Genomic DNA, 60,948 nt, shown 5'->3' on the forward strand with positions numbered 1-60,948 from the left:
TAACTTTGTCTCAAGGGGTAACGTTCATCTTGTGGCCTCGCTATGTCTGTATGCTCTGTATTGACTCCTATCTGACTCTGCCTTGTCTTGATGTGGGGGTCTGAAGGGGAGGAGGGGGGGCGGGCTGGAAATTGTGCCCACTGTCATTAATTCTTATTTTCTTAATTAATTTCTCAATTATTTTCTATTTTACTGTATCCACATGCCCACATTATGTTGTTTCCCTTTTTTGTCGTGTCTGAGCAGTTCTGTATGTTTTGTGTTCAAAAAATGTGTAATAAAAATATATTAAAAAAAAAAAAAAAAAAGGGAGAGAACTTCTAAGATAAACATCTGGAGGACTCTCTGAGAATGTCTGAGAGTCCAGAAGGCAGGTATCATAAATGTCATTATGTTTTGAACACATACCAAAATGATCTACTCTAACGAATATACGGCACAACAACGCAGATATCTCCATAGCGTCCAGGTGACGGATAGTGGAGCAGGCAGAGGCCGGGACGTAAACGGTTTTGTGTCCGTCACATTATCACGTTATCAACCAGCCCCCCCCCCCGCTTGCGGTTAATCTTGCATTGGATCTCCTGCTGTTTTCTCACATGGGCTCACTTGTTAGTTGTTATGGGTCCGGCAGGAGAAACTCAGCTGCAACATATGTTTTTAAATGATCTGTGTGAGAAGCACGGGGGAAAAAAACTTTCGAGGGAGGAACACCATGAAAATTCTCTCTTGAAATGATGTGAACAAAAGTCTGTGTGTCGAGCAGTTTTGAGCGAGCCTTAAACAAAGGCTGAGCAGCCATATCTTGCCCTGCATTATTCTCCTCTAAGCTGCTTACATCCCAGTTGTGCTCTGATACCGAGATGAAATCTTGGAGAGACGTGTCTCTGGACCCGGGAAGCGGCGGCCACTGATTGGAGAATAGAGCTCTTGGATGGAGGATGCACTCTGGGGGTATCGCACGCACGCACCCCAAAAGACGGCTGGACACAATGAGAAATCACAGCTCTTTCACTTTCCGCCCATCTGCCCGCCATGGAGTGTGCTCGCTGCGTGCCACTTGGCTTAATTCTGTCCCATCCGCCACCACAAAAGCCCCCCGATCCAATCACAGGGATCAGATCTGGGCCAAGACCACGAGACGGGGAGCCAAGGAACAGACCTGAATCAACAGCCCATTCTCCCAAGATCTCTCTCTCTCTCACACACACACACACACACACAAACACACAAACACACACACGCACACAGGGGGGTCCAGAAGTGTGAGAATACTTTCACATTGAAGCAAAGGGGGAAGATGATCTTGGACCCTGGTGGTGAAAATGAAGGGAACAAGAGAAGAAAGAGAGACGAGTATGAAGAAGAAACAGTGTGTAAGTTTGACTCGGCCCAAGAGATGACAAGAGTCAAACAAAAATGAGAGTGTAAAAGTTACCACCATTTCAACAAAAGCAGCCAGGAGATCAGGGTAGAAAGATGAGGGCAGAGAAATGCTTTACTCAAATACCACACTCTCTCTCTCTCTCTCTCTCTCTCTCTCTCTCTCTCTCTCTCTCTCTCTCTCTCTCTCTCTCTCTCTCTCTCTCTCTCTCTCTCTCTCTCTCTCTCGCTCGCTCACAGTTAATTGTGTGAGAGCAGGTCATCAGTAGCAGTGCATTAGAATAATGGAAATAGATGGCAGAGACCTACGGATGGCAACACAAGCCATCTTCTCTATTTGCATGGCTGTGTGCTCCGGGACAATTATGTCATTATCACAGACCTCCGTTCCACGCGTGTGTGTGTGTGTGTGTTCTCTGTGTGTTTTAAATGATATGGTTTTAACTTAAAACCCTCTGAATCCTCTGATGCTTGTGCAAAGCTTAAAGGAACATTCACACACTTTCCGCTGTCTCGCTGTGCGTTAGATGAGAAAGTTCTTATCTCTCTTTGGTCTCTCTGCTGCTAATAGGAAACTGGACTGTTTAAAAAAAAGAGAAATTCTTCTCTCAACTCACCATAACCCCGGAAGTCTACAGCTTTTTACCAAAACATCGTGAACTCAACTCAAATGCGAGGGAATTCCCATCGTTGCCTCTTCCTCCCGACACCTTCTGACCCTTCCAGGCTATATAGGGATCCAGACGTATAGCCATGTTGAAAAAAATGCCAGACAGACAAAAAAAAATAGTCAAAACTCATCAGTGGCAGCATCTTCCCTCCTTCCTCCCGTTCCCCCTCCGCCCTGCAATGCCTGAAATGAGTGAGGGCTTTAGAAAATGGCAGGACCTCATCAGCGACCCCAGACTCAAGGAAAACACCGCGAGAAGCCGGGCGGGGGGGTGACCTTTAACTGCTACAAGTGTCCGCTGCTTCCTCCGTGCATGGCCGACACTTCCTGTGCTCATCAAGGCGGGGGACAGGAGGCCACCTGCTCACCATGCATTGTTACCTCCGTCATGGCGGATGCGCTGTATGTGTGTGTACGCGCGTGTGTGTGTGTATGTGTGTGTGTGTGTATGTGCGTGTGTGTGTGTGTGTGTGTGTGCACTCTGCTCATACTTTAAAAAGTAACAACCTATTGAAATCACCACCAGCGCGGCGGCACTGTTCCATTCACTTTCCAAAACGCTGGAAACATGCAAAGTACATGTTTTGACGGTGGCAGCTGGATCACAGCGCCATCTGAATTAAAAAAGATCACTATTGACGTGATCAATCTGAGTAGTTATGAACACGGACAACAAGAGGCCATTAAATCCATCAGCGGAGTCTTCAGGCTGTTTCGGGAGCGTCAGAGATGTTGGACAACATGCATTTATCTCACTAGCAGCAGGCATTGTGGAGAAAAGGTGCGAGGTCTTTTTTTCTCTGTGAAACCTCTTAGCGTACCATAATCAGGAGTGATAATGTGTCTCATTCTATGCTAATGTGTGTGTTTTACAGCAATCAGGCGACAGGTGATGATAGCGCGCACCGAGAGATGTTCTGCCGTGTGCGGTCTGTGTGCGAGCGCGCAAGTGTGGACGCAAGGCACCATTAGTGACTTCCCAGGTCCTCTTCAGGAATACAATGGGCGGCGAAATTGCTTTAATGGAAAAAGGCTAATGTGAGACGCACACACACGAACGCATACGCACACACCAACACACCGCCTTAGCAAATCACTCAAGCCGGTGAGAGGTAGAAAAAAAGGGAGGATATTATCACTTACACTTGAAAAAAAAATAGAGATGGAGGAGAGAGAATAGACAGCGAGGAGAGAGTTGGCGCTGCTCTTCTTCCACTTACTTCCGCCCACTAGAGTCGGTACTTTTCCAAAACACAGGCACAGATTCTCAAGTTAAGATATATGATGATTTATTTTTTCTCTAGCCCGTCTGCTTTCCTTAAACATGCAGGAATGATTTGCGGGGAGAGAAACATGTGAAACGAGAAGAAATTGCCATGTGGAGTCGATATGAACGCAAAGCCGAGTCAATGCATCTGCAACAATTTTCAATCAATCTGTCAACGCATGTTCAATTTCACCTTATTTTGTGACACATGTATGAAAATGGTTTTGTCTAGGGAAAAGGGTAATTTAGAGATTTACCATCTATGGGTCCGGATATTTTTCTGAGTTTTACTTTCACATGAACGCAGCAGTTTTGTTTCCCTTCTGTTGCCTCAAAAAGACGATTGTGTGTAAATTAATCATCAATATCTCCCAGTACAATAAACACACAGTTTAATGCATGTGTACCTCCTCGAACCAGTTCCTTATATGACCACTGCTTCCTGTTAGCAGCTGGCTGTCGTGCATCATGGTCTAAACACAGTGAATAAACAATCGACTCCTGTTCATTAGCATAAGTTCAACAACCAACTCACGTTCTCTTTTCTTTGAGAGACAGGTCCACGCACACACACACACACACACACACACACACACACACACACACGCACACACACACGTTGCTCGGTAAGACAAGGCACGTCCCTCCTTTGCTTCTAAATGGTCTCATCTGTGCCCTGCTCAAGACTGGCAAGGCCTGCAGCATCTGTTTGACTGCAGGCCATGCCATAAGGTGCCAGGACTCCAAGGATCCTACGCACTCCCTCAAGAACACTGCTCCACGCCCCACTCACCCCAGCCCTCACCCCCCTGTCAGCCCCCCCCCACCCCACCCTCAGATGGTGCACTCCTGCCGCCTGTTACCGTAGACGCTGTGATATCATGAGGTCCAGTGAACTCCATCACCTCCGATCATCAGTGAGTCAAACTGGCTCTCCTCCTCTTCTATCCTCCTCTTCTTCCTCTCCTCTTCTCTTCCCTCCTCATCTTCTTCCTCTCCTCTTCTCTTCCCTCCTCCTCTTCTTCCTCTTCTCCTCTTCTCTCCTCTCCTCATCTTCTTCCTCTCCTCTTCTCTTCTCTTCCCTCCTCCTCTTCTCTCCTCTCCTCATCTTCTTCCTCTCCTTTTCTCTTCCCTCCTACTCTTCTCTTCCCTCCTCCTCTTCTTCCTCTTCTCCTCTTCTCTTCCCTCCTCCTCTTCTTCCTCTTCTCCTCTTCTCATCCCTCCTCCTCTTCTTCCTCTTCTCCTCTTCTCTCCTCTTCTCCTCTTCTCTCCTTTCCTCATCTTCTTCCTCTCCTCTTCCCTCCTCCTCTTCTCTTCCCTCCTCCTCTTCTTCCTCTTCTCCTCTTCTCTTCCCTCCTCCTCTTCTTCCTCTTCTCCTCTTCTCTCCTCTCCTCATCTTCTTCCTCTCCTCTTCTCTTCTCTTCCCTCCTCCTCTTCTCTTCTCTTCCTCTCCTCCTCTCCTCTCCTCTCCTCACCCACCGCTTCACATTTTAGTCTTACAGCTCCTTCCCGTCACCCGTCACATCGCACTTAACCTTCTACCCTCCCTTCCTTCCTTCCCTTTAGTTCCTGATCTCATCTGCCCCCACTGTTCTCCTCTCCACCTCCCCGACAGTCCTCCATCCTTATCTCATTTCCTTCCCCCCTCCCCCCTCACCCCCTCTGTCAAGATGTGTGACATGTCATCTACCTCCCTAATCTCCCCCTTATTTCTCTCACCCCACCCCTGCTTCCCTCTGAACCTCCTCCTTTGCCTTTCCCCCCCAAGGGTGAGAGAGATGTCGTATGGCTGGGACTTTAACTCAGGCTGTGTGTGTGTGTGTGTGTGTGTGTGTGTGTGTGTGTGTGTATGTGTGTGTGTGTGTGTGTGTGTGTGTGTGGTAACAGAACATGTCTCGTCGCCAGGAAGACTTGCGCCTCGGAGGAACAGACAGATTAGTGGCTTCTCGCTCCCAGCAGCGTTCGAGGAGTATTCCCAGGAATGTCTCCTCCTCAACAGGCATCACATTCCCCTCCAGGTCGCCCGCGGCAACCCCTCATCCCCGAACACAAGGAGGAGAGAAAGTGATCTGATGGAGCTCTCTCTCTCTCTCTCTCTCTATCTCTCTCTGTTATATTTCCTTATCTCCCTTTTCTTTGTGCGACGTCTGTGTCCCTGAGCTGCAGCCACAAGATGCTTTTACATGTGTGCGTTAAAACATAACAGGAGCACTTGCTGAGAAAGAGCGGATGAAGAGAAAGAGGGAGAAAGAGAGGGAGGGAGGGAGTATAAGGGCCCCACTCAGAGGGAAGGGGAGGGTGGTCTTATGACAGAGGGGGTCTGTGGCTAACAAGCGGTGCAGAGCCACAGAAGGTGTGTGTAGCCGAGCGTGAGGAAGCCGATCAGACAGCACAGGCCCACTGAGATGACCGCCGAGCTAATGCTATGTTAGTGAGCTGCTAACGGCGTGCCTGGGCCCTGGCTCGCCGCCCGTCCACACGCATCACAGAGGCCCACAGCGCAACGAGAAGAGACACCTCAGGTCTGGGGGGGAGGTATTACTAGTGACACATCTTTTGGGCACCGGTTGGGACTCCTTTACCATCTGAGCCTCTCGAATCGTGACTCACACGCAGCCGTGCGGGTTATTTAAAGAGACCCCCCACTCCCCAAATCTAATGTGGCGGGGAAGGTGAGGTAGAACAACGCTCAGAGCGCGGAGAATAACCTCCACTTAAAGTCGAGGACCAGGGAGGAAGCTTTATGCAGCAAGACACCTTGGATAATGGGACTGGAAGGGAGATGAGGCAACTCTCAGGGTTTACAGGCATTTAGGCGTTTCTCCATCTGGGTTGAATTCCACTGATAGACGCACGAATCCGAGGGAACATGTTGGTCTATACACTGATAACAAAAAACACATATGCTCAGAAATGTATTCTCCTTTTTAAGATGAAGTTACTAGCTCTGAAAATAAAAACACCAGACCACTGTGTATGGAAGCTCACCATGGTCCTTTGAACAGTTTGTATTATTAATGATATTATTAATAAATACTGGAGTGATCCCAAACTTCTGTCCTAGAGCAGTGTTCTGGATAAATAAGACCTTTATCGCCCTGCTCATAGAAAACCTTCTGCTCCATAAATATACTTGTAGACCCTTGATATTGATATTAATTTGATAAAATGTAATTTAAGTTTTTTTTTACCTTAGTTTAGAATGTGTGGGATTTTATCAATTAACACTGGAGTGCCACCTTTTTTTCTACATGTCTCATGGGACATGAATACTTCAAGATTGAGACAATTTTGACACTTTCATTGAAGCTATATAGGAAACATTCCAACTATTTAAGGGTCAAAGGTCACACATGTTGAATTAAGCATCATGTTTGTGTGTGTGGCCTCACATGACTTCACGTTATGTTGTCTCACGTATAGAAAGCTGAGCATCACAGCATGAAGCCAGGATGAGGGCGCACTACACACTCGTGGATCATGTTGGTTGTTGTGTTAACAGATAAAATGGCTCTGACTCTACATGAACTATGTCTCTTATCGTTAAATCCTCTCTTTCATTTCTCTCAGTCCAGTGGATCAGCTGAAGTATCTGTTCAGCCCAAGGCGTCGGTGCAGTGACCCTGCGTTAACAAGTAGTACTACATCCGTTAATTAAAGTTAGATCAATAGATTTAATTAGATGTACACGTTCACCATTACTGTCATATGCTGCATTTTCATTTTTTTTAGAAACAGGAAGGATAAGAACACTTGAATCTTTACTGAATATTTTGAGCCGTTCTCTGCCGCACATATTAGTAGATACTCATGTTGTTGGAAACTGAATCCTGATTATGTACAAACAAACACGAGTGGGATTTGTTTGTGCTCTGTTTATTGATGTTGTTTGGTCACGATCTCTTGAGGACGACACTGGACACCAGCTGCTGCTGCTTGTTACAATATAAAATCGCAGTAAAGCCAGAAAGGGCCAGAAAAACTATTTAGATCAAATTAACTATTTAAATTTGTTATTTTTAAAGTGAGGTAATTACAATTTGCTGCAACACGAGTGTTTTATTGTTGCATTGATTCCATGAGACTGAAGTCCAAGCAGGTGTGTATGAGAATGTAAATGTCCGAGTCAGTTGTTGTGGACATTTCCCAGAACTTTGTCCACAAGCCTCCAAGTAAAATGTCAGAGTCCGGACCCAATTTTCAAGATATTTTCTTGCGTTCCTGTCTGAAAACAGCCTAAAGGATGTCTACATGCAGTATGTCTATCAGTGAAAATTGATTAATTACCTATTTCCTCTTAATCCTAATCTAAAATAGAAGACGCTCAAAGGACAGTAATTCTAAATATAAAGAAATTGTGATGAGAACAGGAATAAATCATTATTTAATTTGTTTTACACCTTGACCCATTTTTCAGTGCAGCCCACCTGTACACGTGCTGCTTTAAAGCTTGTTGTGCAGTAGTTAAGATGTGTGTGTGTGTTTGTGTGCAAGGGGGGGGGGGAGGGTAATGAAGAGGCATTGTGTCTCCTCGTAATGACATCATGGCTCTGACAGAAGCTGCAGAAGATGCCCGAGGTCTCGGAGCAGAAACTCTTCAGCTTGGCGCAAGTGTGCGTTTGTGTGTGTGTGTGTCCGTCCCTGGGCTACAGGAGTTCTCCTGGGCTTTGTGAGCGAAAGTCAAACCGTCAAAGACAAAAACAAAACCTGACCACCAGCGATATTAGGCAGAGGGCAGGCCATTTGGCTGCTGCCCGCTCGCTGGAGCCTCAGTGTGAAAGCGCTGGGTGCGAGGGCTGAGGGGAGGCACGTTTGAGGAGAGGGAGAGAGACAGAGAGAGGGAGAGGTGGGAAAATACTACAGAGAGAGAGAGAGAAAGAGAGGGAGGTCCAGGAAGTTGCAGAAAGGGTTCAGGGGTCAATTCGGCCTCTAGGCCTGGGTGACGCTTTCAGGGCTCTTTACAGGAGGCCTGTGTTGCATCATGGGAGTCCTTGGCTTGTCCTCTTAATCTTGCCTCTGACCAGACGGATCCTTCCCTGTGGCTTTGTACACACACACACACACACACACACACACACACACACACACACACACACACACACACACACACACATACAAAACACATGCACCTTGGTTCTTTGTGTGTGAAGAGTGCAGCAGACACTGGTGGATTAGAGCTAAAATCTTTTAATAAAGTAAAAGTACGAGTAAAACAATTTTAATTCAAAATCCTAAGAACAAAAGTACTATCAACCACATATCAACGGTACAACTAGTCTGTGTGATGTTAATATATTATTAACACAGAAGAACATCTTTAGATTTTAAATCATGTAGCGGATGGAAAGTTAATACTATGGATACTTAAGGCAGTACACTCACATGTAGTACACTGTGTACACAGTATACTCACTGGGGGTAGTACATGTTTCCAACAGTGTAGTGTTGTCTCAAAGCAAACATGGCGGTTCTGTAGTCACCGAAGTGACGATTGCAACGTGTGACCAGAATTGTCCTTTGCAAAATTTAGCAGAGTAAAATACGAAGCAGTAGAAAATGGAAAAACCTGAGTTGAGTATTAATACTTCAAAACTGCACTTGCGTCTAGTACTTGATTAAACATTCCGACAGCTTTTGGAGCTTGAGATATTTCAAGGGGAGGACATTGTGTTGTTTCAAATCATCATTTACAAGAAATATAATGTAGGTGTGTATAACAGGCTGTATAATTCCACATAAGCGAATTTTAAACCAATATTTTAAGAAATCCTTCATGTAGCTTAATACTACTTGCTCGAGGGATTCGGTCATTGTGAACCCAGTGAAGGCACATCTCACATCTGCGCTGAGTAAGATTGACAGGCTTCTTCTCTGAACCTGTCGCCCTGCGTGTGTGTGTAATGAGAGACGGCTCTTGCAACGAGCACTAATCAGCCCAGACTCTTGACCCTGGGGCAGTGAGGCCGACGCAAGAGAAGAACGCTAACAACTGCAGTGACCTGTGCTTGGATGTGTGTGTGTCTGGATGAGCGTGTGTCATCTCAGGTGATAGAGATGGAGCGGGACTGAGTTCACATTCAGTTCACACAATCTACAATGTGAATTTTCTTCAAAATGGGAAAGAATTATTATTGCATTAGATTTGTAAAGAGATTATAAGGCAGAAAAAATTTAAAGAAAACAGTTTTAATCTTTTTTAACCCTACCTCTGATTAGTTTAGTCGTTGGTTGGATTGGTTTGGTTAGAGATGATGAAGTGATGGTTAGGTAGAGTTAGGGTAAAAAGCTATGGTTAGCTAGTCAGAAGAAGGGGAGGAGCAGGTCTTTGCCCACCTTATGTGGTGAATAAAAAAACGTGTTCAGGCCTGTTTAGTTGAAGCACTTCTAGCAGACTCCACTGGACCAACTAATGAACCTGTTCACTTCACTAAAAAAAAAAAATATATAAAAAAGAATATATATATATATATATATTTATATACTTCAATCAGAAAGGAATTAGTATTCTTTAAATTAAAAGTTATTTGTGTGAAACCAATACAAGTATTTGTTGTTGTTTTAGAGTGAAAAACTTTATTTTTTCAGTGTAATGGGAACTAATGGCCTGTTGGGCTCAGGTTGGTTGACTTCAAAGCTCTTTCCCCTGTTTCCAGTTTTTATGCTAAGCTAAGCTAATATATTACTACTGAATAAGCATAAGCAGGGCAGAAAAACCAGAACTGCACCCAAAAAATGGTTAGAGAGTTCTGTATCAATGAGTGCTGAGTATTTGAACCATGCTGTATGTGTGTGTGTGTTTGTGTATGTGTGTGTTGGCTTGTATTATGGTCATTGTGACACTCAGCAGGAGTGACAGCAGCTTTCTAGGAGTATCATCAGTCCGGCTGATACTATAGAGGGGGGGCTGTAGCCTCAGAGCAAACACACACAGGACACCATATCTACAAAGAAAGCATCACTGTTCTTCATGTGCTCCTCCAGGTATGTTTATTGTTTTCCAGAATGCACTGACAGACCAGTACAGACACACACACACAGACAAGAGGGAGCATTCAATAGGAAACCAGGAACAAAAACATCAATCTCATCTCAATGCGAAGTTTTTGTCTGATAAAAAGGTTAATTAGTGGGAAATGGATCTTGTTATTTCTGGTATCTGTTAGGAAACATTTGTACACTGTGGCGGAAACAGGAGTGATTATCTGAGTGTGGTTAAGAGAAATGCATTTGTCTCATATTCAGTTATTACAGGTTTATAAAATCAATACGTGGCAGGTTAGAGGAAGTGCTGCTGTAAAACACAAAACACATAGTCAAATAAACAAGGATGTGATTGATCCGGCCGTGTGTGATTGACAAGATAATCAAGGCTTTGACAAAATGTGTTCATCTTTCACTCAGCACATCCTTTAAAAGGTATATTTACAGAACACACATTATTTGTTGTCCGATGGATTTGTTTTTCTTCATAGTATTAAATACATTACTTAAATCATAGTCTTACGTGCACAAAAACGTTTTCACTTCATAAAATAGTGTGTAAAACCAGTGTCAAATATGGTTCAAGTCTGCTCTCTCATTATTATTCTTCATTTCCAGAATGAACAACTCACCGTCGACTATAAATAAAGATGGACGACATGATTGCTCCAAAAAAGTGAGGCCAAAGCATCTCGATCACTACCTAGTCGGTTAACCCCACCTCCTCCACTATCATGGCTCTATCTCCCAATCGTTACTGTGCAGACTCCAAATGTGAAAGATGGCAGCGCTGCTATCCAGGATATTTCAGTTTAATTCCTGGATAGTGGAGCCAGGTCGTCCATCTTTACATACAGCCTGGTCTACAAAACATTTAAACCTTTTCTTGCAAAACTCTATTAAATAACTCAAACTCTTCTGACTTATATTCAATCAGAATCTAAATCCGCCTCCTGCCTCAGTAGATTTTGTTCATTCGCCTTTGCATAGTGTCCGTATCTCTTACTGTTCTGGGGCTGGTTTTCAGTAAAAAAGGGGGTTGGTCACAAAAAACTAAACATGTAAGAAATTCGATATCCGTTTTCTAGATCAGAGCAACAGCACAACCCCGTCCTCGAAGCAGAAGCTCAGCCCAGCACAATTAAATCTCAGTGGGCTTCATGAGGAATGACTTAAGTGTTATAGGTGGCGACAAATGGAGTTTATTGCACATGGGTCTTTAAGAAAAGTGAATTGCGTCAGTTTGAAATGAAATTAACAAACCGTGTTAAATAAATGCAGTGAAAACACGAGGACAAAATGTCACCTCTCGCTTTTCAGTTGTTATTTTGGCAACATTGCAGTGGATCATCACTCGCACACTTTCTTTGAAAATTATTGCACCACACATGTTGTTTAAGTGTTAAACCCTAAGAAATTAGCAGTGTACAGGGAAGATAATACTGATGCTTCGCCAATTCTATTAAAAAAGATTAAAAAAAGAATCAGACAAGTAAATGGGGAATAAACAAAATGGGACGTGTGCAGAGATGCATAATTCACTGTATATCTACTTGTGTTTCCAGTCTCAAAAGGAGTTCATTTGTTTCCCAGCATGCAGCTCGGCTTTTTCCGCAGTCACACACAGCCTAGCGTCTACTTGGACCAGTTTAGTCTGGCAAAGAAAGGGTGGGATTTAATATCGTCCACGCCTCCCGCTCCTGCCCCCAGTCTCTCCATCGGGTTGTACTGGAGCAGCTGCGCAGGAGGAAAGAGACCGAAACACACAGACACAAAAATATGAATTAAACAGGTTATAATGTTTTCGCAAAAGTATTTCTCAGCTCCCTGCTCTGTATGAAAAACTTTGGATACTGTATTGTCAAGATATCCAGTACTTCTACTGAATTTATACCTAAGAAAATGTTATTGCTGTTTAAAGATTTCTTTTTAAAAACCTGATAAAAAGCACACATTCTCTCTGCAGGTTGATCAATCAGGGTTTATATTTTAACTATCGATGGGGAGTATTATTCTAACTGAGTGAGCAGTATCCATTTTTTGTATTTTCATACAGGGAAAGTCACACAGCACCGCAGAGCCTCACCTGCTCGAGCAGAGATCTGGCCTCCTTTGAAACCGACTCGGGGATGCTGAGAGCCGTGTGGCGGCTGATCCCTGCTGGATGGCACCGCAGCAGAGACTGTGTGCAGAGGGGGGGCGGAGGCGGGTGGAGAGAAGAGAGGTAGATAACCATCAATTTAAAACAAAGAAAACCTGACACACTGGGAGCTGAGGGGACAGACACGATGACACCTGCGGAGCCTATAGGTCAACGTGAGAACACTCTGACTGGACAAATAGGAGGAGACCAAAGAGCCAGAGCAACTGAAACAACACTGATCACACTAACTACAACAACGGGCATGATTTCACTGCTGTTGCTCTTTCTTAGAACTGCTGTGTATCAGACAGCGTCATAGGAAGAACTACATGGGAAAATGTGGTTCGTTTGTTCTTCGTTAGTACACAGAAAAATTACTGTAAAAGCTTTTTCTCTAATAACCACATCAAACTGTCAATTCAGTTAAGAAACTGTTGCACTCACAGGAAAAATAATAAAGTCAAACTGTCAGAAGAGAGAAGAGGGAGCAGGAGACCTGTTAGTTTTTTTCTAAACACAGAACACTATTGTTATCTATTGCTATTGTTATAAGAATTGACAAAGCATATACACCTGCACATTGAAAATCCTAGATATGAATGTGTGCGTCAACTGTTTGTGTTGGTGGACCCTGTGTGTTCTCTCCATCGGTTAGGTCGGCCTGCTCTCCCTCTCTTCCTCTTTCTCTCTCCCCCTCTCCCGATATGTGCTGCAGGAGTTCTGGCTGGATTCCTAGCTGCAGTCAAGACTGCTCCAGGCAAGATCTTATCCTGCAAGGATCAAGAGACACTATGTGTGCCTGCGTGTGTGTTTCCTTGCCAGGACCGTACACGGACATAATCATCAAAGGAGACATCTGTGTGACGGAGGTTTGGCTTTTTTTCCAGGTAAGTGTGGGTGTGTGTTGTTCAACAGAATAACACCAACCTAACACCCCGACTCTTGTTTGGGCAATTGATGGGAACCACTGATGGCTGAAATGAAAATATGCCCGCTGGCAATCAGTTAGAATTTATTCAAATTTAATAGACAATAAAAAATTGAAGGGATACACCGCACCTGCACTGGGTCTGCAACTGTGTGTGTGTGGGGGGAGGGGGTGTGTTTGGGTGTGGGTGTGGGTGTGTGTGTCCTTCAAGGTAACAGCAAGTTATAATTAGCATGTGAATGTGTTTGTGTACATGTCTAACAGCTGAGACTGTGTCTGTTGTCTCTCAAAACAAGATTCTCCGTGTCCTCCAGAGCCCGTCTTGGAAGACGCTCCCTCAGACAGCCGTGCTGCGGCGCCTGGAGAGCTGCCCCTGTCTTCACCTTTCACGACCAATGCGAGGTCGGCACGCTCCGAGCCCAGCGCGGCTACAGGAGCCAGCACAGAGGCCCGGGGAGAGCTGACCCCCTGGCCCAGCAGATGGAGCTCAGGCTGGGGGAGAAAGTCACACGGACACCCCTGGCACTCCCCGAGAACCAGAGTAAGAGAAGGCAGCCAAGACGCACCTCGCACACACAAACACAAATGCACCAAAACAACAAACTCCACCTACTCAAACACAAACAGACACGCGCACAGAATCGCACATCAACTTGGCAAGACCATAAAGAGTGTGAGAGAGTTGAAAGCCAAGACACCTACAGACATCCCCCAACACCTTAGTAACAAAGATAACGTTTTTTGTAATACTTTCTGACTCACCATGCCCGTCAGGAGCTCAAACAGGATGGCGCCCAAACTCCACCAATCACACGCTGGCGTTTCCTCGCTGATACCTCCCACCTCTGAACCAAGAACAGAAAAAAAGAGGAAGAGAGAGAATTAATCAATAAATAAAAAACAGGGAAACAGCTCATGTGATGGGGAGGAAGATGGGGAAAAAAATAATGCACTTGTGATGTAAAATGAGAAAATAATCAAACATGTACAACTAAATCCACTTGATTTTCTTTTGAACCTTCAACACTAAACACTTTCAGAATGACATCTTGGATTACAAAATATTTCATTGAACATATACAATCGATTCGAAATGAGCACAAAGACACGGACACAGTCCCTCTTTCACACACTCACACGAGTGTGTGTCTCATAAAAGGGTTATTTGCATAATAAAAAAGCAGTTAAATTGAGGAAACCGTCTGTGCTGCAACTTCACACCATCTGCATGACCTGACCTCAAACACACATGCATATAACACGCACACACACACGCACTGCATCACACACACACACAAATAAATGTAATGCAGGAATACGAAAAATTTATACAACAGCAATTTTTTACAGTTCTTTTTATTTTAATTTTCTTCAGCTGAAAATTAATCTATACCAGACCGATGATAATCTAACCAGACGAGGGCTGCAACTATCACTTATTTCCTTCTTTGATTCATCTGTTGATTATTTTCTCCATTTAACAATTATTGTTTGGTCTGTATATTATCAAGGAATAGTGGCACGTTAGTAAATCACAATTTTGTACAACCCACGGCCGTTTCATTTGTTTTGTTCATTGAATTCATTTCAATTCCATTTTAATTGTACAGCGCCAAATCATAATAAACATAACCTGACAGCCCTTTACATAGAAGGTCGAGACCTTAAAAATGATAGACAAATATAACTGTTCCCACAAAGAGGAGATCTTTGGCGACTGTGGAGAGAAAAAGTCGCTCATCAGCCTCAGCCGGTTGGGTCGAGCGGAGGAAATGGGGAAGAGAGGAAAGGTGGGTGGAAAAGGGGGGAGAGAAGGGAGAGAGATATCGGGGGAGGAGGGGGAGAGAGACCAGGAACAGTTGTGCAACCATTGTATTTCGGCTCTGACAGACTAGTTGTTATAATGAAACCAATAAGAGTGACATCCATAGATGTAAACTGCAAAAGTCCAAAGAGACTCAGTTCAAAGTAACAACATAAGTAAAGCAACAAATCGTCATGTTTAAGATTTGAATGTGATTTGACAGCAGCCAATAGAAGACTTTTCTCAACCACCAAGTCTGACACGGGGAGACATTTGAAAATTTGAGAAATAATTATAATTGGAGGCAAAATTAGCAAATGTGTGTGAGTGAGTGCAGAATGAGTCATGAGACTGTTGAAACCGTTTTACAGGAGCAGAACAGACGGACTTCGACATGATATTGTTTTTTGACATCTATTTGGCAAACGAAATTAGATACACGAACAATTATCACAGGGACACAGGATTAAAACTGCAATTTCCATTTCATGAGGCTTTTTAAATGCTTGGTATCTTTGTGTGAAAAATTACTTGAATGAGTCAATTATCTTAATTAGCTGTGAATTAATTTCCCGTCAGTTCACAAAAACTGACGTTCACGAGAACATTCTGTGAGATTTGGGTGGAACGCCAGCTCGATGGAAGTGACTGGGATGTTGGGATTCACAATGTGTATTTAAGACACCCAGCATGATGATACCAGTTTGCTGACGTGACAAGTGTATGTGTCAGCGAGTGTATCGGAGTATGTGTGAGCTCCACTGGGGACCAGATGGCCTCTTGTGCCACTCAGCTCCCCTCTGCTCTGCTCTCTCCTGAGGGGGGACGCCTGGTCACCCAGAGGGCCAGGACCCAGGGTCACGGCTGTGTGTGTGCCCAGAGACCAGGCTCCTCAGCTGCGGAGACAAAGAGCCCCTCATCTCCTGGAGGCTGCCGGGAAACTCCCGAGGCCTGTGCGGCTCTCTTGCAGCCAAGGTTAGAGAGGGTTATGATACGACTTGCACGTTTGGTCCACACACATAAACACACACATGCACACAACCAACTGAGCAACCAGTCTTCAGGGCTCCCCAGGACTACTGTTTTGACAGCCAAGGAGAGAAGATCGTCATTGAACGGACTAGTGATACCTGCGTGGTTATGAGCTGGAGGGGAAATACTGGACACACACACACAAATCACGTCTCAGAGCAAGGTCGATGTCATCACAATGGATTAATGTCGAAGGAGCTGCAGGGAGAGTACAGTGGAGCTGGCTACACTTACCGCTCTGTCAGAGCGAGGCAGGGGGAAAGGGAGACAGAGAGAAAGAGGATGGGAAGGGAGAATTAACTGCATCCACAGGCCATGGGTCATTCAAAGTAACTGTAACAATGCTCTGTGTGAAGTGTACCTTTCCAAATTTGACAATGCTGAAACTTGACACTTTCTTTCCTGGCCCGCACATTAAAACACTTTGAAGTGAATCACAAGATTCAGAAGAAAGCAGAAGGATTCGGAGGAGTTCAGACGCATCGGTGAAACAATACTGTGAGTTCACCTTGTGGCCTCTTCTTCCCGTTCCCCTCAACAATGAAGTTCCCTCCTGCTTTGTATCTTAATCACACTCCATCTCCTCCCTCCTGGGGGCCATAAGGAACTTTCTCTCTTCTCCTCTCAGGCCGACTTCCCTAAAAGCCTAACCGACAGTCATTGTTGAAAGAGGAAGTGGAGTGTGCGCAGGTAGGAAGTAAGTGTGATGTTCCAAGACTGTGAGTGCATGTCTTGTGAGCGGTTGAAACACCGATATAACCATTTGAGTAACATATTCAAATCGAATACAGTTAAACAATGTGTGATTTCCACTGTCAGACAATTCAAATAATAAAGGAGAAGTACTTTCACGGTACAATTTCTTCCCTGAAAATCTTTTCAAAACAATGAGATGACGGCTCGGTGTTAAAAAGGGGAACTGAACTTTATCTTCCAGTAGATCATGTTGTTGTTGAACAGGTAGGAGGACATTTTTTTTTAAAACAAACAGTAAGAATATTTGTGGCCCCACTAACAGACTTGTTACCTCCGATGGGGAAGAATACTGAATTTCCCTTTTCTTAGACACTGAAGACAATCGGTTTTGTTCTTGCTTCCCTGTTTACAGAACAATTAACAATTACCATTTCTGCTGAAACGTGGGCCGCTTCACACCGTCACTCAACAGCTTGTTTTTTTTCTTATTAGAGAACAGAAAAGTAGCCATCTGATGTTTATCAGTGATGACGAAATGGCGACACAGTAAATAAGCAGAATGGTGCAGAATAAACAGATTAACGCCCTGCTGCTGTGTTTTCCGAGTCCACTCCTGTGTTTTTTTGGGTGTGAATGTGTGCGTTTTAAAAACATGTTTCCCTCCTCCTTACACAGACACACACACACACACACACACACGGTCACAGCAGGCCCCCTGCTAGCTTTCTGGCAAACAGTCATAAATCTGTCATCAGGAATGAAGCCATCACTAGAGCTGACCCTGTCTGGATAAACAGCAATATATAACAAGGGCAGATGAGCGACACACTCGCTAACCTCCAGGTTAGTGTGTAGAAGTTCACAAGCACAAACATCTACACATTAATGTGTGTACCTGATGTAGAGCTTTCTGGGATGGGATTAATATAAGCAAGTAAAATAAGTGACCGTATGAGGGACAAGAATGAGAGAGAGCGTGTCCAGTGTTTGAGTTGGACAGTCTGTAGATTTTGAAGTGGTCCGTTCATTTAATAACAGCATAAAACGCCCCCTGCTGGCTGTGGGTATGAAATACATCCATCGATCCTCATGACAGCAACAGCCGTCTACCTAAAAGCTCGGATCTAGTTAACTAACTAGTCTCTTTAACCCCTGACATGTTTATTCTATTGCCATAAAAATATTCTTACATCAATCTATTTATATTAAGGCTTGTGTGACCTGAACGCAGCATCACTCAAATGCAATGCAGACAATCGTTTATAACACACTTCAGTTTCTTTTCCCTTTTGCTTTCTCCAATCTATCTTTTCATTCCTCAGACACCTTGTCCATCAAACTGGACTGAAACTAACTGTGCAAGCTAAATGGTCAATTAACCAATGTGAAATAATTTTCTTTAAAATAGTTAGGACGATTACATTTTATTTCATATTTTACATCAAATGTATTCGATAAACTTTTGAATACAATTGTGAACTAGAATGACACTGAGTAGAGTTAGAAGGACTGCGAAGGATGAACAATATAATAAATGAAGGAAGTGGAGTGAAACCTAAGTGTTTTATTCATCATTAAACTGTTGAAAAAAAAACTGGATCACCTTTAAATCTGTACCAGCACTAAATGTTTTTTTGTTTTTTTCAGGCTCCATCCTTCCACCAGATTTGGCGGAGATCAGGCGAGTAGTTTTAACATTATCCTTCTAAACAAGACAAGGTGGAAAATGTAATCTTCTTGGCGGGGATAAAAGTTATCTAGAGATGATGTGATGAATACTACTTCATTGCAACAATGCTTTACTCTAAAAACTCAAGTGGGTTTGTGTATTTTAATTCACAACAGGTTTTTTTGACAGCATGGAAATTCCAGGTTAACGACAAACATACAAACCACACAACTTGGGTCAAAAACTCTCACTGGCTACAATTATCAGGATTAAATTAAGAAAAAAATAACAGTGGCTCCGCTCTTAGTTGTTGAAGCTACATTATACCTACAGCTCTCACTCCTGTTAGGTCATCCACAGCTGACCAGTGGAACATATGCCTGCGTGTGCTTCTATTTCCATTAGTAGGCTTTTAAACAAGCCGTTGCTAAGGGACTAGAAATACACACTTTGGATATTAGATTGTTGCTTTCAGATTTATTACAACAGTGTCACACTGTACATTCTGGACACAAGGAGGATTTAAATCTGAAGTGACCTTCCTGGCTTGAGAGAGAGAGGATGAATAGCTTAATATAAGTGCGTGGGAGAGTGAATGAGTGTGAGGGTCATTGTGTACGTCTCTGAGTGCGTCCAGTGTTTTCAGCGAACAGTTATCCATCCTGCATATTTAAGAAAGGTGTAATTAAGCACACTGCGTATAATCTACCCAACAGCCCAAGTGAGAAGCCATATGCTTAAAAGCAGCGGCATATCGGAAAGTTATCCACCCGTAGATGTCAAACGCACGTGCACACATGCACCCGTACACACACAAACACACACCACACACACACACACACAGAAATGCTAAGCAGGGACATGGTGCTGTAGTCTAGCAGCAGTTTGTTTTAAGCAGCTTTTAAACAACATGCCAGAGCTGCCACGAGTTTGCTGGGAGCAACACTCAGGGTTGGCACACTGCTGGCTCACTGCTGCACAACAGCCCACTCTACAGGACAACACATGTACTACAAGACGAATCATCTTCCTCAAAACCAGTAAAAGAAAATTAGTAAAAGAAAACTCTATTTTCCATTGATTATGCAATCTGACTGTTAATACAAATCCAAATCAATACCTCAAACCTAATGTACTGTTAATATAAGGTGTCTTCAACCTCATAACAAATTGAACAGAATGCAAGAGCACCTGTGCATATAGATTTCCTCTTCTATTAGCCCCCCCAAACTAAATCACAGCAATAATTTGTCTCTCTCTTCATGTCTGGCTATGAATGAGGGTTTTGTGACCATGGGAGAGTGGCCTACTTATGGACGAGCATGCCTGCATAGAATGAACCTCACATAAACCTCGGCACTCCTGGGTAAAACAAACAAACGTGTATTATGATGTTGATGTGCAGCTCACCTGGTGCACAGTACATATTGGCAATGGCTTCTTTGTCACAGGACTCCTCCACATCACTCCAGCTACAAAAGTAGGTGATCTGAACGTGACCTGCACAGAGGAGATAGAAAGTTTGTGTGAAACATTCATCCAACGTTCTGCTTCTTGTCAACCTCACACAGTCAAGTGTCACTCGGACTTTCTACTCTTTCTGACTGTTTATTCACCTTTGCAGTGTTCCTTCCTCCGCTCCTTTCTGCCTCTCTAAATCTCTCTGCGAGCTTTTCAAGCACACGGCCACAGCGATTACTTCTGTTTAGCGGCTACCCGTTAACGCTATCATTAGAACTAATGGTGTCATTAGGTAGCCGTGGCCATTAGCCTGGGCTAGCCAGACTGATGCACCACACTATGCCGTTGATGGGCCCTTTAGAACAATAATTACCACCAGGGAGACGAAAACAGCCACTCAGCTAATTAGACGCTTGTTGATAACGAGGTGGAGAGACATGATTGTAGGACGACAAAGGAGGAAGTTGAGGGGGAATCTGTGACCTGCTGGTAAAACAACACATCTCTTTCTGCAAGAGCCACAGTCCCTCAGTCCGATACTACAGGCTTTAAGAAAGGAACACGCAGAGACCCTGGCTTCAAATCTCCAAGAGGCATTTGGTTTTTGCTTGAGGAAATAAAAATCTGCCTTCCATATAATACAGCAGCTTCAGAGGGATTTGAAGCTAGTGGGATTTACACACATTACACAGAGCATGTTAATGTCGAACCTTGGTGGTCGAGCAGGATGTTGTTGGGGTTCAGGTCTCGACAGATGATACCTTCTTGGTGCAGTGAATCCAGAGCTGTCACCATCTCTACAGCCCAGCGTTGAACAAACTCCTCCGGTATACGAGCTTGGGATGCAGCCAGCGACAGCTCGTCCAGCCTCGCAAACAGCCGCGATACTTCTTTATCAAACTCGATGACACTTTTATTGCTAACAACTCCTGATAATTCACCATCAGGATGTAATAAACCCTCGACCACAGCACAGGCCTCTGTCCCGTATGCGTCTGGGATAGAGGCTGCACTGTGGTCTGTGTTTATTCTCGTACTGGCCTCTGGTTTTTCACTACTCGAGTCAGCTCCTGGAATTTCTACGTCGAGAGGAAGGTCATTATTTTGGCATTCATCATAAACCATTTTGTCAGAGGCCTCTATGCCAAATGCCAGGCTGTAGTCGTCCCACAATGAGTTGAGGGGAGAGGAGGATGCAACACTGGTGTCGCAGGCTGCAGAGGCTGTACACAGAGATGACAGCTCCTGCTCCAGTGTCTGCTCCTCCTCCTCCGGCTGGCTGTGAAGCTGTAAAACATCTGGCTGGATGCACTTCTGAGGAGAGGCTGTGGCCTCGAGGCCCAGACACACTCCAGAGGTCTCCAGTTCCTCCTGTGACGAGTCTACTGTCCCACTCATTGCAGGAAGGTTGACCAGGAGATCGGGTGGGTGACCCTCGTCCGCCACTACCGCCTCTTTAAATGAGATGACTGGCACCGACTCATTGGAGCCTTTATCACTGCAATCTAACGACCAAAGCTCCGAGCTGTGGCCCTTGACCTCCTGAGCCAGCTCTGGAAGATCATCGGGGATGTCCGAGCCCAGGTCGGACGTAGACAAAAGCGGGACCTGCTTATTAGGGGGGCGCTGCTCTCCAAAGTCGAGACATGTCACCTCGCTTGCACTGTCTTTGCTGTCAATACGGAAAAACTCCATTGGCGTGTGCTTGGACTGATCCAGTGACAGGGGCACAGCAGGAGAGGGCAACGGACTAAAAACTTCCCCGTGGTCCTGTCCCTCGCTGTGGTCTTTCTCATTGTCGTGGGTGTGGCCACTTTTGTCGGATGACTCGGTGAAGAAGCCAAGTTCCTGAGAGCTGAGAGGTGACGAGAGGCTGTCGTTGCTCATCAGCGATCGGCTCCGTGAGGAAGTGGTGGTCGTCACACCGGGAACTTCCAGTGACAGCATTTCCTGTTCACTTTTCGCTTCTTCCTCCTCAAGTGCATCTGGTTCTACTTTGTCTTGTTCGTACTCATTGCAAAGAGTCAAATAACTGTTGGTGCACTCTTCCTCAGAGTTGGCTCCAGAGTCTGACTGGGCCCCCGTTTGTTTGATGAGCCTGGTGGGAAGAACTCTTTTAAGAGCTGCGATGACGTTTCCTCCCTCTTTCTTCAGCTCGGAGACAGAAACAGAACCAGCGACGGGCCCTGAACCTGAACTGGCTGAGTCTGTATCCGGCTGTGGTACAGCAGGTTGTGGGGTGTGCACAGCTGTTGTGTGGCTCTTCTGAATGAAAGCAATGTCAAGGCTCTCCTCCGGGCTTGAAGTACATAGGTACTTTTCAATGTGCGACCACAGTTTACCACCTGAAGATGAAAGAAACAGGGACGTTAGAGACAGAAAAGCAGGCTACAGATATAGCGGATATTTTGAGGAGGAATGAGAAAATAGACATAAAGCATTTCTCGATCATTTTGTCCTTTTCCACTGAATGAACTTTTCCATGATTGTTTTCAGAATCTCAGCAACTTCAGCTTGTTCTCCAGAAGCTGACATCTTCATTTAAATCTTCTACATGTATGGCAACACTTTTTTATTCTGAGATATTTGTATTTTTCTGTTTCAGTTTTGTGTCCGTCACATGTTAGAAACATCAACAACTATAATGCTGTCTAATATTTATTTTTATTAAGATGAGATGAAAGCCCAAACGGTAAACAAAAACAATTGTGACTGAAACCACTTTGGTTTAATGGGATTTGGGCTGGTGTATGTTTTACGTTCCCAGTGTTTTCAACTTGTGTCTGACACACACACACACACACACACACACACACACACACACACACACACACACACACACACACACACACACACACACACACACACACACACACACACACACACACACACACACACACACACACACACACACACACACACACACACGTAGTGTGAGCTATTGGAAGCCAGCATCTGTTGTGTGTGATGAGAATGGATAGTGAGTTCACAGTGATGATAATGATAGCGGGGCAGCTCGATGGCTTAGAAAGTAAAACCATCCATATGTTGTTTTGTCCAATGTCACTCAGGTCACTGCCTCCCTCCCTCTGCCTGTCTATCCTCATTCAACCTGTCAGCGGCTAACAACATACTATAGAAGCATAAGGAGCGACCCTGGATTCTCTGAATAACAGAGCCGGGACGCAACAATGGGGGAACTGCCTTTTGTGGGATTTGATCGGCTTTATTAGATCATGTTTTACAGCCCCATATGATATTCAATACAGGGCACTAATATTAGTGCAGGGTGGTTATGGAGTACACCAGATTGAAAAGGTTACAGGGCATTAAAAAATATGGCCGCATCACACCGCATGCACTCACCCGCGAGCACGCAACCTACACACATCCTAGAGTGAGTGGGATGTAAGGAGGCCCAGGTGTTGGCATAGCTAATGAAGCATGGGGCCACCTGGTATTCAGAATAATGACCTGTGACACACACCCATCTCTATCAAACATCTGTCTGGAACAAGGGCAGAGAGAGGGGTGGGAGACGAGAGAGTGAGAGAGGGATCAGGTGAAGGAGGGGACAGGAGACAGAAGATGAAAGGGGGAAGATGAAACGGAGGAGTGTGAGGTGTGTGGAAGTCGTACCTTCGGCGTACTGCAGCAGAAGGAAAACGGTGTTTTCAGAGACGACAAACTTCCTCAGCTGTACCATGTGGGGCACAGAGTGAGGCATGATGGTCCTCTTAGTCCGCCCGCAATCACTGCTCTTCCTCAGACCCTGCAACACGAAATAGTGGAGGAGGGAAGGAGGTGAGCAATTCAAAATCAAAGTAGGCACAAAAAAACGAACAAGACAGGAGGGGGGAGAGGGTGGTGAGTGTTTAGAGCGTTTCTTTCAGAGTGTGGCAAAGGAGAAAGCTCCCATTAACAAAGTGCCAGCTATGCCCCAAAGTCACTGGATTCATCAAGCCACATACAGCGCGTGACTTTAAAAGAGCCACATAAATCCATCAGCGCTACACGTAAAGTTCACATTGGCTGCAAGTGTGTGTAGGTATGTGTGTGTGTGTGTGTGTGTGCGTGCATGCGTGTGAAGTCATCTGTGCCTGTGCTGTGCGTTGGCATCTGGCACACGTCTCACACCTGAGAGCAGAGGAGCTGACAGGGACAGGCCCATTAGAATCAATTACAGCGGTCACACACAGGGGCTTCTGGCACACTTCAGTTACACTTACAGTTGGGAAGACCAGGAGGAGGGACACACAAACACACACATACGCATACACACTACACTTACCTTCAGGATGAAAGTCTCTTCTGTTCTCTTGTCCATGACCAGAAGAACCTGTGATGGAAGAGTGCCATTAAATGACATGTTTGAACAGACGTGCACAGTCTAAGATTGTGTATTGGTTGTGTCCTCCAGCAGTGTTTTCAATGACTGGGTCAGGGCACACATGAGGGTCACTCAAAGATAAATGTAGGTCCCTGAATTATACCAGAAAATCTGTGTGCGATAACAATAAAGAGGGAACAATGTTATGAATCAATGTAAAGGCGATAGAATAGACACATATTTTCATCAAAAGTTGTTTTGGCATAATCGTTAGGGACAGGAATCGGCAGGTACCTCCCGATACGATACTATCACGATACTTAGGGCGCGATACGATATGTATTGCGATTTCTGTGGGTATTGCGTTTCTGTAAGTATTGCGATTCGATATTACGATTTCCTGGGATTTCTTTTGGTTATTTTTTTTTTTTTAAATACTGGACCATGGAAAAATGTTGAATCATTCCTTCAAATACAACACAGTCAAATTCACTTAGAGCTTTACCAGTTTTATTTCAAATATTAACATTAACTTAATGACTGCCGGGCAGCCAATAAAGAAAATAAATAAAAATGTGCCCTATTATTGTATAGCCCCTGTCAACGGCACACAAACTGACAGATTAAGAAATGTATGCCACTTAGGCTACTTTTAAACAATAAATAAAAGGTAAATTAAATCGAATGAATAAAAGTTTACTTAAAATATAAACTTTGAAATAAACAGTAGGCTATTGTTGTTTGCATGTAGCCGATGCAAAGCTATTGCTTGGGTATGTTTAGATTCTTGTGCAAAAACAAGAGCTGGTCAACATGCTCTGGGGTGATGTTGCTCCCCCAATATACCCCCCCCCCCCGTATAAACCAATAAATATGTTTTAAAAAAAAAAAAAAAAAAAATCGTCATTCACAAGAATCGCGATTGGTAACAGAATCGATTTTTTCCCCCATCCCTAATAATCGTACCAACTAAAAATAAGACATAACCTCTAGGTGGAGGTGATAAAAAAATATTATTGAAAATAATCTTTAGATGCAGGTTTTAAATGACACCAAAAAAAACATATGAGCAAGTCACCAGCCAAACTACTGTTCATGGTTCACATCAGTTGAACACATATTTACCCTGTTCTTAATGTTTTAAAATGTTAGACCACATGTGTTCTTTGACCAATATTTCACCACAGGTCCGTGTAATGCATCAATGCCGACATTGTAATATCTGGCAGTGCTGTTGCTACATTCTCTGAACGTCTCTCCCATCTGCACACACATTAAAACGGAAACAGAGGCTCCCAGCATTTCATCTCACTTTCCTTTCGTTTCTCTCCCTCTGTCTCTCCTTTCTTCCTAATGTCTTTATTTCATCCTGCCTCCCTCCCTCCTCTTCGCCCTGACATCTCCATTGCTCTCCTGCTCCCTCGTCGTCTCCAGGGAGAGCTTGAGCATATGTGCGTGACCTGCTGTGTGTTTGTGCACGGCGCCGTGCGTGCGTATGTTTTGGTGGGTGCGTTCCCTCCATGTGACCCTGGCTGGGACCAAACAGGTGCGGGCTAAATGGATATGAATGGAGCTGTGAGTAAACAGAGTGCCGGTGCTAGCCAGGGCGCTAATATAATTAAGACACAAACATCAGGGAAGGGGGAGGTGGAGTGGATGGGCAGGGGGGGGGCACCGGGGTGAGGAGCTCTCTCCATCTGTCCCCCCTGTCCCCATTAAAAGTGAAAGGAGGAAGGAGGAGGAGGAGAAAGAGCAAAGGAAAGCGGGGCCATTTCTGTATAGCTTTGTTTTCACTTACGGTGTTTATTTTTGTGCTTGATTTGTTTCTGAAATATTGTAGATTTCAAGTGCGTCTCTGTAGAGTAACACATGTTGTTTCAACATTTTCCTTAGGGTTTTTGTGTGTGTATGTATGCAGGATGAGCATCATTGACTCAATACTGTGTGCTACTCTCTGAGCTGCTTGCCAAGTCATTTCATGGCTGAGTGGTGAAGTTGCTCCGCCGGCAGCTGGTTGAGGGGACCGGCAACCCAAACTGACCTTGTGGTAGTCATAACTGACGCTAAACATACACACACTCAGCCCTTACTACTCCATCCAGTAAATCTATTAGGTTTTATTGCCTCAGATTAAAGAGATGGTCAAAGAAGGAAAGGACACGAGGAGGAGACATTTGGGGATGGATAGCATCCACATTTATCTGGGCTTGCACAAATTGTTACATAAATGAGTGTCTGCTGAAGCTAAATGTAATTATTCTGTTATGCTATTTTTTTCCATTTCACCTTAAAACCTTTGCTATTCAAGGAGAAAACTCTGACATTGCATCAGGCAAAGTAAAAGCAGTACTAACGTTGATTTATCCACATGCTAGAAAAAGGGATTAACAGATTACGATTGTAACTTCAAAATAAAAATCCTGTTTTTAGACTTGCACCTAATAAAGTGTGACAACTATTTGAGCCCAAGCGGATTATTAAAATATGTGCAAAAATATATCTTGCCAGATGTCAACAGTTTTGAGGAAAACGTAGACAATAAAGTAAATATTGATATTTGTTGATGCATTTAGCTACACGTGGAATCTATTGCACTTCTGTCCGTCACGTTTGGTTTTTTTTAGACTTTCCTCACTCTCGTTGAGGGTTAAGAACTGAGAATCTCACACCTTGTTAAGCTCTATGAGACAAATTGTAATATGTGAATATGGGCTATACAAATCAAATTTGATTGATTGATTATATAAACTGACCTTATCTATGACCCCCAACACCCTGTATGCTCTCAGCTCATCAGATGGACTCTGCTGACCTGCTCTGCTGCTGGAGGGGCAGCACTGTGCCCCCAAAGCCTTGAAAAACAGAGAAACATGTCCGTGGTTAAAGGGTGTGAAGCGGCACAGCAGGGGCAACAGATTATCACCTTGATGATGGGATCAGGAAAGATGCTGACAGAATTATAAAAAAACATAATGAATGGCTTACATATTTTAACAGCCATAATTTCACATTTTCATCCCACTCACTACGGTTTGCGTTGACCCTTGACCCATGTCGCTTCTCAGATATTGACTGGATATCTGTTCTGCACGCATCAGGTACTCCGCAGTCTTCTTCTTCACTGCCTCTCGTCGTGTGGGACTGGGCTCACCTACAATAGGGATGAAATAAAAAACTTGAATTATTGAAGTAAATGAATTACTTACAATAATAAACTGTCTGCCTCATAATTAGGGAGACGCTGACGGAATCACAGCCTATGTAAACACAAGGCCTACCAATCCAGCTGAAATACAGTATTCATTACCACTTGGTATAATGTAAGGATCTTAGAAGGCTGCACGATTTGTGTTACTTTGGATTAGTTACGACAGGATGCTCTAGGGCACTGGTGTGGTCTGTGTGGTCTGTTTAAGTCAGGAAGTCAGTGTAACTACTCAGTTTATCATCAATCTAAAGTCTACAGTGACATGAACTGTCATATTCAAAAGTTTTGTCACAGTCTATATATAATTTATAATTATTGGACTTAAATGGTTCTTTAGTGGACTCCACTGCAGAAACAGTATCCAGCTCCTGACCGAACTGACCTTGCACTCCTTGCAGCAGCAGGTCCACTCCACTGCGATAATAAGAAAAAGCTGCCTGGTAGTCCTGCTCTTTCTCCTTCTGTACAGCCACGCAGATGAGTTCGCTGGCTTTTTCTAGGTAGTCGGACTTAACGTCCTTGTGTTTGCCACCGCTGACTTTCTTCAAAGTGCTAGAAAAGAGAGGCGTCCGGCCTGGCCAGCTGACCTCAGGGTTAGGGGTTGAGGAGGCAGGGACTGGGCTAGGAGATGGGGTGCGGCGATCGTGCAGGGAGGGCAAGCGAGGGCTGCAGCTGCTGCTAATGTGGGAAGCTCCCCCCTGTGGCTGGTTTGGGGAGGTGCGGCCTGAGGCCATGCCATCATCCAGCTCAGCCAAAGAGTCTGTATCCACAACCAGGGAGGTCAAGTCACTGTCACTGGACGGGCCTGAGCAGGGACGGATGCCAGGGTCAGTACTGACATCTCTAAACACTACATACTAAGTCTATATATGCCAAACCAAAAACAATAGTGTATTTAATGTCATTCTGAGTCAAAGAACACACTCTACCTCCATACTCAGACGTGATAGTCAAATCATCTGCACCACTGAAGTCTCTTTGAACTGAAAAACATGTCCATGCATCTCTGAGTAAGTTTGAATTTACAGCAACAGTAAAATAAGAGTAGAGAGTGATTACGAGGAAGAGTTAGTGTCTGTGATCGTACCGTCAGAGCTGCAGTCTGATAAACTCTCTGCCAGGAAATCTGAAAAGGGCTCAGCTGGTCCAATGAGCTCTGAGCCGTCGTGGACCTCACCTCCCTGGAAAGATATTTAAATCATAGTCCACAGTCTTTCGGTAAATTCTGTGTTTGTGTGTGTTTCTGTGTGTGTGTTTCTCTGTGTGTGTACTGTACCTTAAAGAAATCTTGGATGTGCTGACTGCTGTACAGAGCAGGGATATTAGCAGAGAACTGTAGCAGATCCTCAGAGCACTGTCTTCGTTCCTCAATCACTGAGTCATCAAAACGACCTGCACATTAACATACAAGGACACTGTTAAAAGAGATTTTTTTTCTTGCTCATTTTGGGAACTGCAGTTTGCTTTTTTTAAATTATATTTTAAAAAACTGAACTGAATTAATGCAAAAGTCTTTCACTATTAAAGTTTTCATTTGCCGCTTGAAGATAACTATCAAATTTTAATGTTTCACAGGACAATACAAATCAAGCAGGAGAGGTCTCTGCACATCGAGGTCCAACACAAACATCAGGGCAGATGTTTGACACAAGGAAATTAAGGAGGTTAGGTTCTTACCAAAGACCTTGGCCTTGGCAAAAGGAGGAAACAGCTCTGACTGGCTACATACATCCTTGTGCAGCTGCCAGAGATTGTGATGAAGCTTCCGGAAATCACTGTATCTCTTCCACACTGTTATCTACAGAAAGAGGGAGAGTGGGGAGATGCATGAAGATAAAGGAGAAGACGCTGACTTAAGGAAGGGAAGTTATGGGAATCAAATGGATTATTTCAATGTGCTTTAACAAACGCTTGCAAGTCACAACATAAGAAACAGACCTGGATCAGGTAATTCTTTACTTGGTAAGATGAAGCAAAACATAATGGCCGAATGTAAAGACACCAATCTGGTTTGCTAAATTCATGTCTGAGCTACTGGTGCAAGAGAAACTGGTTTGAACACCACGCCCGAACTGGAGCCGCACTAAGTAATGGAGGTAAGCTTTGGTTATCCGGCATCTTAGACACACATGCAGTAATTGACATCATGCGTGTTGCATTAGGACAGACTGCATTCCTATGTGTTTCAGAAGGAAGAGAGCAGTATTTTATACGGCATGTTGTGAGAAAAACAAATATTCTAGGAGTTGTTTTGAACCATTTAAGAACTGATGTCGGAAGACAAATCCTATAAATTGTCTGGCTGATGAGACTGTAGTTTATAAATTTGACAGGCCTCGTGTAACGTTTAATCTGGGGACAAAAAAAAGATTGCAATGTAAAAACAAAAGCACAATGAATGAATGAGAGCAAAAATGACGGCTTGTTTTGTTCAATCTCATGTGTAAGGAGGCAAATGAGAAAAGTAGATTAAAAAAAAAGCTTTGCGCACACACATAGTTGCCATATAAAAAGAATGGGTTGGTGTCTTACCTCTTGAACATCTTCTGGGTTCCTCCTGGAGATAATCTGTGTGGAGGAGGGAGAGGAGAGCTCAGAGGGAAAGCTGATGTTTCTGCAAGGGCCACAACCAAGTGTGGGGCTATCACAAGTGTGACCCGGGACCCAGTCTGAGCGTGACAATGAGTGCATTATGGAGCCAGTGACGCAAAGTCTTGAGAGCTAGAACGAGAGACATCACTGACATTCGTAACAAACAGGAGCCCAGGCAGCAGGAGATGTAGACGCCTCAGCCTGTCCTTATCCTGACTCACTGAACAGAGCATGTGCAGATGAAGCTAAATGGAGGATAAGTATGAATGATTCTTTGCATCATCAGAGGACATGTTTCTCAATGTCAGCACCGGATCTGTGAACTTCTGCTTATTATCACTGAGGGTAGGGAACTATACTAAGAAATTGGAAGGCTTCAAATGCCCCAGTATATTTGAAATATTTTCAAAGCACAGAGGCCCTTCACTCTGGAAAATATATTTTTTATAATTTATGCCATTCACATGTTAGTGATGAAGATAACTCAGGCTTTGACATTTCTACCATCTCAGCTTCCTGCCTGGCTCCTGATCCCACTTAACACTCATTCCTGCTTGAATGTCAATGGGAATCATGCCTCAGAATATGATGACGACACAAAACAGTCTTTTCTCGTAAACACTGGGACCACAATGGCCGTTGTTTACCATGTAGCAGCATCTTGACTACACCCAGGCTCTTTAACTGTCCAGCTCTGGGTAAACACCGCTCATCAGTGTTGATAATGATGTAAATTAGCAGCTTGACAACCCAATGGGAGTGAACAAGCACCAAATGTTAAGTCTAAATTAGCTTTAAAGAGCTAGTTACCACTGCCAGGCTAACAACACTGTGTTTGCATCTACGAGCTAGCTAACAGCAGCTAGCATTAGCCTAGCTGTCGGGCTGTCCATCCTCCCTGTGCTTACCCGAGCGGTGACTTGATACACCGTGTAACCTTTCTGGTGCTTCTTCGGGTCCGTGACTGTATAAAACCGAGCGAGTTCTCCTCTGTCCCGCTGCGATATCATCCTGAGAGTGACCACATCGCCAAAGCTAGTAGCCTGCTAGCCGCTCACATTCATTCTCTGACAGCAAGCCGCACAGTAACAGGCAGGCGAACAAGCTAGAGCTCCCCCCCGAGGAGAGCCGGAGGAACTGCATGCTGTATTGTCACTTTCACATTCTCTTTTTATTTTTCGACCGAGATGACTCCAGCTTCTTAAATCTAATTTTTATCCTTTATTATGTTTACAGTAAAAAAAAAATCAGAATTACAAATAATAAACATAGTTAACTCAACTAAAAGTGATAATATGAGATAGTGACATATATTCTAACAGTGGCATGTACATGGACTAAATGAAAAATATAAAAGATAAAGTTGGGCTACAGTTCTCACTCTGATTTCTGTCCATATCATGTCCATATTGATATAGTTATAATATATGTTTAAAATACATTAATATATATATATATTGGCATCTTTATAATCATTGTATGGTAGTAGACTAACATGTCTCCATGCAGATATGGCCCACTAATATATGCTTTTATAAAACAGAGTTTAAAGTGAGATAGCAATGTTAATCTCAGTATGATAATCAACAGTTGCTGAATAACATGACACCTGATCCTTGATTTAAAGTGAACCCCAAAGAGAATAGATATGCAGAACAGAAAACACATCAAGTAAAATAGTAAAAGCATATATATCTATATATCTATATGGATATATATATACGTATATAATGGGATGCAATACAAATATAAATTGGTATGTAGTTACCCTTATTCAATAAAGGTGAATATACCCAATTCCATTTTATCAGTCAAACAGATCTTATCATTAGTGCTTTCCTTTATGAAGATTACAATGGATTTGATCTGTTGCTCATAAAAAGACTTTACATTATTGCAGTCCAGAGCAGCAGAAGCATGATTCCTCCTGGGTTCAGTATCCAGGAAGTGTGGAGTCGAGTTGATGCACTAGTCCAACAAGTGTGGGTCGGATTCTTCTTCATTTCCCTGATGATGCCATTCATGTTGTATGTGAAATTATGCTGTGGAAAAGAATATATCATATAAAAATCACCTTTTACTGAACTTCAGAAAACAAGACATATATAAGCAAGTCAAGAAAATTTTCTACACGTAAACACAAAGGAGACAATGACCAAATGTTGTTCCTTTGCATTACATTGAATGTGGGGAAGGGAAGTCACTGTCAAACATCATATATTTACTTACGTCAACATCGCTGAGAAGCTGGATCTGTGGAAGGCTCTTCAGCACATTCTCGTACTCGACAATCTCATCATGGCTTAGTGTGGTGTTGTCAGTCACTCTGTCGGAAAACAGAACAAAGCTACTTGGCAAAGAGCATATCAACATCCAACTGCTTAAAAATATAATGTATCAAAACTGTGAACCAGAAGCGGTGCTACAGTTTCAGTCTTGGCACGATTGTCATGTGTTGTAGTGCATCAGGTCTCACTCGTAGGATGTGTTCAACAGAGACTGTGTCATTGGGTGGCTTGTACACGAGGTGATCTCGATTGCAGGGTAGTAGAATAGAAAGGCCAAGCACATCTCATCGGTGGTCGCCAACCCCATCTGAAGGAGACAAATGTCATATATCATGAATAAGGAATCTATCTATCCATCCATCACATACCCTGCCAGGGGGATCTGGACAGGGCTCTTACAGTATTTTCACATGTATTCTATTGATCTATTGAACAGAAATAGTCCAGCTTTAAAATGATATTGCAATAGTTTGGACAGGGAGCAGAGCAAAATAAATGATAATCATGTTAATGTGCCTACATCTATTAGTTTTAACCATTTAGATCCCTAGTTCTGACAAGGTTAAAACGGCTCATTTGTTTTATTTTTAAGGGTTTATGTTACTGGTTATTCTTTTGCGGTTGTTGGAAGTTAATAAGTTAGACAGTGTTTACCCACCTCGGTGACTTTAGTGCGATTCAGAGTGCTGTATGTGCACTCCACTGCAATCTCATCATTCTGTAATTAGAGACAAGTAATTATAGTAATTATTAATCATCCAGCACTGTGAATATTATCTAGTGTTAACAGCCCAAACGACTTATATCCCTATAAAACAGTATTTTTTTTAGTAAATATTGGCTTAATATATAGGTAAAGAGGCAAAAGAGACTATACCGGCTTAATGGTCTTGATTTTTCCAATATTGACAATCTGCTGAACCTCAAAGCTGTAGTTTTCATCGACAGCCAAAGAGTCAAACTGCTTTCCATTTCTGCAGAGACAGAAATTGTTCAAAACTGGATTTACTACCATAACAACAATTCCTATTTTATAGTTATCAATTGGTTACAGTTTATAAATCAAAATAATTCTAAATTCTAAAACCCCCTCCCTTTGATATTGCCCCTCTTTCTTACCTGTAGTGGACAGCTCTGACTTTCCTCCCAGCCAAGTGAGTGTGCAACAGGACACCAAACACTTGAAGGTCAGGTACAGAATCCATCGACTAGTGTCAGAAAATAAAGACGATCAACAAAAACCTTACTCATTTATCTTTAAAGACAACGCCTGACGTTTGAAATAAGTACCAAACCATACCTGAGAGAAGAGAGAGGTGTTACACACGCCATAGGTGTGGAACTGATCGACGTTTGGAGGGATTCTGTATTGTATATGGTTAAAAGGCAGCACACCTGTGGACAGGATGCCCACGTCATGCTCCCGGAGTTCGGCTGTGTAGTAGAGTCTGAGTCCTGAGTTGTCTGTCCTGCCTGTACAGAGACGGGTGTTTAAAAAGGTTGCATCTTGGTTATGTGAGGCTGAGACTTCAGAACAAAGAAAAGAAGAAATACAGTACAGACACAAAGAAGTCAATGTAATGATCATTAGGTTCCTAAGGGAGCTACGTCAATACTTAGAAAATGGGGTGAACTGGTTATTTAGTTTGGGCCTAAAAAGTATGCCAGTTGCCGGTTGCATCTTGGGAGGTGTAGGACCAATTCGATCAGGACTTAAAATAAGCTATGAACATTATTATTTCTGAAGTAATCGCCTGTAACAGTAGTTTCTTTCATTTTTACATTTGTTTAGATATCTTTGGACATTTTGCCTTTATTGGCAGTTCAAGCGCAAAATGGGGAGAGAGAATGGGGAAGACAAGCAGCAAAGTGTTGAGTCAGAAGCGGGTGTGGCCACTACTTTTATGGATTGAATGGATCAAGATTGGATTTTTAAAACATTAACGTTAGAGGTTGTTGTTCATTTAGTGTCCAATCAAAACTCCCACAGCCTACTGTCACATGTTCAAAATAATGAAATTTAATAAATTTAGTCATTTAGGCCGACAAAAAAACAATATAACATAATATTAAAAATAATATTATGTCATCTAAGTTCAAGTTATCCATATTTTGTATGTAATTAGCTATGATTGTATGAAAATGAGTATTTACCTGCTTCACGGTGTATGTTATTGTAATGGATTTCCAGCCTGTAGAGTCTGGGCTCACCTCCAATAGGCATACCCCCATTTATTGGAAACTCGTAGTCCTGAGGTTTCAGAGATACATTAGGCCACAAGCACATCACTGGCGTCAATTACAATATAATGAATCTTGGAATTTCTAAATGCTATAAAAGTAGAGAGAATGGAAACTTGACTCTCCCTCACCCCTCCTCCCACTGCCCATGCAGCCACCACCCCGAAGCAAATATCCCCTTTGTCTCCTCTGTAGCAAGGGTTGTCGTACGTCTTGGTCACAAAGGAGGGACAGCTGTACAGTAGCATGTGATGGACAAGGTCGGGGTGCTCGATCACTGGGGAAATCTGAGGGAGAGCAGGAGAGATTTTGCGCGATGGGATTAAACAACAATAGGAAATTAACCTAAAATAATGCAGCTTTTATTGCAGATCTGCTCCTTTTATTTTAGATGGTGTCTAATATAACAATCCCACGGCGAATAATACGTTGATGTATGAAGAAAGAGGATAATTACACGATATATGTGATGTTTTGTAGGTAAGTCTAGAAGTTTCATGACTCTGCAGTGGTAGTAGGTTTGGACGGCAGGGACAGTGATCTGCAAAAAAATTTGAAAAGGATGCGGGTAAACAAACACATTCTTTCCACATCTTATAGAATTTATCTGTAATGAAATTGCAGTTCTCCACAAAACTTGTCACATATTTTTGCATCTCACATTTTGCACTGTGGCGCTGACATAGCTGGAGATAGGTTGGGAGGTCCTGGCCATGTAGTTCAGCAGATTGACCTCCTTGGTGCCTCTGCGGCTACTGTGGTATCTGACCTCATCTGTTGTTCCATAGGCGAAGATCAGCTTAATGGGCTTATCCTGTTGGAGAGAGACGGCAACTTTGGTGAAAAACTTGGACAAAGCTCAAGTGATAATGTGGCTTAATTCAGAGGAGAATACAGTATGCCCCGCCCCCCCCCCCCCCCCCGTCCCCGTCCCCCCAGCTATTCAAAACATCCCCTGACAGTACAGCTCCCCATGTAGAACTAGGTTTTATTACCAATACCGTATTGTATTTCAGGTGTTGGTAAACGAAATATTGTACGCCTCTGGTGCGGCTCATTGTAGCCATTGTACACATTTCTGGAACCGTCCAATGGAAGCCAGCGTGAAGGGAATATTGAGGTGAACCAAACAAAAGATGTCCTATAAGCTGGTTTACAATGTTTTCAGATTGGAAACCTGAGCCATACATGCAGAATTAGATCAACAATACAAAAGTTTATGTCCTTAAAAGTAAAGAGCCATAAAGGTGGAGAATGAGTACAACAAAGAAGTAAACTCCATGATGTGTAACTTCAAACCAAGTTTAAGTGAAGCTTTTATCTTAGAGGAAGCACAGTTCCTATATACTTAGAGTTAATTGTTCATCCATTTGATTTGATTTTTTTTTTTATCATTTTGCTTTCACACTGTAAAAGAAAAACAATCCCTAAACACAATATAAATTAATACTTAATCAGAGGCCAAAGTTATAATTTGAGCCAATATTGAGTCTTCAAACAGTGACTAAAAAAAATTCTTACGGTGATGTGGAAGTCCTGGGCGTCACACGTCTGAAGGGCCCGCGAAAACTTCATGATGGTTAGTCCTTCACTTTCAGTCAGAGACAGGAGAGTGTAGCTCTGCTGAGTGTCCTCCAAAGGCATGGTTTTCCCCGTGGCGTGACGATCCTACTCAACAAAAAAGGAAACAAATGGCCAGTAAATGTGTCATATTTGCTGTGGAACATGAAAAAACAAATACGCAAGGGTTGAGAAAACATAAAACCAACTTCCAAATTTTCAAAATGTAGATAATGACTTACTGTGAAGTAGATTCCATTGGGTCCAACTCCCCCAAGGACCATATCTGCCCCCACCATTGTTCCGCTGGGACTGAAGCCTAAGCCCACCCAACCCGTGGTGTTGACAGTCAGTTTGAATGTAATGTCTCCTTGCTGTTCATCAAAGCCCCACTCGAGGCACACCTGACGGTTGAGGTCCAGGTTCACCTTGAAGGGCATGGAGTGGTCTGAGGCCCCCGCTCCCCTCGTCCCGGCCAGGGAGAGGCAGAGGAAAAGAAGCAGAGAGCGCATGATGTCTCTGTGAAGCTGGAAATCTTCACACTGGGCTCAGTGTCTGTGGACCCGCCAAACACCCTCCCTCCCACCCTCCTCCCACACACACCTGTGCTGCGAGATGAAGCCAGGTGATACAGGCTTCAAAAGTGCACAGTCATTTCTCAGCAGGACCTGTGCAGCGATGAATACAACACACACACTTCCGATTTTTGTGCTGAATTTAGCCGTAGTTTAAAATTAAAGGGTTTCTTCAATGTTTGTTGTCACTGTCTTTCAGTCTTTGGTGTGAGGACAATGGCTGTGGACCTGTGTGAGGCTACTTGGGGTATACTGTATCCGTTTTCAACCCCCCCCCCCCTCACTGATATCATCAACCTGCTGCCCCAGTTCTGTCCCGATGTCACATAAATGAGACCAATGTTGTTTAGGTGGTGTTTCTGATAGGAATTCGTATTTATATAAATAGAGATGACAGAATAACACACTGTAGTGTAAGACTTTCAAAAACAACGTACATCACTTAAATCATGCATTTAAGTTTTAACTTGAATTTCAATGTGGCTATATTTTTTATACTTTGTGACATTAGTAAGAAAAGTCCTAAACAAATAAAACCTCAAGAATTTACATTATTATTATCCATGCCGTGTGTCCTGGGGGTACTGGAGACAATCCCAGCAGACACTGGTTGAAAGAACAGGTTGGACAGGTCTCCAGTCCGTGACAGGGCTGACATACAAAGACAAGTAACCATTCACTTTGACACCTAACCCCAATCTGCACGTATTCAGACTGTGGGGGGAGGCCGGAGAAAACCCACGTTAAAAAATAAACCAAGAATCTTTTTGCTGTGATGTGACAGTGCCACTGATATTGATAGCATCACATGCTTGGAATGTGGTGCAATAATTTTTAAACTTGGACTCACAGCCCTCTCTTGGTATGTTTTAAAAAATAGTGTAAAATCAGTTTGTGCTTTTTATTTGTCAGAATCGATCCCTGAATGTTTTTGTGCGGTTCTTTGCTTTAAACTATTATTGTGTCTGCGTCACTGCTTGTATTTATATATTTAGACGAGATGTTGAACCTCAGTGGGACCTGGTCAAGGGGAAAGAAGCTGTAGTAGCAGCTTGCTGCCAGCAGAGTTCGCCTTCAGCATTAGAGAAGAGAGGAGGGCGACTCCCTTTGAGCCGTTGAGCCAACTGAGCGCTGTCAGACAGTAAACACAGGAGCCGCCTGGAGGCCAGAGTGGGTTACTACACCGGAACTCCGTCAACATATAGTAGTCAATAATTTGGTTGACAGCAACTGATCTATCAACTCTGGAAAAAGTGCCAAAAAAGTCGAGGTACCAGTTTAAAAAGTGTTAAACTATGAATAACTGAATATCTCTTGGTTGTGGATGGTTGATCCAATAAAACAAGATATTTGAAAATGATTTGCTCATCACTGACAACTATGTAGTTCACATGTCGGGAGACAGATGCACCAATTATTACACTAATGATTATATAATGTGATCATGGACCATATGACGGATTTTTCTAGTTTTATTATTGTAATGTGTGGTCATGCTTCAATTTCTGTCATCTTTAAGATCATTGTCCTCTCTGCAGTCGGACTTTTAAACAAGCTGTAGCCCTGATGTATGGCACACACACATTTTAATATATTTTAGTATTTTAACAAAGGACTAATGGATGTTTAACACTCTTTTTATATATTGTTATTATGTGTATGGGTTGTGTGTGACTACTGTTTGTAAACCAAATGGCCGCTCGTTATTATTATTATTTTTTCAGGCAAATTAATTGGCTTTTTGAGAGCTTTAACATGCTCAAATTCTTACCAAAATTTGCAGAAAATTAGAAGTACTTGAAGTCATTTGTTTTTATAATTACAAAATTTCATTAAGTTGTACAGGAGTTAGTATTAGTATTGAATTGTAGTTTTTTAAAGTATTTAACATTTTTATTCGTAGGATATCAGTTCATATCAATAATTGTCATGATAAAGCTCACATTATTATTTCTTTGGAGTTTAAAGGCTAATAAGCAGAACAATAATCTGAGGCAGACTGATTATGTGTTACGTTGTATTACAATATTGGACTTTATTGTTATTGCTATTGATGAAAATCATATTGCCATAATTATTTATATTGTTTTATAACCTAGCCCCAATTTGTTATTGACAATTATATAAAACCCATATTAAGTAAGAGTTATATATACATAAATAAAATGTGTATAAGAGTTTAAAAACCCATCTATGATGTAATGTGAAGCAGTCGTATGATCACACCGACGCTACCTTTCCGGTTTCCCTCCGCGGAGCAGGCTGTGCGGGTCACTCCCTCCCTCCGCTCTGTCAGCAACCCTCCGCGGAGCTGGCTGTGCTGTGCACGTCACTCCCTCCCTCCGCTCTGTCAGCAGCGGTTCAAACTTCCACTCACTCCTCCTCCTGCCTCCGTCCCGTCTTCTCCTCTCTCCGCTTCCCGGACTTTACTTGTTTTTTAAAAAGTTAAACACGGTCAACAAGCTTGTCGTGTGTGTGTTGTTTTGTTTTAGCAGCGTGTAGCCACAGCACCGTGAGCAGCGGGAGGAGTCGACCTGTTTTGCCCGCTCGCAGCTGAGGAGCCGCGGGGGGAAATGTCCAGCTGAGAGCCGGAGGAAGCGCAGGGCCTGTGTCTGTAATGAGAGATCCAAGCTCGGACAATGGCGCTAAAGGTGAGTCCCCCTGCTTCCCTGTGCTGGTTTACCATGGTTCACCCTGAACCCGGATCCTCTGGGTCCTCCGGGGTGGGTTCCTCTGGGGTTTCTGACGGAAAATGCGAACAGGGCAGCGGTTTGAAACATTGAAACTCGATAAGTTTCTCATGAGGAGTGAGAACCTCCAACTCAGCTCGGTGTCATGGACGCTAACAACACGGGTGTACGGTACATGTGAAATATTACATATGTGTGTGTGTGTGTTGTATTCTACATGGAAAATGTGTCTCATTAAGAAAGTGTCTTGTGACATTTTACTACCTCTACACTGCGGGTCATGTCTTCCTGCGAGGCATGCTGGGAAATGTAGTCGTTGGCCTGTGTGAGGCTCTGTGTACAGAAGCCTTGTGTATGTGAGACAAAGTCAGTATTGTTTATTGTCACAAGTGGCAGACTTGTGTAAAGTACATTTATAGTTTTTACTGTTATAATTTTTGTAGTATGGAAGTGATGAATGCTGTCGTTGTTGTTGGGCCGGGCTCATTGTTAAAACCTTTGAAAAACAAACACAGAGAATAAGTGAGTTCCATCTAACTTTATTATGTAGCCTGACAGTCATAACTATAGAAGAACACAAATAAACAGCTGTAGGTTTAATAAGTACTTTTAAGTTATTTTCGGTGTGCAATATAAAATATAAAATGCTGACATCTGGTGAAAACTACACTTCAAGAAATCACCTCTTCTGCGCCGCTATCAAAACAACACTTGCCAGGGACAGTAGGCTACAGCTGTTTTGGAGCAACGAAGAAGATGTGGGAAAATTAGACTAAAATATATATATAATAATAAGACTACACTAAGGAATCTGATTGGTACAGATTTGGTATTAGAACATCTCTAATTCAGTTATTATTTGAGTACAATTAATATTTAACTTAATTGTATTAATAACAATATCAGAAGCCTGTGAGTATTACTATTATAATAACAGGAAATAAATGGCTGAGTCGGAGCCCTATTTGATTATGGTTTAATATTATTTTATTCCTGATTCCTTCTCATCAAAAGTTCCTTCCAGACATTTTTGAGACATATTATTAAAATACTTGTTGGAGGCATAATGGCGTTTCCTTCCTTACTTAAACCTCCACTCCATGTGGATGTCTACTGGAGGCTAGTTACATAAATGTATGCTAATAAGTGAGGCTGCAGAGCTGAGGCAGAAACATGTTCCTGTTTTAAAAAGCATTCTCCTGCTCCTTGGCTCCTGGGAGGTGGCAGGAGGACACTGAACAACCTCTATGTTCAAAGAATATAAGTTGTATTTAATTTGACTGATTCATGAACAAAGTTAGATTGTCACACTCATAACTCGCACTCAAAACATGGCATGCCGACTCAATCATCCAGATATTACCTTGCAATTTAAATTCATTTGTATAGTCAAATTTATGATAAATAAGTGCCTAGTCCTAAGACTCATAATGTGATCTGTCAAAAGAGCAAATAAACTGTATTTAGAAAAGTTTTCCTTCCTTTGCTTGGTTGAATGTATATACGTGCATGTGTGTGGACTCTGGGGCCCTAGGGGAGGGCGGATAAGTAGATGTAGGTTCTCTGTGAGAACAACTGCAGGTTTCTGTATTAAACCTTAATAGTTAACATGTTGGTTCTGGCCTTGTTTATGGTTGTTACTGGTGTCCAGTTAATAGTCAGCGTTTCAGGTGCAGAAGAACTAGTTTGTCCTGTTTCGCTGAGCCTTTATCCCACATTACAAGAGTTACACTCCTCAGGGGGTTATTAGGTGTTGTTTGTCAATGTTTGCATGCATGTACATGTATAAGTATATGTTTATGGCATCAAATTAAAGTGCCCATCAAACATACAGTAAGCCGTGTATGTGTGTTTCTGTTTCTTGATTGTGTCTAGGGACATGTTGTATATGACTTCACTGCTGAGCCAGGAAACAACGAACTGTCAGTGAAAGAAGGAGAGACGGTCACAATCACCAATCAGGTAAATCCATACTGATATTCTTCTACCATCCCTCTATTTAAGATCACAGTACACTCTGTGGCCATAACTTGTGTAAACATTCATTTTCTACCATAGACGCTACATTATTTTCATTAGTTGCAATGGACACTGTCTCAATTGGTTGATAATTAAAAACCTTTATTTGGACCAATCTGTTTCCAGATATCACTTAAAAGCATTTTAATTTTTTTTCTTAAATTTACTTTACTTTATAATTGGTATTGTTTTGGTTGGAACTCATTAACTATTATGTACCCACTCCTGTAAACCTCCAAGTCACATGATGTAAGGTTGTCTATAAACATTGAGTGTCACAAACACACACAAAGGAAACAAGTAACTGGGAGTGACCATGATGTCATTACTGACGGTGTCTATCAGTTCAAAGGTCACTTATTCTGTGCTGACCTATATAGCTTCCTAATCAAAGTCGGTATTAATTAATCAGAACCAAAACCTTTTTCTCTTCTAAATCAACCTACTGTTAAGGGATTTGTGTTTATGGATATTTGGGTTACTTGGGAATTGTCAGATTTAAGTTCCAACTTGAATCTTTGAACAACTTGTAAATACAGAAACCTGCTTTCCTTTATGAAGATAATCAATTAGCAGAAACACATTTATAGTAACTCGACTTCATTTTCACAGAGAAAAGTTTTTCTGGTGTCTGCACAAATGTTAACATGAAAAGCTTCATTCAGTACTGGGTAGCTTAGTAATGGGATCAAAGCATTACCAGAAGCAGTGTGACCTTTTCTTTTCAGAACAAATTAAGCAGAAATGATGAGCATTTTAAATTAAGAGATAATGTTTATTTTACTAATTGATGTTCTATATAGTTTTATTTGAGTTTTATTTGTATTTATAGTTATTTATAATAAAGTGCATCAAGCCTCAATTGCATTTTTACATCAGGGTTTGATAATGAGATATTGGAAATCATTGCAATTTTTTTTCTTAATATAGAACACCGGTCAAAATATCAGTTTAGGATATGTTTTACACTGATATATCAGCAGTAATAATACCACATTGAGGCTTTAATCCTGTAAAACAACATCAAAGCAGAAAATGGCTCTGAACAAGATAATCCAAAGATGGTTTTGTATTCTCTTGGCTTTAATAACAAATCCACTCATATACACAAGTGTAAAAATTGAATTTGGTCCGTTATGGCAAAAATGCTAACAAGTTGTGTTGCGTCTCTGTCACAGCATATCGGAGGCGGTTGGATTGAAGCACAGAACTCCAAAGGGGAGGTGGGACTGGTGCCAGAGGACTACATCGAGGTCAGTGAGATGAGTGTCCCTTTGTGTTTGGTGATGATTTCACCACAGACATCACAACAGCAGTAAAGAAAACTCAGTTGTCATGCTTTAGAGTCAAAATGTACAATATGTACTAACCCTATCAGAGCTCAGATAAATATTTCCACACTGTGTTTTGGTCTCTTGTAAAACGACGACAGGATGTTCGTCCTACAGAGTTTTGCTGATTCTGGTGTTTGCGTCCTGTTTTATCCAAAAACCCCTGATGTCATCATGGAGGATATGATTCACTCAGTAGACATTTACAAAGAGAAAGAGAACGAGCAAAGTCTGTTTAACAGCTCAGCTTCACTCTAAACAGCTCCTACAGCAACATGCAACAGTCTAGTGTCTTTGTGTACTAGAGAGAGACCGATACCATTCTCCTGCTTAACTCTGCAAACAAGTTCATGTGGATGTGTTTGTCTGACCTGAAGTTACCTCTCCAGCTGCCCTCGGACGCTTTTTATAAGAGTCCACATCATAGAAACCCTCTAATGACAAATACACTTGTAGCTTATGTAATTTCTTATTAAAACATTGGGACAAGCAGCTTATTCTCTTTTTCATAGCAGCGTTCATATTAAATTAAATTCTGTATAAATAGAGGAAGTGAAAAAGCCAGTTTTCAAAGCCAGGAAACACTAAAGAGACATGATCACATAACCACCGAGGAATGTAGCTTTAAAAGTCATTAGATCCCTCTGGAATATCTGGATTAGTTTCTCTTTTTTCCAATGGGAAATTTAGATTTGTAATGGGACTGCTTTTGTCTTTTTGTTCTTTCGTTTGTAGATAGGTAAACCGACCCCAGGAGCAGGAACCGCTGCACCTACTCCAAGTGTAGGAAATGTTGCAGCCCCTGACTTGACTTTCTTTGATGCCTATGCTCCCGCATCAACACCTGCACAGAACCAGGTAACGCGCTCACCTCATGAACGTACGTGTTCAGCAAACTCGTACTGTTGCTTTTTAATCGTCTGCTCTGCTGACAGACATGCCGTTATCTCATAAATGCCTTGAGGGATTCTTTCAAATTAATGAACTGCGTAGAATTGGTGGTCAAAGGTCAAGGTGGCGTTTTCGACCTCTTGAACCTGATATATCAAGTCTGCCTTTTTGAAATTTCTGGAAAGTTATTTGATTCGATTTTAGTTGTCATAGTTCATTGTGGCTGAATGTGAGTCTGAAAAAAAAAATGTTGATTATAACTCCACTGATAGGCGGAGGCAATGCAATTTATCAACCTATTGTCAGAGTTTCAAATGAACAACCTTGCTATGAGTAGACCGGTGCTGGAGAAGTTAGTGTGAATTTATACAGTACTTCCCTGCATGGCACTCCTGCCATGTTTCCATTCTCTCACTCAAAAGTGTGTGTGACGGAGTGATTCTGAAGAAAAAGCAGAAGTCATTGAGGCCAGTTTTAATGACGTCTGTGCAGCCCCCGTTATTCTTGTGAACCTGAGAGGCAGAAGTGAGAGCTGCTGCTGTGGAAGATTGTCATCGTGGTCATTTATAGCCCCAGCAGGTTTTTAACAGGTTAGGGAGATTATTTTTCTTGTTAGCTGGAAGTTGCACGAAAATGAGGGAAATGTGCAAAGTAAGTGGTTGAGTCAAGGCAGGAAATGTGTCAACCATCATCCCTCTTTCTCTCACTCAAACAGACACACAAACAAACACACACACAGCATCACTTTAACCCATCCCATTAACCATCACTGCTGGCGCTTTGTGATGTTTTCACCTTCTTCTCCCCTCAAGGTGGATGCTGGGGGCTTGAGTCCCCAGCCCGACACCCCTGACACCCCAGTTTCCCCTTATCTCTCGTCCCCTGATGAGGTAACCGCCATGTTGGTGGGCGTGGCCAGAGGCATGAACTCAATTTCCCCCCACACTCACCCGCCAAACCCCCTCCCCCCTCTCCAATTGTTCTTCTTTGGTAAAATCGCCCTGACTACTCCTACCCTCCGAGGAAAGCATGATTTCATCCACCTCAGCTCCCACCTTCCTCTAAATTGTATAAATCAGCACCACAGACAGAGTCGGTGATTCCTATACCTCACATATGTAATTGATTTATGACATTGGATAATCAATCAATCACAACACATGAATTAAACCAGATTATGATGAGAATCAAATAGATATCAATAATCATCAGTTTTTTTAATATCATCTTGACTGAGTTTTATATAAAACATATTCTGTATGTTAAGAAGCTGTTAAATCAATGAAATGCTCTGTCAGTGTTTTTTGTCACTGCTCATATGTGTTCATATGTCACTTGTTGCAGCAGTTTGATCTGAAACTATTGATATGTTTCTCTATGTGAATGTGCATTACCTGACACACAGCTCATTGTTTAGTTAGCCTCAAACTAACTGCAACCCACAAAAGGCCCACACACATATTTGGTTGCATGCCCATCCAGATAGGCTTGTATAGGAGTGAATATGCCTGCATTGCAAGCATGGCATGGAGTTGCGTTCTCAGCCTGCAAGTACTGAGAAACTAGCTTTTGCTAATTAGTTTTTTTCAAATGCAATTTCCGTATTGTTTTGATGTTTTCTTGTTGCTGCATGTGATATGAAGCTTTTGTTTTTCGACCAAAAACCCCACTGTCACCATCGAGTTGATAGATTATCTCAACAGACGCCCTGTTAGAGGCCAGCTCTGCATTCTGTGTCATGAACAGCAAGTTATTTTAAGAAGACTGTCAGCTCCACATTAAACAGACCAGGCTGGACTCCACTCTCTCATCTGCTTCTCCTTACGCAATCTGTCATTTCGTCTCTCACGTTTGCTCCCTCTGTCTCTTCCAGGCGAGTAACGGTAATGATCCATGGTCGGTGTGGAACACGGACCCCTCAGGGGGCTTCAACAACAACGGTGCGTCAAATCCAGAGGGCACCCAGACTGGGAAGAATGCTCCCGACCCCTGGGGCTCCGTACCACAGGGTCACCCTCAGGCTTACCAGGGCCCTGGTAAGGACAGCTCTACAATTAGCAGCCATGGTCGACCCGTTAATTATGTGTCAGCAGAATTAAACCAGTGCTTATGATCTTGGGTCATTTATAAATTCTAAAGGTTCATACTCTTGATTGTACTTCCACTACTTAGAACTACTATTCAAAACCACACCATCATTGAAAATGGTAAATGAAGCCTATGCGGTGTTGGTATTTGGCTTCTGAGGCATTTGGGCTTCCTCTTAAATTGTTACATTTGTTTTCTGTCTCATGTTCAACAGGATGATTGAAGTTTATTAAAATCTAATAGGAGTGTTTTGCTACAAATAAAGTTAATGGAGCCTGCGTATCTAAGGTCACACAGTGTTTCCAGCTCTTGGAGTTATTGTCTTTCTGTTTGTGGGTAGTTTACTTATAGCAATTGTAAATGGAAAGACAGGACAAAGTGTGTGGCTCCAGTCAATGAGGTTATTCTAAGAAAAACAAGATTTACTATTGAGCATCAAATATTCCTGTGTTAATTTTATTCTGATTATGTGGCTCTTGTCATGTGCTGTACATTTATATTTGCAGACATCAGAGAATTAAGTACATATCCTGTACAGTCTGATTTTAATAGGCGTGGTTAAAGGTCTCTGGATGAAAATGAAAAGCAGCTATAAAAAGTGTCTTGGTCATAAGACAGGCTGTCTTATGACAGAGGACATTTAAAAAAAATTCCACAGAGTGATCTATTTGAAGTGACCGACTCTGATGAGGTTTGCATCATCAACCAAAATGAGAAAGAATATTCTCTTAAGTATAAAGACCTGAGTCTTAACCTGATACCAACTGAAATACCTTGAGGATCCACAGGAAACCCTCTAATCTGGAGCTCAAAGCGTCCAGCAGAAATACTGTGTCACTGTCTCCTCTACAGAGATGCTCCAGCATGTGGACAGGACCAGCCCGTCATGCTTCGGTTTTTGCCAGACGATCGGAAACGTTAGCCTCATGCATGACTCATGAGAATAAATGACTGACCTGTTTTTTCAATTCTCCAGTTGTTTATGTAAAAAGAGAACAGAGGGTATAAATGGAGAGGAGAGGAATTAACAGACTTTTCCTTTCTTCCCTTCTCTTACCAAAGACATCTACCCATATCCTTACCTTATCGAGTGCACAGGTATTCTGGGTGTTGCAATGGTGGAATCTTTTTTCCTAATGTTTGTGTGTGGACTGGTACTCATAAAGACTGACCGCCTCTAGCGAATGGTTTAAGGAAATGATTTGCATCGGCAAAAAGCATGCGTGTGATGCATTTAATTTAATTGACATTAACACTGTGTTAATTTTATGATGATGATGTGGTGTGGGAAAGTGACGGTAGTGTCTCACCTCTGAAACTGAAGAAGAGGCAGAGTGGATTATCGTTCATCTGACACATGACTTGAGTTTGAGCAGTCAAACTCTCAGGAAACAGTAAAATCGTTCAGGCGTTGAAGTGTTGGTGTTAAATTAGGAGTTTGAGTCACATCACGGCAGAATGAACAGTGGTGAGTGTTTAACAGTACACGTAACTAAGTGCTTTGTTTAAGTTTGGACGTTTTTAAAACTTTAAAAAAAGTATTTTCTCTGAAATTATGTTTGTGGCTCAATAGGACAACTCACATTTAAAATGTTCATTACAGCATCAGAACATAGAGTTGTGGCTTCTATGCTCTGACTTCAGATCGAATATCTGTAACTCCCCTGTTGGACCCTGCAGGTGGATGCTGGGGTTGTGGAGTGGTTGAATCGACAGAAATACTGACGCAGAGATGGGAAATCTTTGCAGCTTAAGTAGACCGCCAAATAGTGTATGCTAGAGGATTGTGGAGAATGAGAAGTAACTCGCAAGAATCGCTCCATTTATTTGATTTTGGCTGTTGAACTGTAGGTGTAATGCTGCAGTATACTCAATACTATCAATTATTATTTGCTTGTCGAGAATGACAAAAGAATATTTTCTCTGCTCACTTGCAGCCACATTCAGACATTAAAACCTTGTTTTTTATGTTTTGAAAGTGCTCAGCTTCAGAGAAGGTCATACAAATGATATATTTGTTTAGTAGCATGTAGGAATGGAAACTGAGGATTGGTTCCACATTCAAACCATTTGAAAAGTTCGATGTTCTAAGATATACTTTATATGCTGCCTGCGAGCATGGATTTAACACAATGATGCATGTTCTGTATTTTCATGAGAAACTGGAACTATTGCAGAAATATAATATGCCAACTTTTTAACATCAAAACAAGGGCAAAGTGCAATGTCTTCTACTAGTTGAGTTTGTACACAATTCTACACACATTTATGGGTGTTGTATGTTATACCATTAAATTAAAGAAATGTATTTGATGGCTTAAAAGCTGCATACCATTATCTCAGGATAATTGTTGATAATTTGCCCTATATCAGACTCATGCTGCAGCCCTTAGTTGTTTGTATAAGCACATTTACAAGTATTCATGGTAATAGTTGGAGATATTTAATTAACAGAGAAAATGTTTAACTTGCTGTCGACTTGTGCAGCACCTTTATGCAGCTGCTGTACAGAATGTATTTTTTGAAGTGTGCATGTGTGTGACCTCAGGAGCGGAGGATGATGAGTGGGATGACGAGTGGGATGACGTGAAGTCCAGCGGAGGATACTCCGAGTCAGACCCTGGAGAAGGTGGAGCGATGCAGAGAGGTGGAGCGCACGCCACCTCAATGAAAATCTCCCTCAACAAGTAAGACTTTGTAAAACAAGAGGATTCGTTTGGTGTTCAAAAAAATGAGGCAGTGTTGGGCCTGAGGGGACGAAACTAAGAAAAATTGCAAAATATAGTGATATTAGTATAGTAATAAGATTAAGCTTGGATTTGAATTTTGGCCTGAGGGAGTTTCAGGTTTTCTGAAATGTCAGTTTCTCTTGCACATTTCAACTACAATGCTCATATTGTTTGGACCAGGCCGTACTTTATCTTTCATCTCTGCTTGAATCAGCTTGATAACATAAAAACACATGTTTTTTATGTATAGTGGCAGTAATTTGATATGTGTGACTTAAACATGCCACAGAAAGCTTCCTCAAACGGAGTTAGAGAGACCAGTTGATACCATCACTGTTTAAACTTTGTCTGTTCTCGTTGAGCAGGTTCCCAGGGTTCTCCAAGTCGGGGCCGGAGCTCTACCTTCTGTGCAAACAGTTCGCTAAGGGCAAAGAAAAACTAACAATCTATGTAGGTTATCTATCAGTATTTGTGCCAGTTGTATGCAATATATAACATCAGATATCTTTACTTGTTATATAACTGGTAGTGGTACTGTAACTTGACTTGCATGACCAACCACAATATATTTAGTTTTCTTGCCATTTTATAAAAAAGGGAACTTATTTATGCTAATTATACTTCCTAGAAAAGTTGCACAGTATGGTTGTAAATGTTTTCCTCTTTTTCGGAGTATGATCTATGATATAATGTCATAAGACAAAGAGCAGCAGTTTTCTAAACCTACTGTTTCCTGCTCAGATGGGAGAAGTTGGTCCTGTGTGGTCTTACCCAGAGTCTCAGCTCGACTGTGTTGTGGCTGATCCCAAGAAAGGCACAAAGCTGTACGGCCTCAAGAGCTACATCGAGTACCAAGTCACAGCCAGTGTAAGTTTAACATAGCATTTTTTATGTGTTTGAACTGGAATTGAGCTTAACTAGAATTTGTACACTGTCCACCTCTAATAATTTCAAGGCGAAGAGAGTTTTACTGTTAAAGTAATAATTTCCCCAGTTTACACTTCTTGCTGTCAATATAACTCCATGTTATTGGTTTGCAGACCACAAACCGAACAGTCAATCACAGATACAAGCACTTTGATTGGCTGTACGAGCGGCTTCTCGACAAATTTGGGTCCGCCATCCCTATCCCCTCTTTACCAGACAAGCAGGTAACAGGTGAGTGCTTGACTATGCGTAAGACACACAACCACACATTCCTGAAGTCAACATGTAGGTTAAATCATTCATTCATTGTTTGCTTCACTCTATTGCAGGTCGTTTTGAGGAGGAGTTTATTAAGATGCGTATGGAGCGGTTGCAGGGCTGGATGACCAGGATGTGCAGACACCCGATTCTTTCCAGCAGTGATGTTTTCCAGCTTTTCCTCACCTACAAGGATGAGAAGGTTTGATATCCCACTTCCTTCTTCCTCCTCTAGGTCTTATTTTAGGTGCCTTTATATAATATATATTATTGTAGAAGTTAAACTGCCTGCTTTTTAACGCAAAAAACAAACATATTTTCTTCACTGTTTATTGTGTACAATTTGTGCTTTCAAATCAGCAAACAAACACAGATACATTATGTTGGACTTAAGTATATGTAACTTTTGATGGCTGCATATTGCCTGGATCTCTCTTCATCTTAGAGTGATTTGTGACCATTGAAAGTTTAGTTTGGGTCTTAATTGCTGTGTAAGTTTATTTTGTGATTTAAAGGATGGATTGATTTCATGCAGGACTGGAAGACGGGGAAGAGAAAAGCAGAGAAGGATGAGACGGTGGGAGTGATGATCTTCACCACAATAGAGCCTGAAGCTGTAGACCTGGATCCTGTAGAAGTGTGAGTTGAAGCTTTGCAAACAGTGGCCCATCACCTTACGGTTTTAATACATCCTACATTTATTGTAATGGTGCCCCACATGTTCTCCTTGTTCTCAGAGAACAGAAGTGCGAGCAGTTCAGCAGGTTTACTAAAGCCATGGACGACGGCGTGAAGGAAATCCTCACAGTGGGAAACGAGCACTGGAAGAGATGCACAGGCCGTATGTTTGCACTGCACCACACACACGGGCCGCACCTTCTCTTTGTGCTGTAATTACTGTTTGTATGATTAAAAGACGTCATTATTATGTTTAGTATTTAGTATGTAGTATATTCACACAGTGTTTTCGTGTTTTTTCACGTTTGATGTCCCCCTCTCCACAGCTCTGCCAAAAGAGTACCAGAGAATCGGCAAAGCCTTTCAAAACCTCTCCTCAGTCTTCACCAGCAGTGGATACCAAGGTAAGGACCACAAATATTATTGAGGTGCTTTTTGCATTGAAATTTCCCACATGCAGCCATTTGCTGGTCGTGTCATTGTGCTGTCTTTGGGAACTCCTTCAAAACTCGGCAGTTGCTCGTTATGTGGAAATCTGCTTTGAATGGACAAGACAAACAAGTCGTCTTAACAAACAGGGTGGTGACATGTTTTAATCCCTCAGGTGAGTCAACCCTGACCGACGCCATGACAGCAGCAGGGAAGACGTACGAGGAGATCGCTTTGATGGTTGCAGAGCAGGTATGTTTAGAGTGTCTATCCATTCATCCGTTATCTACACCGCTTATTCTTTGAGGGAGTGGGGGTGTTTGCTGTAGTCAGAACCAGCTGACCCAGGACGAGAGGTGGGGTACACCCTGTACAGGTCACCAGTCTATCACAGGGCCAACAAGAGAAAACCAGACTCGTTTTTGACTTGTCAGAATAGACTGTGATATCAGGGCTTTTACGATGTCACTTTAACGATGTTGCCTTCATGTTCATGTCACAGTCATTACCGCAACGGCCTTGTTTTCAAATTCAGCACACAGCCTGTCATGTGTGTGTGGATGTGCAATGTTTGTTTCCTTTCAGAAACAGGAGCTGTCAGACCTCTGCAGTCTCAAAGGTTTTGAGGTTTATTTTAGGCGTTTTTTTTTATCAACCACATTGTTGTCCCAGTTCACAACATCTCGCAATATCTGCAGTATTTCCTGTTTGCAGTTGATGTTTACGTCCGAGCTGCGGTGTTGCAACGACCCCGTTAACCCTGCGTCCTGCACTATCAGTGGAGGGCGAAGTCATGGCAGTCTTATCTCCAGTGTTTCCTCGTTCTTGTTTTGACCTCTTTGGATGTGGCTTTGCTGAACACTCTGTCTCAACAGCACTGGGTGGAATGTTGTTAAATCAAGTTTGGGTTTTTTTGTCCCGGCAGCAGGAGGAGGATTCACCTGGTAAGCTTATGTTAGTCAGTAGAGTTGTTGGCTGTAGTTTAGCATTGCCTGTGATCGTTTGCAGAATTATGAGGAAACCATTATCTGCACATGGATTCATGTCAGGAGCCAAAAGGCTTTCCTGTTATCCAAGGCCTTATCTGTTCTCTATTCCTGCACAGAGATTCCCTTTATATTCAAGAACAAGTGTTGGTGTTGAATTTTACACACAGTTTAGACAAATGGCCTCATTGCCACAGGTTCAGTTCGAACCCGGCGCTTTGCTGCGTGTCGTCCTCCTGCTCTGTCCAAAAGCTAGAAAATTATTTTATTATCTTGATGCTTCTGTTCCTTCACCATCTCACTGTTCACTATCTGCACTGGCTGGATGTCCCTGCTGAATCTTTGACCTTATGATGAATGTGTTGTTTCAGTAAATGTGTTAAAATTCAATTCCAATGACGTTATATTTCATTGTGTTCTTCCTCATAAGTTTTATATCCATGTATTATTCCCTCTTTTACAGTCATAGTTTTTGTGTTCATTTTCCAGCCGAGGAAAGACCTCCACTTCCTCATGGAGACCAACAATGAATACAAGGGTCTTCTTGGATGTTTCCCAGACACCATTGGAGTCCATAAGGTACATTGGGGAATAGTTAGAGTTTTACATACTGAACTTAACTTCAAGAGAAGTGGTTTTGCAGCACGAGTTGGTTGTTAGGTTCAAACTTGTCTCTACACTTATATTAAGTGATCTCCCTACAGCTAAATTGAAACTGCCAGGTGTTACCTTTTGTTCTGCTAACTTAACTGTCTGTATGTATATATATATATCCAGTGGTTGAAGTTGCATTACATATGTTAAAATGATTCTCGGTCCTAAATGCGATGTAACTCGAGTCTCATGTTCTTTTTTTTCATTTGTTACAGGCCGCCATAGAGAAGGTGAAAGAGGGTGACAAGCTGGTGGCCACCAGTAAAATTACTCCTCAGGAGAAAGTGACCATGGCGAAGCGAGTCAGCGTCATGTCTTACACTTTACAAGGTACCAGATTGTCTCTGAGCCAGAGGCAGTGACGCAGGGCAGTTAGTCGCCGAGTGTTGCCTGATCTCATTGGTTTCGCCTCTTTTCTGCCGCAGCTGAGATGAACCACTTCCATAGCAACCGGATCTATGACTACAACAGGGTCATGCAGTTGTACCTGGAGGAGCAAGTCAAGTTTTACGAGACGGTAAAGTCGTTTTCATCGACCATAGCTAATAGTTAATTAAATTCTAAGCCAGTCAGTCCTTGCTGTGGCCTGTAGACCTGCAGAGAAGCTGCGTAAAGCCTTGATACTGAACCATCTCCACCTGCCTCTGAGTTTGTATTCATGCTTGTTTCTCTTCTTCTGAATCCCCAGATTGCTGCAAAGCTGAGACAGGCACACAGTCAGTTCACTACGATGTGAGAGCCTTCAGCGTCGCACTACAAGACGAGAAGAGTAAAACCCCAGCTCGACAACCCGAAATATATTTACTTATTCTGCATTCATTTCCCTCTTTCCTTTTTAATTTAAATGTCACTTCTCTCTATTTGTTTTGCTCTCACCTCATCGCCTCCTTCTGTACAGACCCAGCTCACGGTGTTACATTTCTCAGCTCAGAAGTTTCTGAACAGTTTCTGAACATGTGCAACAGCTGGAAAGGCTTCGGTACTTGTGTGCGCTTTCATTTTTTGTGGATCAGAAATGAGAGCAGAATGAGGAACACTATTTACACTCATCCTTTCCTATGTCCAAGGTCCAGAGCTTGGGATACAGGAAGCACACATCCGAGTTTCAGTTAGTGTCCGAGAATCTTCTTCATTGCATGAGTCACACATGAGATTTTCCTCATTCGATTCAAGTTCTGCTCATGTTATATTAAAGCAATACTCTATTTGTCAATCTTGATTCCATGAAAAACAAAAGGTAAACATGCACATGTAGCAAAACCGTTATCTGCATAAAAACCAAAGCCTTTCTCCCTCCTGTCACAAGGGGGTAGCTGATTTTTTTAAAGGTAGGCTTGACGGCATATCACAGCTTTACTGCCCTTTTCTTCGTTTATGCAAATGTTGCCTGACATTGTTAGAAGCAGTGGAGCTTTCCTTAAAAGTCCTGGAAGAGTTGGCGAAGGCAGAGTGTGTCTCTTCTGTATGTCCACTGCCGGCAGTGCCAAGTTTTATTTCACCCTGCACTTCCTCAAAAAAGCCAACAGGAAGCTCCACCTCCTTCCTGCCTTGCTCACGTGCCTTACCCCCTTTGAGGAAAATAGAATACGCTTGAGTTGATAAACCCCTCACACATTGCCCCCCCCCCCATCCCCACCCCAGCCTGTGGACTATGATACTGCAGTTTACAATTCAGAACAGAAGACAAAACATGCAATAACTGACTCTCAGGTTGGGGATGATTATTTTAAGCATTTTACATTCAAGCCAAACATCAGTGAATAGATAGCTTGTGTGTGGGTGGTTTCAGACATGATTCTTTTCTCCCAATTCTGATATGAAGAATATTTGTTTTATAAATGGATTGTGTCATTTATGCAATTTTCCTTTTTTGTTTTTCACCGCCCAATTTTCAATCAGTCTCTAATCTTGTTCACTCTTTGTTTTCTTACCACTTTACACATGATAAATATATGCATATATATAAATAAATATATATATATATATTCTGTTGGACCTATAAGGTGCTTCTTGTTATTGAGATACTATTTTATGTATAGAAGTATTTTCAATACAGTGCAACTCAGAGAGGAGCGGAAATTCTGTTTGATTTATTAAACAATGATTTGTATTCATTGGGACTTGATTTGTTTTTTTGTGTGTGTTGGAAAGAAACCTCATCTTGTTCTCGGCTCGGCTCAAAGTGTAAAGCACCACGCATTCTCTGATTTGTCCTCACAGTACAGCTCTTATTCGCAGCAGCAGACTCTTGCGTAGAGATGGAGAGGAATGAGAATGAGTGTGCCGCCTGTGCAAAGGGTCAAAGACTGTGTTTGTGCAGTGGAGGAAGTGAAAGAGCCCTTTTACACCACATTCAGCCCTCGCTGGCTTCAGGTGCAGCTGGATGTGGAGGCCGCATAAAGTCACCAGGCGAGGGGATCTCCACATACAACAGATAGTACAGGCATTCTCGTTTGTTTTTGTAGTTATTTTCAGTGGATGTGATCTAGTAAGTTTGGGGCTTTTATATAATACTTAAAACATTGGGTGGGTTTTGTTTTCAGGTTTTTATGCCACGGTGCTGGCGACATCCAGTGGCCAGAAATGTCCTATATGTTTTTGTTCATTCTCGTTCGTTCGTTCAGTTGGACTGAACAGATGAACTGATTTGATTTTCGGTAACTGTCTGGTTGGTCGAGGCCTATAAACACAAGGCAGCTTTTGAGAGTTCAAATTCGAAGTGATCACAAGCTGCAGCCTCTCTTTCTGCCCGTTCTGGCCTCCTGGTGTTACCTCTGCACGACACATGCTTGCTAACTGACACAAAGCTGCCAGTATGCTAAAGGTCTCAGGAAACCCCTGTGTGATGTCATTTGAATTGAACACATGACTCAACACTCACCGGATACCACACACAAACTGTAGTTTACATTATGATGAGAGATGATTCAGGACCTGGTCTGAAAATGTATCTGATCTCTCATCAAATAATTGGTAGAACTTGCATCATTGTGTGTATATAGTACACTTTGAGACTTATAGGATATGTAGTGTTTATTGTACTGCACATATGTGTGTATACACACTCCTCCAGAGCACATAATCTCTTCTCTGAGCCTATACAGAGACAGTAGCACTTAGGTCTTTTTTATCTAACACATTTAGGTTTTCTTATAATTATACATTTGATTAAATTAATAGTTGGCTGACATTCAAAATAAATGTAATATAGCACAGTATAGATATCACAAGAAGTACAATCACACAGCGAATGCAAAGCATTCAATAATCTCACATGCTCTGCCTGCCAGTTGTACTTGTCTCCTCTCAGACACCATCAGTTCCACCACACTGTCAACAAAATCTGCTGATTTATTTTGGCCGAGTCACTAGTTATGTGTCAAGCTAGAAGTATAAAATAAAGTACAAAATTACGAAGAACTCACTTCCCACAACTCAGTGAAAAATGTCCCAGGAAAATCAGGTCCGCATGAGAAAATCAAGAATACCAGCCAGAGATGCATATGCATTCAGTTCAGAAACAGAGGAGAAGTCCTATCCACTGGTTAGTCTGTAGGTCCACTCACTACAAAACAGTTCATCAACATTTACCTCCCTCTCTGTCAATAAAAACATCGTTGGACGTCACCATCAACATGGCGTCCAGTGATTTATTGCGTCATCTCCATTGCTGAAGAATTGTTGCTGCAGCTATACTGTCGTCAGGGTGACGGTAGTTCAGGGTGACAAACGGGTTCGGAAGCTGCGTGGTCGGATCATCATGCTGACCTTTCGTAAAGAGTAATAGTCAGAGTCTTTCCAGGAGTGCCAGACGATCCCATCAGGACCCAGCGGCCCCCGGCCCTGGGGGGTGTAGTGGCCTCCCTGCGGGGTCAAGAGGTAGTGAGCACTCTCATGACTTAACAGGACAAAACACTTTAAAGAGGGATTATCTGTGTGCACGTACCCTGTAGTAGAAGCCGTTAAGGTTGGCGTAGAAGCACTGGTTGTACCACCAGCCACCGTGAGAGATCTCGGCACAGATGTTCCCACTGTCCGGTGTACTGAAGCCCTGCTTGTCGTGGTACCAGCTGAAAGAGTCCTGCACCGAGCCGCTGAAGCCGGACACGTGGAGCCGGTACTGATGCTCCTCATCCTCCACACTGCACACACATTAGTGAAACAAGAGGCACAGATGGTTGTGCATGTGTCTCCCACCCGGCTGCACACTTGGACATGACACTGACCTGAAGCTCTGGTAGACGGCGTGTTTGTACTTGTTGCTCCAGTCCTCCAGGTTCACCCGGAGGCTGTAGTCGCCCTGGGTGCTCAGCTCGTGTATGTGGTCATTGCCCAGCCAGAACTCTGAGTGCAGGTCACCGAATCCGTCCCTATAGTCCCTCCAGCTGCGGTCAAAGCTCACTGAGCCATCGACCCGCCGCTGGATCACGGTCCAGCCACCACCTGAGGCAAAAAGACACGAGGAGGATGTTTTGGGATTACCCGTGATTTCCCCTCAGTGCCAGTAGGTGATTTGTAGGGCGATGGGTGGGGGTGTTTTATCAATTCTGCCATCCCTTCTCTGCCTTTCCTTCATCCCATATGAAAGAGAGTGCTGCAAGTGTGGAGGTGAGCATCCTGTAGTTAATACTCCGAACTAAATTCAAACCGAATGGCACTGAAAAGAACAGGAGGGCTCCACTCTTTTCCTCACTGTCCCTCATCACTTACCGCGTTGGTGCCTGTTTAAACATCCATAAAGATTTTACCAACCGTGGCAGGCCAACTGGATTCAGCAGGTTGTGTGTGCATGCCAATACACAGGCGGCAACTCTGTCTTTTCAGTTGAAATACTGTGAAGTAGTTGATGCCAAGCCAATATGTATTTTCCTCATGTTCATATGTGAGACTCACCATCTGTGTCCATGTCACAGTAAACCTCCACCGACCTTCCTGCCAGTGAAGGTACTACAGTGTAGAGGCCTGATCTCCTCACGCCATTGTAGTAGATAGAGGCACAGTCTATGGGGCAGTTCCTCACATGTTGAGTCTCTGATGGAGGAGAATAACAGAGGAGTAAATAAACAGGGAGAGTTTTGCACCCTCTGCTGGCTGATCATAGCATGTGGGTTGGTGGAACTGTGTACCTGGGTGCAGGGCTTCTTGGCGGCTCATGAGAGGGTTGGGATGGACGACTTTGGTCAAACAACCAGGGCCTCTTTTTACATCATCCACCAAAAGTGTCAGATTATGGACTTGGTCCTAGGCAGAGACACACACAGTCCAACTATCAAAACTAGTCGGTGCATTGATCCTGAAAAGACCCAGTTAGGATGAGGAGCTGCAGTTTACCTGTAGTTCCAGGATCAGAGTGCCCTGGAGGTGCAGCAGGGTGGTGGCTTCAGCATAGTGCACCTCCAACTCATGAAAACGCTGTTCCAGGGAGGCGTTCAAATGGTGTTTGTCTTCACTCTGACGTCAGCGACATGAATACACAAACACACAACCAAAGACATACACAATAACTGAGGTCTGTGTAAAAGTACACTACATGAGCTGTTAAAATAAATAACAGTAAGCAGTGGCTCTGTTGCTGTACAGAGTAGCAGAAAATATGGATTTTGAAATATTTAAATGAATATTAATTATTCAACGAGGGTAAATACAATAGATTTGCTATGATTAGGGGGAAATAAGTTATAGTTTAGTTTTCTAGCACAGAGAAACATCATGCTCATGGATCACACATTGATTTTGCTTTTCCTATTGCTGCTTTAAATTTTGCAGCAGTGCTGCATTGCAGAAATTGAAGCGTCAGTAATCTCTTCCCTGAAGATGAGGCATTCTGGTACATTTCACATTTGAATGGTTACTGGTAGTTTATTCTAGTTTGGACCTGGAAAGCATGATGGAAAAACAAAGTTACAACAAATGTTGCCTTATTTTGTCATGTGCTGAAATGTCACTTAAATACACATTAAAGAAAAATAAATCTTGTGACATCCTGACCTCTCCACATCATCTTGATATAACCTCATATAGATCGTATATATATATCTCCTTGCACACATTTAAACTAGCAACGTCTGCTGCATACTCTCAGGACCATAACAACACCTCCCCTGTTTGAAAACTCCACTCACTCCAGAGTGCGGTCTATTCCTAGCCTGGACATGGAGGATAACACTAACTCCCATTACCACCAACCCTGGAGCCCTCTCCCCTGCCCTCCACCGTCCACCTGTGGCCGCTGAACGCTCCAGCTGGAGAGCGAGTCTCTGCTGCTGTGTGTGGGCTCACTGCCTGAGACGCATGAGGCAACACGTGGAAGAGTAGGAGGCTAATCCTGTTAGTGACTAAGGTCAAGGACATGCTGCAGGGAAGCCAGCTTGATGGCAGGGCACCACGTTACAGGGCAGAAGTGCACACAAGGAATAACGTCATGCGTTTCCTCTTCTAAGACAGCAGCACAGGAGAGGGTTTTTAATCATAGTGGGTGTTTTAGAAAATTGCTGGAATTGAACTTTGTAGAAAGCAGTCTTGTGGAACTGTCAAAGCTTATTTAAGCAAATATATATTCACAATTTTCTGAGCTTAGGGAAATACAAAAACTATTGGGTAACTATTTAACAAGAAGTCGAGCAGTGAAATTTCACACACAAGAACACACTGAAAAGAGAAAGTTGTTGAACCAATTTTTATAAAAAAATACGTCAAGTGGTACCACAAAGAAATGAATTAAGTTTGTTCAAATCAAGATAACAAATTGTAGAAACACAATTGGAAAGTTTTAAGTTGGCCCAACCACTTTCTTCATTCAACTTTCCAAATGAGTTCTGCTATAAGTAAAGTAAACAACCCCTGAGTTCAAACGTCCAAGGAGTCTCCATGTAGACTAGAGCAAGTCCACAAAGCGGTTGAGAGGATTGCTGCTGATATTTGACCCGGGTCTGCTAAATCAGTATGGAAATCTCACCTGCAGCTCGAGCACCCTGATGCGGTGACGGTGGTTCCTCAGCTCCTCCTGCAGAGCAGAGATGGTTTCTCTCATCGCCACGATCTGCTGCTTCCGCTCCTCGTTCTCGTGCAGCCAGTACGAGACCTCGTCCGTGCAGCGGAACATGTCGGGGCACCTCTGCTCGTCCAGCTGAGGCAGCGTGGCCACCAGCCGACACAGCCCGTTCTCCATCACCTGGTGGATGAAGAAGTGCTTCTGGTCACAATAAATATTATTTGGAGTCTTATCCCCCCTGGGCAGTAGTGGGATTGAAAAATACTAAAAAACTGCATCCAATCAATAGTGTGAACTATCTGAAAAGATTTTTTAAACGCAAAAGTAGACCTAGTTTTGTATTAGTTGCAATTTACAAAATAATTTGTTCCGTTTAAATATTTTCTCTTGATTTTAATGCTTCTGTCCTGCAGTGGTGGGAATCTTAAAAAAAATCCTTTATTTACGTACAATACAATACAACACAACAACTGCCTCTTCAAGCAGTCTCCCCCTGTTTTAAGCTAAAATAAACTGTAGAGAAAAGTACCCTAATTAGGTGAATGTCAAAGTAGCTGACGTTTTACTAGGTTGTATTATTTCTTCTTGGATAAATAATCGGACAAATGTTGAGGCATAATATTTAAAACCAGCAGGAAGTTTAAAACCATGTACTGCGATTGCACCTGCGAAGTAATCCAAACAATGACCTGGTTGGAGTACTCCCCACACTGGGAGCCGCCTCCATTGCGGGCTGTGTCGTTCAGGTTGTCTGCTTTGGCGTCTGGGAGCAACACGATGAGGACACAGAGAGCAGAGCACAGGCTCCAGCCAGGTTGGTAGTTTAAGGACAGGAGAGACATTGTTGGCACCGGGTTAGTCTGTCCCTGCGGGGGTGACACTCCGCTGTGAATCAGGCTCTGTTGGCTCTTCCTACACAACATCGAAAACAACTGTTATTTTGCCTCATTTTCAAACCTCGTCACAAAAAGTCTTTGTATTTGTTGGATAACGAGACATGAATTTAGGAAAGTGAGATTAAAGTGGGGTGATCTCCACAGTCTCTATCACTGCAGTTTGTCCTGAGGTAACTCAGTAAAGACACATACACAAGATTAAACATGTCTGATACTCATGAAGCCAAACCGAGGCCCTGACCTAAACTGAGCCAAATTAAGCTGATGATCTGTTTTCTAACTTTCTCAATGAGCATGACGTCAATACACTGTAATGTGGAATGATTCTCTGGTGCAAATACATTTGTCTTTTTCTCTGTGAAGGAACAAACATGTTTGGTGGGAGGCTCGAGTCCTCCTTCGCTTGCGGCAGGTTCGGTTCTGATCCGGCCTTTTGCTGCAGGTCTTCCTCTTTCTCTCCCCCGTTGTCCTCACAACAAATGCGAAAATGTCCCAAAACAAATGCACCTGTAGAAGTGACGGTTTCACTCACCCCCCTCACAGACCATCTCCA

General features: G+C 42.7%; 4 protein-coding genes across 4 annotated transcripts; 1 reads left to right on the forward strand and 3 right to left on the reverse strand.

The window, feature by feature from the left end:
• Positions 1 to 10,287: 10,287 nt before the first annotated feature.
• rps6kc1 (ribosomal protein S6 kinase polypeptide 1) lies at positions 10,288 to 31,224 on the reverse strand. The gene is made up of 16 exons (XM_061091259.1): positions 31,073 to 31,224; positions 30,105 to 30,140; positions 29,250 to 29,370; positions 28,849 to 28,964; positions 28,660 to 28,753; positions 28,502 to 28,555; positions 27,955 to 28,377; positions 27,391 to 27,515; positions 27,118 to 27,216; positions 24,326 to 24,373; positions 23,674 to 23,806; positions 20,745 to 22,379; positions 19,984 to 20,073; positions 14,135 to 14,217; positions 12,388 to 12,483; positions 10,288 to 12,038 (listed from the first exon to the last, which is right to left on the reverse strand). Exons 1-16 carry the CDS (start codon positions 31,172 to 31,174, stop codon positions 11,937 to 11,939), a joined length of 3,357 nt encoding a protein of 1,118 aa, XP_060947242.1. The 5' UTR covers positions 31,175 to 31,224; the 3' UTR covers positions 10,288 to 11,936.
• Positions 31,225 to 32,050: 826 nt separating this feature from the next.
• Positions 32,051 to 36,765, reverse strand: moxd1l (monooxygenase, DBH-like 1, like). The gene is made up of 13 exons (XM_061092045.1): positions 36,496 to 36,765; positions 36,215 to 36,361; positions 35,355 to 35,507; positions 35,151 to 35,234; positions 34,825 to 34,980; positions 34,607 to 34,703; positions 33,753 to 33,925; positions 33,572 to 33,660; positions 33,330 to 33,426; positions 33,111 to 33,170; positions 32,673 to 32,759; positions 32,394 to 32,480; positions 32,051 to 32,206 (listed from the first exon to the last, which is right to left on the reverse strand). The coding sequence occupies exons 1-13, from the start codon at positions 36,763 to 36,765 to the stop codon at positions 32,051 to 32,053; spliced, it is 1,656 nt and encodes a 551-aa protein (XP_060948028.1).
• Positions 36,766 to 39,151: 2,386 nt separating this feature from the next.
• On the forward strand, positions 39,152 to 54,622 carry snx9b (sorting nexin 9b). Its single transcript, XM_061091023.1, has 18 exons — positions 39,152 to 39,479; positions 41,394 to 41,480; positions 42,716 to 42,790; positions 43,604 to 43,726; positions 45,633 to 45,795; positions 48,396 to 48,534; positions 48,942 to 49,026; positions 49,318 to 49,443; positions 49,617 to 49,734; positions 49,833 to 49,963; positions 50,297 to 50,400; positions 50,499 to 50,602; positions 50,766 to 50,843; positions 51,044 to 51,120; positions 52,344 to 52,433; positions 52,724 to 52,838; positions 52,934 to 53,025; positions 53,197 to 54,622. The coding sequence occupies exons 1-18, from the start codon at positions 39,468 to 39,470 to the stop codon at positions 53,242 to 53,244; spliced, it is 1,767 nt and encodes a 588-aa protein (XP_060947006.1). The 5' UTR covers positions 39,152 to 39,467; the 3' UTR covers positions 53,245 to 54,622.
• Positions 54,623 to 55,696: 1,074 nt separating this feature from the next.
• si:ch211-203k16.3 (angiopoietin-related protein 7) lies at positions 55,697 to 60,341 on the reverse strand. Its single transcript, XM_061092046.1, has 8 exons — positions 60,189 to 60,341; positions 59,464 to 59,679; positions 57,840 to 57,959; positions 57,635 to 57,749; positions 57,402 to 57,539; positions 56,735 to 56,951; positions 56,455 to 56,650; positions 55,697 to 56,372 (listed from the first exon to the last, which is right to left on the reverse strand). The coding sequence occupies exons 1-8, from the start codon at positions 60,339 to 60,341 to the stop codon at positions 56,226 to 56,228; spliced, it is 1,302 nt and encodes a 433-aa protein (XP_060948029.1). The 3' UTR covers positions 55,697 to 56,225.
• Positions 60,342 to 60,948: the final 607 nt, after the last annotated feature.

This window comes from Limanda limanda, chromosome 18 (assembly GCF_963576545.1).
Source record: "Limanda limanda chromosome 18, fLimLim1.1, whole genome shotgun sequence".
NCBI lineage: Eukaryota > Metazoa > Chordata > Actinopteri > Pleuronectiformes > Pleuronectidae > Limanda > Limanda limanda.

Coding starts and splice junctions, on each gene's coding strand:
- si:ch211-203k16.3 (XM_061092046.1), bottom strand. CDS start 60,341: ATGTCTCTCCTGTCCTTAAACTACCAACCTGGCTGGAGCCTGTGCTCT. Junction 57,960..59,463: donor TCAGGGTGCTCGAGCTGCAG/GTGAGATTTCCA, acceptor CGCTGACGTCAG/AGTGAAGACAAACACCATTT. Junction 57,540..57,634: donor CCAAGAAGCCCTGCACCCAG/GTACACAGTTCC, acceptor CTCCTCCATCAG/AGACTCAACATGTGAGGAAC.
- snx9b (XM_061091023.1), top strand. Junction 49,964..50,296: donor TCACCTACAAGGATGAGAAG/GTTTGATATCCC, acceptor GATTTCATGCAG/GACTGGAAGACGGGGAAGAG. Junction 50,844..51,043: donor CACCAGCAGTGGATACCAAG/GTAAGGACCACA, acceptor TTAATCCCTCAG/GTGAGTCAACCCTGACCGAC.
- moxd1l (XM_061092045.1), bottom strand. CDS start 36,765: ATGCGCTCTCTGCTTCTTTTCCTCTGCCTCTCCCTGGCCGGGACGAGG. Junction 35,508..36,214: donor CCCAGGACTTCCACATCACC/GTAAGAATTTTT, acceptor TCTCTCCAACAG/GATAAGCCCATTAAGCTGAT. Junction 33,926..34,606: donor TAACATACACCGTGAAGCAG/GTAAATACTCAT, acceptor GTCTCTGTACAG/GCAGGACAGACAACTCAGGA.
- rps6kc1 (XM_061091259.1), bottom strand. CDS start 31,174: ATGATATCGCAGCGGGACAGAGGAGAACTCGCTCGGTTTTATACAGTC. Junction 28,556..28,659: donor ATCAGACTGCAGCTCTGACG/GTACGATCACAG, acceptor CATGTTTTTCAG/TTCAAAGAGACTTCAGTGGT. Junction 20,074..20,744: donor CATCCTGCTCGACCACCAAG/GTTCGACATTAA, acceptor TCCTCTGTGCAG/GTCACGTTCAGATCACCTAC.